This window comes from Rosa rugosa, chromosome 1 (assembly GCF_958449725.1).
Source record: "Rosa rugosa chromosome 1, drRosRugo1.1, whole genome shotgun sequence".
Classification (NCBI taxonomy): domain Eukaryota; kingdom Viridiplantae; phylum Streptophyta; class Magnoliopsida; order Rosales; family Rosaceae; genus Rosa; species Rosa rugosa.
The window spans coordinates 8,842,126-8,913,217 of record NC_084820.1 but is presented as its reverse complement, the minus strand read 5'-3'; the positions used below and the strand labels follow the sequence as shown (position 1 = coordinate 8,913,217).

The window sequence follows — 71,092 nt, the reverse complement described above, 5'->3', positions numbered from 1 at the left end:
TAAGCACTTAATTTTGTTTCGTAGAACCTACAAGCTTTGGCATGTACATCACACGAGTTCAATAAAACAGTAAGGTTTTATTGTAGAATAATGATGCCCAACGACCCATTCTATAGTGATTTTTCAGTATAATTGTGAAGCAACAATTCGATCAAATGGAGAACATATAATAATTCGAATCACCAATTTCACAATAAGTAACATGTTTTATTGTGGTAAAGAACAACACAGTAAAACATTCATTATTACAGTAGATCAATACAAGGCATTTCAAAGTAATTAATACGCAAAGGAGTTTATGTGGAGTACAGGAAAACAAAGTACAAACAAGATATATAAGTGCAAGGGTGCAATGAAAGATGTTACAACTGAACACCTAAGATCTTTCAAGCTCCAATCTTGGAGAGGCAAGCACGAAAAGTCCCCCATCAATATGGAGGTTGATCATGGTCCTGTAATTGACCCCTGTTTTCTTTTCGCTCAGCTTGAATATGTAGTTTCCTAAAAGCACAGCAGAAAAGATCTTCATCTCCTTATAAGCAAATTCTTTTCCTAAGCAAATTCTGGGACCAGCCTGTGTAAACAAAATTATTCCCATGTTTAACGTAGAATTTTACAGCAAACCAAAAAATGTGCTTTTGTTTGTGTTTCAATTAAAAGTTCCAGATTGAGATCGGAGTAATATCAATATATACTCTATTTACCTGGAAGACTGTGAATTTGAAAGGGCTTTCTGGCTGGAAAATGTCATTTTCGTCGAGCCATCTCTCTGGTCGAAACTCTTCTGCATCATCACCCCATAGAAACTTCATCCTGCCCATGGCATAAGGTTGGTATGCTACCATATCCCCTTTCTTGACACTGAATCCATCTGGCCAGGTATCATCGGAAAAACAGACTTTTGCATTCTACGAATGACAGCATGACACAAACTCGTTACAAAGTAATATAAGCAATTCCAACTAAGAAAATGCAGAATGAGTCCTTTCTTTTATTAGCTTAGCATGTAGAATAATGCTTGTACATCATAATCATGTGTTAGATTCAATTAATATTTCTATATATTACCACTGGAACTGCAGGGTACAGTCTGAGTGTCTCAGTCAAAGCTGCATGGAGATATTGCATTTTGTCGAGGACTTCTTCAGTAAGGCTGGCTGCAAGCTCATCCACACTTGAATTATCTTTCAGATTGGTTGCTTCTCTAACCTCCTGTGCAATCTTTTCTTGTATACGAGGATACTTGCAGAGCATATAAAAAAGCCAAGAAAGAGTAGTAGCCACAGTGTCTTTCCCGGCAATAATAAAATTGACCCCCATGTCTTTAATATACTTTGGATTGGTCTCTTTCATTTCCAAAAGCCTTGAAATAAAGTCTCTTTTCTTTAGCTGCATTCATCGACAATATATTAATAATAAAATGCTAAATCAACTTAGCCTAAACAAACAGATGGGATAGAAGGTAACTCACAGGTAGCCTATCTTCTGACTTATGGACAGCATCCATCTTGCTTTTGATTAATTTATACATAAATTGATCGATCACTTTGATATGATTCTTTAGCACTGCTTCGGAACCAATGTTTAAGAACCGCTTGATCTTCCAGAAGAAATCAACATATCGATACAGGATAAATTCGTTTGCTTCATTAAAGACATAGGAAAACCGGATACCTTCTTCATTTGTTCCACTCATGGTGTCTAGTTCGATACCAAGAAGAATCCTGACGATTGAGTCTAAGGATGATTTCATAAACAAATCCTTCCAAAAAACAGCAAAATTAGTATATTGGTAAAACAAATGAAATAATAATGCTTTGGGATAATTGAAGCATTGCAGACTTACTTGGATTTCTATTGCTTGGTCGCAGCTTACAGCTTCAGAAATTATTTGAGCAAGTTTTACTGCATTCGTTTTGAAGACTGCATGGCTGAAGTCTCTCATTACTTTGGTTGAGAATTCATAGCTCGATAACTTCCTCTGATGCCGCCAACTTTCACCATCCACAGTGAAAATACTATCCCCTGCAATATCTGACAATATGCTGTGGTGGTACAAACCCTGCAGGAGGCCAGATATGGTGGTGATTTGTAACTTGAATGCTACATATTTCACTTGTTTTTTTTTTCTTCCTTTTTTTTTTTCACTTATTATTATTATTATTTGTTTTTTTTTTTTTGTGGTAAAAGTACTTATATATATATACAGATATATCCTATCCAGAGCGAGCTCCTCCAAATGTTGACAGGAGAATTCTTCTTTTTTAGGACAATACTCATACTAACTAAAGCGAGCTCTTCTAGATGTTGACAGGACAATACTTTAACTCACTAGCTGTTCTCTTTTTCCAATTTGGGACATACAATTTAGTCAAAGTATTCTCTTTTCAAGCACTGATGATCCTCCCAAAGATAATTGCAAGGCTATAGATATTCCTTCTACTTCTAATGGCTTGGATAGCCCTTCGAAGGCTGTAGATTCTCCCAATCCATGTTCCAAATAATTTGGGACATGCCTCTAGGGTCATTTTTGAGGAGCAATACACTAAAGCACGCCCTAGCACTCTTGTGGACAATCACATTGAAGGTCAGGCCATTGGTGTTCTTGAAACACCTAATGTGCGGATCGGGCAACAATGTGTCTCTCCAGTTCCTTTGTCTAATTCTTTTCAAGTTCTTTCAGCAGAGCGTGAAGGAGATCATGGGGAGAAGATTGTGGTAGACTCTTCTAGTGAAGAAGGAGATGAATCTAATGGAAATTTCGTTTTGAATGATGTTCATTGTTCAACATGACATACAAATTGAGAGCTCAAATGCTATTGTTGTTGATGATGTAGTTCAAGACATGTTGAACCTGGCAACAAGTCCGATCCAACTCCAACAAGTTCTTCATGACAGAATGTTCAAACTAAGTTTTGTTGAGGTGACTTGGAAAATAAAGAACCCATTGGACAGACTGCTTATGTTCGGTCTGACATCAATTCTTTCAACTCTTGGTATGATGAGGGTGACGCAATCTTCGAAGATGAGAATCTCCTTCGGACTCTACCAGAGACTCATAACAAAAAATCGAAGGCCAAACATTGTCAAACTAGTTCGCGGGATCCCTATCCTACCCGCAACCGTACGACAACTGTGTGTCTAAACCTTTGATTCAATTGGTTATGCATTTTGAATTTTATTTTTTCTTTTCCTTAATGGGTATTGGCTTCATGTCCCCCCTTTGTGGTTCTCTTTTTCCTTTTAATAAATAATATTTTTAAGCCAAAAAAAAAAAAAAACTTGTACCTTCAGAAAGCATATAACATACCTTGCCATAGTTTGGAAAGTTTGTTTTGAGCATGTATTCGACATTTGCAGGATCTGAGGTGTAAATCTCACTTCTGAAAAAGCCAAGCAACCTGTAAGTTGTGTATTTGCATGCAAGCTCAGTCATGTAATGGTGCAGACGAGGGAAGTTGATCAGTTGGTTTAAGACAGTTCCGGCAACAGGATGATATCTCTTTCTCTTCTCATATAATCTTCTGGCATGGGGTCTAACCATATAGATAGCTATAAGAATTGCTGCTAAACTTATAGATATAGGATGTAAGGAAATGAAAAAAAAATCCATGACGCTCATGCACTAATGAGAACTTGGCTCATGCTATGTGTGTGTGTGTATATACATATTTGTGTGTGTATGCGCGCGCTCATATATTCATGTGTATGTGTATGTGCCAAGTTTAGGGTGCAAGCAATAACAACCAGGCGGTTGGATTATTATGAAAAAAGTAGCTGAGAAGAGCCGAGTATTTAAAAAAATAATAAATGCAAATAACAACTTTTCCTTGAGGAACACAAGAAAAAGGGATTCGTACTACTAATAACCAGAAATGAAGTCTGTAATTAACTAATTACAAGGGCCAGATAGATAACAGTACAAGTACGAGGGCCAGACAGATTCAGAGAAAATAATAGATACCACTATCATCATATATAGTTTTTACTTTGATAAGATACTTATTTATATATTATATAATAAAATTAAAATATAAAAAAATATCGGCATAAGCACCCGCCTAAGCAATTAGGCGCTAGGCCCCTCCCCACCGCCCACCTACCATCTAACAACTTTAGAACATTGAAGTTTTAATCACGCGGCTTTAATATGTAGCTACCCAACGAGACAGAAGAAAATGTTTCATCTGTCTATGAGAATTTTTGTTTTTGTTTTTTTGGTCTGACATCTGCCTATATAAGAAAATTCCTTTGCTAGATTAACTCTTTGACCACCTACCTAATCACAAGGTCCTTGAAAACTACCATAATTTACCAATTCTCTCCAGAAAATAAAATGCTTCGCTTCTTTTGTGTTTCAATGAATTGTGCCCAAGTGTGTGTGTGTCATTATGAAATCAATAACTTCTCTTACATGGGAGGTTGCGAATTTAAAACGGTTTTCATGTTGGAAATGTCATATGCGTCAAGCCATCTCTTTGGCCAAGTTTCTTCTGCGTCATCATCCCATTGTATCTCATGCTGCCCATAGCATTAAGTTGCCACCATATATGAGCACTGATTCTCGCCAACTGCAAAACAGATATGAATAATGTTAAGGGCCAGCATTCCTCATGAAATTTCTTACAGCGAGAGAGTTAATTCCATGAGGTTGCTCGAACAACCAGGATAATGGTGCTTAATTTCTCGGAGAGAAAAACTGCATGTTCTCATTATCACCTTAAATAAAATAAAAAAAGTAGCTTGAAAGCAACTGGGTACCTCCAATATCATCAGGAAATCTGCACCGTACCCAACCGACCTTCATACTCTCATTACTGTGATTCATCGAAGCCCATTCCTTTCTATCTATCTAGGCCTCATTATTCAACTGACCCAAGTCCAATAATTTCGTCCATTACAACATCAGGGTATCCTGTCGTCTCTCACTGAGAATTCAAGAGCAACTCCATCGACTTCAATCATGCTACTGCCTGCCAGCGGCGGACCCAGAACTTTATATGTCTGGGGGCGTAAAATAAATAAATAATTTTTTTAAACAATAAACTTGAAAACAATTTGTTATTTATCGTAACAATTCGAAAGAGTACTTAGCAAAAAAAAATTACAATACATCAAAATCTTAACAAAAATAAATAATTGGAGCCTGGTTTAATCAAGTGTTGGTCATGTAACTATTATTGTTTTGATTACTCTAAGGTCATATGCCTTTATGACTCTTTCTTTCATTAAACTTTTTTTTTAATCAAATGTTTCTGTTTCTTTTTCATTTAATTACACCCTGTCCCATAAAAAGTCTATTAGGCTGCTACACGTTTGACACCAATTTCATCTATATAATTATCAATTGTATATATGTTATTAAAATATTAGGCTAAGACGCTAAGCGGGGGCTTATGTGTTAACATTTTGTCTCCTACCTTAATTAGATCATCAAGAAGTACATTGTGCACAAAATTTCAGTGGGCGCATATGCCCCCACTTGCCCCCTCCCCCCCTGGGTGCGCCACTGACTGCACCTAGTAAGCATCATTCGACTCACAATATATATATATATATATATATATATATATATATATATATATATCTTTCACAATTATAGGTTTAATATAATAGAAAACCTAACAAAGAGGTATGATAAAAAAAAAAAAAAAAAAATTGATTCTAATACAGAGGGGTGTCACAGGAAAAACAAAAAGTAAACATCCTATATATCAATATATACTTTTTTTTTTTTGAAGTTGCCCACGGGGCGATAATATCATTCAACTCAAGTCAGAATAGGTCATTACATACCCTGCCGCTGCCATCTATAGACAGACAAGAAGGTAGTGGTAGTACCCACAGTGGTACATAGACAATAGACCTACTCATTATACATTGAAATACGTAGATAGCGGGAATCCTCCTTTGGTACTACTCCAGAGGCGCTAGAGGTACATAGAGTGCATGGAAATGCATAGCTTCCTACTACAAGGAAATTTATTCTAATTAGCCTAACTAAAAACAAAATAGAGGACTAGGGCAGAAAAACCCCAGCACAAATCACTTTGCCCAAGAGGACAACCCAAGAAAAGAGGCCCAAAAACTCAGGCCCAGCAGAGAATAGCACGCCCAAGCCCAAGACTTCATCTTCCTCGCTGAATGGTGACGAGCACAGTTCCGGTGCAATGACAGTGGTCTCCTCCGTCGCGACCCAACGACGTCCCGACTCACACTGCAGCGATTTTTGTCGCCACGCCCTAAGCCGCGACGCCCCACGCCGTCCTGCCCTACGCCGAGACACGCCGAAACGAAAACCCTCTGCACTATATCGTGCCCCGATCCCGGATCCTTCCCCGCCGCCCAATTCCCTAGACTCGTCGAACCCGGAAGTCCCTTGATGAGGCGCGCCATCCTTGTGCACACAACCACCAACCAGAAGACGGCTTCGGGACTCGTCGCCAAACCCATCTAGCCCGAGCCAAACCCTTTCCTTGAAGCTGCCAGGCAGATAGCTAGTATTCTAATGATTGATTAGGTATCTTATTTATACAAAACTTTTAGGTTGTATTCGAAAATAACCTATATACCTTAATTATAGAGTTCTACCTTATATATAGAAGGATTAAATACTTGTTACTCCTCAAACTTTTCCCTGAAAAACAGTTTAGTCCCTCGCCTTTCAAATTAAACTGGATACTCCTTATTCTTTCTAATTCTCACACAGCAGGTCCAAAACAGGTCTAAAATGACTATTCTACCCCCAAGATCATTTTTTTTATTTTTTTCTCTCTCTTTTTCTATTTTTTCTCTCTCTTTTTTTCTTCTTCTTTTTTTTTTTTTTTTTTTTTTTTTTTTTTCTGGTTCTCTCTCTCTCTCTCCAAGCTCGTATCCGACCTCTACTTGCTCCGCCGCCTCTGGCTCAAGTGCACCTCTGCCTCTCCTTCATCACCCACTGCCTCCTCCCCTTTCTCTCCCATTTAATTCCTGGTCCCCGATTTAATGGCCTCTGACTGCGCCCCCGACGACTCCTACTGTCCCTCCCCAACCCAAAACCCGACTCCGACTCCGACTCTTCCCCAGGCCCAGCTCCTCAACCTCTCCTTCAACCAGGACCACAGCTGCTTCGCCGCCGGCACCGACCTCGGCTTCCGCATCTACAACTGCGAACCCTTCCGCGAGATCTTCCGCCGCGACTTCGGCCCACGCGGCGCCGTCGGATTGGTCCAGATGCTCTTTCGCTGCAACATCCTCACCATCGTCTGCGACGGCCCCGACCCCCTCTACTCCCCCAACAAGGTCATAATCTGGGACGACCAGCAGTCCCGCTGCATCGGCGAGCTCTCCTTCCGCTCTGAGGTCAAAGCCGTCAAGCTCCACCGCGACCGCATCGTCGTCGTTCTGGTCCAGAAGATCTTCGTCTACAATTTCGCCGATTTGAAGCTTCTCCAGGTGCAGCGCCGCCTTCATTTTGGACATTTATGGCGAAGAGAAAAAGCTAGAAAGAGATGGGAAATTATAGAGAATAGTGAGGAGGACAAGATCCATCTGTGAAGAGGGAGAGAGAGAAAAGCAGAAAAATAAATAAAAAAAGAGAGAAAAATTAGAAAAAGAGAGAGAAAATAAAAATAAAAAAAGGATCTTGAGGGTAGAATAGTCATTTTAGACCTGTTTTGGACCTGTTGTGTGAGAATTAGAAAGAATAAAGACTATCCAGTTTAATTTGAAAGGCAAGGGACTAAACTGTTTTTCAGGGAAAAGTTTGAGGAGTAACAAGTATTTAATCCTATATAGAACAAATAGAATAAATTCACTTTCACCTAATTTTTTTTTTTCAAAAAAATATACCTAGACTCTGTGATTCTCGCAATAATAATGAAATTGTTTGAAGACACCTAATTTGTTGTCTGGCCTAAACTCTGATTACTTGTCTGAGTTGTAATAGGGTCAGTCTTACCGATATCTACGGAGATATTTCAATCACTGTACGATTCAGTTTCCTTGTAAGACTGATATTCTTTGCTTGTAATCCTCTATATAAAGAGGCCCCTATTATCAATGAAAATACAACTCAATTCTCTCCCAATTTTGGTTTTCCTAAAACACATTATTATCATAAAGCCCTAACTCTGAAACAAATAGGCAAACCCTGAAACCCTAAATTCATAAACTTGAAACCCTAGCTTCCTTCGCCGTACACCTTGAAGCCCTCAACCCCAGGATTCTAGAACCATTTGCGGAACCACCAGAACCGGCCGGAAAAGTCCCGAACCGGCCACTGAAAGTTCCTAACCGGTTTGGTTAGCCTTGCTTCAGCCATCCGCCTGCGTCCGTGCGCGCCCATCTGCTCCTCCGCGCTGCATGTTAGCCTCGCCAGCGTTAAAGGTTAGTCTCGCTTGAAGTCGTCGTTAGCCTCGCCAGCGCAAGCAAATAGCCTTGCTTGCCTTCGGTTAGCCTCGCCAGCGTGACCTGCTAGCCTTGCCAGCGCCGTGTTATCCTCGCCTCGCCTCGACAAATTAGCCTCTGTTTGAACCTAAATTTGGCAAGGCTCACGTGGCAGATAATTAAGCTAGGGTCCACATGAGGCAGGACTAGGCCATGGTAGGTCGTGACCGAACAAATGTTTAGTCGGGTTTTGGCTCACTTTATCCAAGGCCCGGCTCACCTCACTTTAGCCAAGGTCCAGATTGCCTTAGCCGAGGTTTGACTCATTTTAGCTGAGGCTCAGCTCACCTCATCATAGTCGAGGTTCGGCTCACCTCATCATAGTCAAGGTTCGACTCACCTTAGCCATGGTCCTAACTCTGGCCACAGTCTGGCTAGTTTTAGAGAAGACTAATTCTAGCCATAGCTAGACTAGCTTAACCGAGATTTAGCCCACTCTAGCCAAGGTCCGAGTAGCCTTAGTTAAGACTAACTTCAGTCAAGACCAACCATGCCTCAGCTAGCCCTAGGCCCCTAGCCAAGGTTTGGCTTGGTTCAGTTGAGGTCGCTGATGAGCAAATAAAAGTCGCTAAATATCACATCATACGTTCAGAGCACTAAGTGTGACTATTACCAAAGAAATTTTGGAGAATGAGCATCAAAGAGTCATGATGGTCGATTGCCAGTTATGCACAGTAAAGGAATTTTATTCTTAGAATTCAATTTGTAATCAATCCGGTCTCAACAATTAAAGCTGAGATTGAATCTATTTCATTATCTTTACTCTGTACTATAAAAAGGACCGTAGACATCTATGTTAGAGGTCCATGACCAAAAACACAACAACTCAATACAAATTCAATATTCCCAAATTCTCTATCACGTACATCTCTACACTCTATCAATCTACAGTATCTCTCGTGAATAATTTTATTTACTGGTATTGTTCTTGTCTTTCCTGCACTTTACATTCTTACAGATTTATTTTGTCGTTCTTCGCATCTCTTGCTCATTATTTTGCCTACACTTAATTTCTTTTCATCTTCTTTCCAGCATTTACTTTTTCACAAACCATATTAAGAAAATCATACTAAACAAGTTTTTAGGGTTCATGCGTTTGTTTGTCCGTACTCGTATTGAATCAAGGCATCAAGGTAACACCTTATATTTTGATTTTGTTTTTACTGTGACTTGTGAGTATCTGCATCCTATAGATCTATCAATTGTCACTCGCACTTTCACATTCACTCACCAAGTTGCACAGCACGAACACTCCGGCTAACCAAGCCGACTTGTGTAAAGTCCTTGCGTCCAAGGCAGAGAGAACCCTGCGGTTGAGATAGATTCTTCCTCATCCCACAATCAACTGATTGAAAGTCAAATCAGTACAAACTCAGTAACTTAGATCAAAACCTTGCTTGGCCTCTCGGTCGCGAATTGGCATGCCCGCGCACAAGTCACCAAGCTAGAAGAACACGTGTAAGTCAAGAAGACCTCGGCCGAGTGACACGTGGCTGAGACAATTTTTGAAAGAACAATCTTGCCAGCCCTCGACAGCGTTAGCCACGCCTGCCTGCTACCTTGCTCCCTCGTGCAGCCAAGCGCACAAGCCCCTACCTGCAGCCTTGCACCCCTGCGCAGCCCAGCGCTCACACCAGCGGGCACGCCCCTGTCTGCTGCCTTGCACGTTAGCCTCACTTGTAGCAAGCTCCAGCCACCGGCCATTTTCCGGCGACTCTTCGAGGTAAATTTTTATTAAAGTTACTGCTTTCAGTACTTTTAATTCTTTTGTTTTCTCAAGGACTTTTAACCTCCCTTCTTCTACCCCCCTTTCTTTTTTCATGGGGAGACCTAAGCCGAACTGTGGGGGTTCGTGCTATTTCGAAGCTTGGAGCTTGTTTGAAATATAATCCAAACCAAATAATATACGAAACCAATCAATGCTCGATAAATGAAACCATAATTAAATAAATCATAAATTCGAAAATAATGGCATGCACCATTTAAAATCAAAGTTCACTCACAGTACGATTTAGGCTACCACGCATATGGGTTTCTTCATCGAGCAGTAGCTCGGTGCATAGCCCTGTACACAATTATAACTCGTAAAGGACAATTCAAAAATTAAATTAAATTCGATTCTAAAATGAAATCAAAAAATAAATTAAATTCGATTCTAAAATGAAATCAAACCCCCCCCCCCCCCCCCCCCCCCCCGCCCCCGGTAAACCAACATCTCCATTTCTTCTCCGATTCATCCCAAATTTCAAAAGTTTCGCCAACTCATTTATTCAAACATCTCAAAGAAAATTGAAGACAATCCAACGGTTGGATCTCCTCGAATCACAATCCCAAAATCTGGAACTTCGGAAATTCCAATCGATCTCAAACTTCCTCCGATTTTCACCAAATTCATACTTGCAAGTTGTACACACTACAATCAACCCAACTAGCCAAAACAGAAAGCCAGGATCGGCCCCATGCGCTGCCGTCTCTGACCCCCAAATTGGGTCTCACCACCTACATCAAAAACTTCCTCTTAACATATATCCCAAGCAACTTCTTCAACTACACAAAGTCAGATTTCAAAGGAGAAGGCAGGAATTTACCTCGAAAGCCGAAGAACCCTAGAAATCCCAAATTTCCTTCTGATCGTCGATTATTCCTTCTCCAAGCAAATTGAAGCTGGTAGCTGGGTAGGTTCGAACGACGAAGGAGAGAGCTTCAAGATGTGGGTGGTGGTGCGGCCGGAAGTGGCCGGAATTCGCCGGACTGACCGGAAGAAGAATACCTGTCGGCTGCAAACATTTCAGGCTTCGATTCTTCTTCTACAGGCCAATCAACTCCGATCTCCTCCGCAGACTTCAAGAGGACGGCAGAGCGGTCTGAATAAGTGTTACAGAAAAATTCTTATTGGGTGACGAAGAAAATTGCAAAAACAGCCTGAAGATGTTTCAAATAAGTGTCCAAATACAAGTTGTAAACTATCGACAATGGAAGACTCAAAGTTAAATCAAAGTCGATTACTTGAGCGAATAACACTTCAAATACTGCAGAAAATGGAATCTACTTCCGAAACAGGAAAATAAAATATCGAAGAGGTGCATCATCCGATGCAGCCAGAATCACCAGTAACCAGTCCTGTCAAACAATGTTGAACAATCCATTTGGGGTCCTAGCAAGTACTCCAATGCTCTATCTATTCTTCCTTAGATTTCGTTTTGACTTACCAACTAATGACTTTAGTAAACAGTGGAGTCTCTAACAGACTTGATGTAATAAAAAAAACGCTGATATCAAAAGAGATTTTGACGTCAAAAGTTGAACGGTGTGGTTTACGAAACGAAGTGGCATCGTTTACTCATGTATAAGAGTTCCAACATCAAGCAACTCGTGTCGACTACTAGCACAAGTGGCATGAAATTCTCGCAATACAAACAGTTAGTTGGAGTAGCAAAATAAACAATGGTGCTATGAATGTTGTACGGTGAAAACACACCCCTACACCATAATATTCCAAGAATCAACATCGAACTTGCAAGCACTTGAGTATAGCCAACTCTCCTGGCATGACTCAAAGTCGATATCTCGAAGGGACAATGTCTTCGCTGAATTGAGGATAAGGTAGCTGAAGATCTGCTCTCCAAACAACACTTGATTAATAAGAATTTAGCTACAACAACAATCCCATTTTAGAAAAGTGATTGTAAACTTGAGAGGATGGTGTTTAAATACGTATATATAATTGAGAGGATGGTGTTTAATACTAAACTTCTAATTGATTACATTCAATTTAGAACAAGTATTTCACACTATCGAAAAAAATTGGAGTTCTCTCTCTCTCTCTCTGTAGATAAAACCCTAAAGAAGCTGCCAACTTCTACAACCTCGTATTCGTCCGATGGAGATCCGATGTCACTTCACCGACGTCGTGATGCTGCCGGATGGGTGATGAACAGAATATAGAACTTGATCCTTTGGATTGTTGTGCCCATGGATTTGACAGGTTTGGTTTGGCGTGGTTTTCCCAGATTGCTCTACGGCGGGGCAGCCATGAACACCGATTCAAGGCATGAGTGGGCGGCGTAGGGGTGACTGGATCGTAATCCAGATCTTCTCCAAGCGGGGTGATGGCGACGTCGAGTTTGGCTGGGACTTTGAATCTGTTTTGGGGTCCGGCTTTTTCTCGATGTGGCTTCACGAGTCTTCTTGGTGTCCTTGAGTCATGGCGACGTTTATCGACTTGAGGTGAGTTGCAGGTGGCGGGTTTGCCTGCAGCTAATTGTGGCAGCAGCAGTGGCCGGGGTGTGGCTGCTTTGCACAAGGAGGAGAAGGGTCTGGGTTGAACCAAGTGTGTCGGGTCTAGGGTTTCAGTCGTTCTTTAGGCTTTGGGCTTATATTTAGCTTTAACTCCTTTTGTTTTGGGGGCCCTAGGTTAATAGCTAGTCTATTTTCAATAATTCTCTTTTTGTTAGAGAGCTATGCACTTTGTTGTGCTTTTAGCGAATCTTCTGGAGTAGTACCGAAGGAAGATTCATGATATTTCGATGTATTTAATGTCAAATGAGTGCTGTAGTTTCTACGTACCACTGTGGGTACGAGATCTTCTTGCCTACCCCTAATTGGTAGCAGGAGGGTATGTAATGGTCATTCAATCTGGTTTGTGATCAATATATTGGCTTCTACCTTGACTAAAAAAAAACAAAAGTATTTCAGACTATCTTTTAAAAAGTTCATTACTGAAAGGAAAAAAGACATCGAATTCGTTTCTCAGGCATTAAAAAGGCCTAGCTTTTGTCAACTTCTTGCTTTTACCATATATTTTTATTCCTTTTTTTTTTTTATATGTTTTTTATAATAAAAGTTGTGGCACCTTCTATCTTAAAAAAAAAAAACTACAAAAAAACCTAGCCTTCAACCTTGATATAGAACGCACCACACGTGCATAGCTTTGGCCGAGGGTTAGTTGAGCTCCTCCCATCCGGCGGCACTTCTCTTCGGCATGGGATTTGCCTCGTCGTCGTTGTGAGGCTGTCGGATGGGTGATGGTGATCTAAAGTTCTCTGGTTTCTAGGATCTACAGTGACTCAAAGTTTGACAGGGAACCTGCCTTTGATCTAGTTTGAAGCCTCCTTGTGGCTTGGGTAGGCGTGGGTTTCGATCCAAGGGGCGGTGGCAACGCAACATCACCGATGGGTGCACTTTGGTTTCTTTGGGCACGGGGATCCTTGAATAGGATCTGGTGTTTCGACCTTGCTGGTGTTCTCTAGGTGGTCCGGCGTGGGTTGGTGGTGTTCCTTGAAGCAGGGCGGCGGCGATATAGTTCCAGCATGACGTGGCGGTAGAGACTGTTGGCAGCTTAATTGCGTGCGTCCTTTCAGCACAGGGAGGTGGTGGTGGAACTAGGCTGGGTTACTTGTTGGGCCTAAGGTTTTGTTTTTTCTTTGGGCCAGTTGGGCTTTTCATTAGTTAGTCTTTTTCTTTCTATTATTTCCTTTGTTGAAGCAACCTTAGGCTAGTAATTCTTTTACTTTCAATAATACCCTAAGTTTTTTAGGGGGCTACACACTTTTGTGCCTCTTAGAGAATCCTCTGGAGTAGTACCGAAGGATGATTCTTCCTATTTCGATTTATTTAATGTCAAATGAGTGACCTAGTTTATGTGTATCATTGTGGTTACTAACACATCTTCTTGTTTGTCTAGATGACAGCGGAAGGGTATGTAATGACATTTCCGGCTTTTGATCAATATATTGGCTCTGCCTTCTTTCAAAAAAAAAAAATACTAAAAGTTGTGGCCTGACATTGATATGCCATTTTTTGGAGTTACGGGAATGCACCCGGATCTTATTATCAATCCACATGCATTTCCTTCAGGAATGACAATAACCATGCTTTTGGAGTCAGTTGCTGCAAAGGTACTCTGGACTTACAGAAATCCTTTTTAAAATATGCTGGTAACTTATGGAACAGATGCACACATATAGGCCCATGCCCAATGGTTGGGCTGATTCAGGCAACAACTCAGGTCGGGTCAGCTCAGGTGAGTGCCCATGGGATTTCAGGCCTGCAGGCCAGGTGATGATCCCTACGTGTAGCCTAAAACAATTAAAATGAAAAGATAATCTAGAAAAAAAATAAAGAGACATAGGCGTAGTTGTTACCTGTAAAATTAATGTAACAAATAAAGAGACGATCTCATGTATTGGCAGTTATTATAACATTGACTAAATGTTTTATAGCGTGTGACTATATGTTTGTTTTGTCACTTTTTGTGGTCTTGTACTATATGTTTGTTTAGAGTGGTTTGCAATTACTTATACTCTGATATCTTTATTTTGTGATCCTTAGCGTTCCATATTTCTACTGTTAAATTGGCCATAGCTAGATCCATCACCTGCAACTTTACCAACATTTTTGCATTGATTAAACATCAAAATTAAAAAATAAAAATAAATAAATAAATAAATAAAGAGAGAGGAAAATTCATCGACTTTAGAGTAGGAGTGGGCATAATGCAGGGAGAATTCGGTTACCGCCCGACCCGACCCGAATAATACAGGTCGGAAACCGCACCGACAGCAAAACGGCGTCGTTTTGTGCTCAAACCGCACCGACCAGAATAACACCGGTGCGGGATCGGTTCCGGGTCACGAACCGACCGGATTAAACCGCCCGACCCGATTCATTATATATATATATATATATTAATATTTATCTTTCTTAATTTATACCCTAATGCTTGAGAGGGTTCTAACTCAGCCGCATAACTCTCCGGTCTCTCCCTTCTCATTTCACGCTCTCCCTCACTCTCTCAGTCTCAGACCCTCACTCTCTCCGATCTTTCACCCCCTTCACTCTTTCCTTCACTCTCGGCTCCACTCCTCCCCAACCCATCTCCCTCTACATAGACGCCGGCAACGACCTCGTCTGGTTCCCCGCTCTCCGTTCAAGTGCATTCTCTGCGAAGGCAAGCCCAACTCCACCTTCCCTCCGCCCAAAATCCCTGGAAACGCTGCCGTTTCCTGCGACTCCTCCGCCGCGCACTCCGCCCCAAAAACAATGTCTGGTAGTTTGGTGGTTTGGGGCTTCTCTCTTTCAAAATTGAGTGAGGGTTTTCAAAAACCATTTGGGGCTTTCTGATTTCATAGTTTAGCTTTAGGGCTTTTTGATCTCAATTTATTAGCTTTCTGATCTCATAGTTGGGAATTTTGTTTAATTGTTTGATTCTTTGAAATTGTAATTGGCTATTTGCAGATTATGGAAGGGATATCTTCAACTTCGGAACCACCGCAACCGCACCGACCCGCACCGATAAAACGGTGAAACCGGAAATCCGGTCTAAAGAATTGTAACTCGGTTGCGGTTTGTAATTTGGGCTTTCCGAATTATCCGGTGCGGTTGCGGTTTTAGGCCCAAACCGGCCCGATCCGCACCGCGCCCACCCCTGCTTTAGAGTACTGCACTGCTAATCACGAACCTCGCAACCTTTTGCACAGGGAAACCAGCTTTGTTGCCGAATCTATCACTGCTTTAAGATTTGACCTATTCTCTCCTATCATCTGGGTTAACAAGAGTCCAACTTTAGCCTCCATGGCTCTCAGTTTAGATTTGATTAGTTATGGCTGCCCTAGGCCACGTTTGGTTCGTGGAAAGGAAACTTGTTCCTTTCCTGCGTTTGGGATGCAAAAGGAAAGGAAATCGTTTCCTGAAGGAAGGGAAAATAAGGGGGAAAGTGGTTCCTTTCAAATCTCAAAGGAATCACTTTCCCCTCTTCTTTCCTTGCATTTATTACTCACAACATATTATTTTATTACATTATTGACAAACTTTTAACTACTTTCCTGATAACTTTCCTTACGTTACCAAACATCAGAATGGAAAGTTGTTGGGAAATTTCATTTCCCTTCCCATGGGAAAGACAAATGAATTACTTTCATTTCCGTGAACCAAACGAGGCCAAGGTTCTTCGTTGTAATTTCTTGTTCTCCTAAAAAAACAAAAAAAAATACTCAACAACCCTTTGCACCAATTTCCATGACAAATTTCAAAACACCATAGCGGTTCCTGAAAGCCCCAGTGGGTAAGTGATAGTAATTAATTAATTAACATAGGTATTAAACGCGCTTTCAACATGTAAAATTGCATAATGAATCTAAAATATTCATTGTATCGAAAACTAATAAAGAAAGAACTTTTTTTTTTTTTTTTGAGAAAAAGAGATAACTTCATTCAGATATCAAGGGCCAGAAGGCTCATACATCCAAAACTGTCTTACACCAAACTCATAAATGGTATAAACTACCAGATAAAGGATAGGCTACCTTCACTGTTAACACATGCGCTCAATTATTGAGCCTAAACACAAGAAATAAAACCACCCTACTAACCTCTCATGTAGTAGTAGCCTAGTCGCCTAGAGACCGCAATTGGTGTACAACTAGAGAAACTAAGATGCAAGTAGTAGAAATTCAACTTCTAGTGAAAGGCAAAGGAAGCTGGAAAGATTAAACCTTTCCTTTGCCCTTATCCCTAGGGCTAGGACCAATTTCAGTGCTAGTAGGATAAGTAATCTTCAGGGGAGTACCATCAAGCTTCTTGTTAGCACGTTGAGTCTTATTCTTGCTTCCAAGAGGCCTACCAGACTTCTTTTTCAGCGTGACCAAAGTGAGGTAGCCATCGTCCTCAATGAGGCCAAGTGCCTCAGCATGCAGTGTTGGAATCTTGCCACCCAAGATGGTTTTAAATTTCTTAGGACTAGGATGGCAAGCACCACCACGCTCCCGCTTTTTGGACGGTAAAGCAGTCTGTTGCTTCTGCGTACCTGGAGTAAGAACAATGTCGCCAGAAATAGCCAGTTCAGGAACCTCGCCTAGACTTTCGTTACTCTCCAAACCGTGCGCCAAAGCAATGTCTGCCACCCCAGTATTTACTACTGTTGGAGCCGGCTCAATGGGAGAAGAAGACTCCGAGGTCGGACGCTCCACTCGACGAAAAACAGGGCGCTTCTTCCTTGGGACGGTCGGGGAAGAAGAGAGGAAGTCTCCCTTATGCTTAGCAGAGAAAGCAAAGGAAGTCCCTGAGGTCGAAGCTCCTGGAAAGTGTAAAACCCTAGGTGTAGGGTTTACTGCAGTGGGTTCCTCACAAGCAAGTCCAGCATGTGTGATCAAACCACATTGAGTGCATCTCCCCCGCAGATGCTCGAACTGAAACTGCAACATGGGTTTAACCCCAGTATCTAGGAAGACTCTTCTTTCCAGCAGGATCGGTTTAGATATATCATGGATGAATAAAACCCTAATCACCCCCTTCTTAAATTCCTTCTTGTCATACTCCAAAAAACTGCCCAAAAGATTGCCAATCAAGGTGAGATTCTCAGGTTCTTCATACAGAGGAGGTATGCCAGAAACCCTAGTCCAGATCCGCAGATGTTTAAACTGAATTTCATGCAGAGGCTTGACTCCATCATACACTTCAAAACATACAGGGGCTCAGTCAAAACACCATACTCCCCCTCGAAGAACCTTGTTCCGATCACGTGCAGTAGCGAAAGAGAACAAGAACAGGTCCCCAGGTCGCTCTTGAACCCTAAATTCCTTATCCACCATCCAGGTTCGATTGAAGTGAGACATGAATGCCTTTAGGTCTATAGGTTTCCGAGTCAAAGGCTTTCCAAGGAGAAAAGATTGGGAGGACTTCCGCACGGGACCTCCGCCGATCTTCCCCAGGTCAGGGGCGCGTCCCCCTTCGGCAAGGGCAAGCGACGCAGCAAAACTCGCCGTTACCACGTCAATGGATGCCATAGGTAGAGAGAGAGAGAGTAGGTGAAAGGAGGTGGAGAGTGGTGAGGGAGGCTAGGAGGCCGTAGGCAACTAGGGTTGAGAGAAAAGCTCTCTTAGGGTTTTTAGAAGGCTACTTCCATGTAAAGGTTGAAACTTTAAGAACTCACATACTGGATATATTTGGGTGTCTTGAAATTGTACTGTATAAAGAAAGAACATTTGTTTCCTCTATTCCCTAGGAAACTAGTAAGTGATAATTGAAGTGGGCAACCCTTTCAGATGCCTCTGCCTTTTAGTTTTTGCGTAGGTACATATCAATTCATCTTACTATTCGAATATTAATTGAAAAGAATATCAATTCATCTGGCAGCCATCGGAGCTCTGGTACTTTGTTACACATTTGTATTTATTGCACTATGGAGGGAGATATTAGTGCCTAAATAAGTTTACCTCAATTGTGGTGTTGCAGCTCATACTTGGAAACAAGTTCAAAACAAGAGGTGTCTTAAGGCCTATTGAACCTGAATCATATGTCCCAGGTAACTAAGTAATCAAGCTTGTTTGTTTTTTGGGTTAGTCGTTTATCAACATTTATATGATGTCTAAATGGAGTTATTTGTTGTAAATGGTATCAAGGTAATGGAGTAGGTTGAGTGATCCAAATCATTAAATTTCCCTACCTTCTTCCTATATGTAGACTAAATTTTGGCATCAAATTTCATCAACTGCCCCAATTTGATCCGAAACAGCTACGCGGCTAGAATCACAGAACTACAGTGTTGCACAGATAGTTGAACATTTGATACAATTATGTGACAGGGCTCCAATGACAAGGTTTTGCGAAGCTTTCTTAATTGGTAAAAAAGGAGCTTAATGGTACATTTTTGTATCCAAAAAAGCCTATTGTGAACAATGAAATTGACACGCTGGATTAGATCTCAATTAAAGCATGGTCATGGGCTCATGGCCTCTAATTGCAAACCTTTTTCGTCTGCGAAATTCTCCACAAAAGATAAAATTAAAGGATCACACACATCTTTTGGCTCTTATTATGGGATAACGTAAGAGTTAGAGTTGGCTCAAGATACATTATTTATTTTCATATCCATTTTTATCAAATTGGACGTATTTTAGTGTGATTAGAGTTTCTATATATGAGATGCCATAATTCATAAGAAAGGATTACACCAACCTAGTAGACTCTAATTAACTCTAGAGTATACTTTACATACAATATAAAGTGGCGGAAGCATTGCTTCACTTAAATGCACAGAGCCAGCCAGATAGTTTCTTGATTGAGATCGATTTGCTAAAACCCTCTCTTCACCACCTCATCACCACCATGAAGTCGATTTTGATTTCATTTGTCACAATTTTTATCAGTTTTCAACTTCTCCTAGCAGCGCCAAATCCACCTCAAGCCCCACCTCCAGCGCCCACTCCACCTCCTGATTCCTTCATTTTGGTCATTGTGTGGCCCAATACCTTCTGTCTTTTTGAGTCATGTCAGCTGCATCCACAATCTTTTACACTACATGGATTGTGGCCACAGGCGAATGGGAAATCCTTGGTGGACTGTGCTGGTTCAGAAATGGATGATAGCACCTTTCATGGCAAGCTAGAAAGATGATTTGAACAAGTATTGGCCAGACTTGACGCATTCCAAGTTTGAAGAGAGTAAAAGCTTTTGGATACATGAGTGGGAAAAACATGGTCGTTGCTCTGCAAAGAGTCCTGCTAATTACTTGAGCCTGGTTTTTGATCTGATGAAAAAACATGATGTGGAACAGATATTTAAAAACAATGGTAAGAAATGATTACGTGTTCATGATCACTAGCTAGTAATTAAGAAATAGATATTACATTGTTGATGCATAACTTAATTCGATTTGTTTTCTCTACAGGAATTTTACCAAGCAAGAACGGGTATCCGATGACACAGTTGGGACAGGCAATATTTGATGACACTAAATTGTGGACAAGGATTAAATGCCAATCGAACGACGGACACCAGTTTCTATTTCAAATATATTTCTGCTTAACAGCTCAAGGCCAATTCAGGAATTGTTCTAAAAACGGTGCGGACTATACAGGGTGTACCAAAAAGCTGCCAGTCACCTTCCCCTTACCTTCGCTCGGTCTCATAGTAAAAAGCAAGAAGTAGCTAGCTAGCGACCTTTTCTTTGTTTTATATATAAATTAAGAATAAAAGGCTTGTGATGCCTCCGCCCAGTCTCATGGTACTCAGGTAGTACTATTGCTACTGTAGATACCTGCAGTTTATGTAATAAATATCTTTGGCCGTTTTATATGTATATAAAGTCTTGAACAGCTTTCTTACAAATACATATATGTGCTGATATGCTTATATTCCTTATTCTCATCTCCCTTAGCGCACAGAGCTTTGGCTTAACCTTCATGATCATCACCGTTAGTGTCACCATTACGGCTCGAAACAGTTTCAGTCAATGAATTTGAACAATTGGTGGAGGGTCAGAATTGGGTTAGAATCACACTATGGTGAAAACAAAAAACAAATAAATAAAAGAATCTTGTTCACAGTTAGTTAATTCAAATTCTCCGCGATACCCTTTAACATTTCACTCGGTTAAAAAGCAAGCAAGCTATGTACAGTAGCTAGCATTTGTTGATAACATCAATTGTTATGACTCATGGCTAGAATTAAATTGCAAGACAAACAAAAAAGTTCAATTTATAAGTGATCAATCAAAAGAAAAAACAGATTGTTAGTAAAAGCAGGCTCTAAGAATATATATATATATATATATATATATATATATATGAACAAAATACTATGAAGCCAACACAAAGGGGGGAGCTATTTGAATTCACTACTACAAAAATTCAATCAGACGACGCCTCTCACACGACGCATCATAATTTTCCGTCGTCTGATTGATTTTTATTTTTTCAGACGTCGGTTTTACAAAATTTGTCGTCTGATATGGACTTGTGAATTAGTTCAGACGGCGTTTAAGGAAAAAACCGTTGTGTGACGCTTAAAAAATCGAGCGGCAAGTTTCCCACCATGTAAGTGGTGCCAAACCCCATCTCAAACCCCAAAATTTCCCCCCAACATGTATTAATCATACGACAAAAAATAATAAAACTGTGGTCTGATCAATATGTTTGGCTGAAGGAGGGAGATTTCCCATCACCATTTTTCTCTACCTCCCCAAAGAGAGAAATCAAATTGATTGGAGACAAATTCCAAATTTAAAATGGTTGCATTCAGACCACATTTTTATAAAATTCTGTCGTGTGAGTCTTTGTCCAAATTGATATAGCCGGGCTTGAAGCCTCGACACTCGAGCAAAACAATAACAAAAATACCCGCAGCTCCTCAATCTCTCGACAGCGCCTCACTCTCTCTCTCGACACAGACACAGACCCATAACCAAAACCCACAGCTATCAGTGCCTCCTCACTTCAACCAGCATATCTCTTTGTTCTCGAAATCCATCAGATCTAAAACCTAGACCTCTCTCCTCTCTCCTCTTTCCCTCTATCTTCTACCCCTAGACCCCAAATCCATCATTTTGAAACCTTGGACCTCTCTTCTCTCTCCTCTCCCCGACAACCAAACCAGTTTCCACCTCATAGGATGGATGGTGAATTCATCCCATCACTCTCGCTTCAAAACAGACCGGAGAGAGCCCACTCTTTTCCAATTCTTCGAGTCCTCTTTCTCTTACATAATCCAAAGCAACCTCTCTATATATGTTTGCAGAAAAACCCGAAGCTCGAGCTCCTTTGACCCCATGAACGGGTCAAGAAGATCGAGTCGGTGCCTAGCATAGATGACGAAGAACCCCATCGCAACTGATTCTCTCCCGAAAGGTAAATGTCCCCAATTGAATCTTTGTTAGAGTTGGATCTCGAGATACTTCGCATCTGTGGTAACCTCTCCATTATTTCTGATTTTCATGTTGCCATTATCCGCAGTTGTCTCCCCTCTCCTCTCTCATGCTCATCGATTGTGTTGATCTTTGATTGTAATTTGGTACTACACGAATTTATGTGGATTTCGTACCGTATTGATTCGTTTTTCTTTTTGGGCTCAAGAACTAATTTTGATTCGCTTTTCTTTCTGGGTATTCAAGATTTCATAAGAGAAGGAACTTCCCCAAATGGGTCTCTCAGATGCGCCCCAGAAATGGTTTAAGCTCAAATCCTCAAATAGGCATCCACTCAGTGCTCTGTCTTTTCATGGCGGTCTATTTGTTCATTCTTCTCTTGTTATATATATGTTTTTGTTGTTCCATTTGCTCAGTTTTTGTGAAATTTGCTTGACTAATTAGTTTCATTAATTATTTGAATGGTTACTTCGAAGCATAGGTCTGCTTTCTCATGCATCATCAACTGTGTTTGTTATCTGCTGTTGTATTCATCAATCAGATTTAGCTATAGATGAGACCAATTCTAGAATAACATAATGAATTGTTGCTGGTTTGGGTCAATCTTGGAACTGTCTGATGTTTCTGCCTAATATATTTTTGTGGGTAATTCGGTATTGTTGTGCTTCTGCAACAGTTCATGGTTGTATACTAGAATTACTGAACAAGAAACTTGAAAACCAGAAATGGGTATCACGTAGAGGCACTGTGTTGAGCTCCTTCACAACTAAAGCTGCTTCTTTGGAAGGTAAGGCTTTCTCTACCTTCTTGGAGCAAACTCAGCAGCTTTAGCTACTTCTGGATTAAACCCAGTTTCCAAATTCTGTACAGAGTGCTTACTAGTTTAGTCTTAATATATATCATTTTTCATTATGTATTATCAGCTCAGACAAATTGTAGCTGCTTTGCTAGAAAGTTAATTGTGTTTGTTACAATGTGTTTTCTAATCTCAGGTATGTGATCCTAGCATTGACTGGTGAGAAAGGGTATAATTGAATTGCAATGTTTCTGTTTTGGCATGTGTACCCCTCAGTGAACTATTGATCCATATGCAGCTGGAACTACAGAAAGATAGCAAAAAGCTCCTACAAACACTTCTAAAGCTAGACTCCAATGAGGCCATGAGAGCAGCAAAGCTTGCAAAGCTAGACTCCTTAAGTAAACTTCTCGATGTATATTGCTAGGAGAGTAGTATTAGATGTACTCCTTTTGTAGATGAAAGATTACCTTTGCACAATCAATTTGGTTGCATAATGTGGATTATAACAATTTCTTCTATATATTGATCAGCTATTGTTAATTTGATCATTTTGATCATTTCAGTTTCAGCATATACAATGCATTGAATCATTCTATTAGGACAACAATAACCACAAAAAAATTGTCGTATGTGCACAATAGTCACAATGACCCAAAAATAAAAACTGTCATCTGAATGTAAAATAGATAATGGATACTTTGAAAAACTGTCGTCTGAATGAAAGTCACACAACGGGCATAAAATAAAGCGACATCTGAATTGCAATCACACAACAGTTTCTAAAGTCGCCCGACGTCTGAAGAACAGTCATGCAACAGCTAATGCTGTCGATAGGCTGCCGACATGCTGCCGCCATGCTGCCGATCCCTTCACACGACGGTTCCCTACAATCGACCTTCATCAGACGGCGCCTCGATATACGACGGTCAGCATCCATATCAGACGACAGTTTTTGCCCGTCGTCTGTTTCAATTTCTGTAGTAGTGATTTTAGACTTCAAAAACTTTTAGTCTAAAAAAGAAGTAAAAAATCAGGGGTTTTGGTTCATTGTCCCCTCCCCCTTGTATTCGACAATTTCATTAATGAAAGCTTGAGGGCAGCCGCACCACCCTTTATTAAAATAAAATATAAAAAAAGTAAAAATCAATCAGAAGTTAAACGGGAACAAGATGGACATTTATCTACATAGTCTAGGACTCTCTTCATGTCTGGAGTCATGACGAAGGGAAAGTCTTCAACTACTATTTCAAAATCATTTCGTGCAATCCCCGTCACTGAAACTAGGCTCTCTGAGTAGATACAAGATTGGTTCAAATGAAGCCCTTCACCAAAACAAAGCTGCTCGATCTCTTGGGTACCTGGGTCGTAAGAGATGGTGTATCCAAAATCATGTTGTATAAGAAAGTCGCCATTTCGCCAAAAACCTAGTAGTCTGTAAGCAGATGCAACTGGTCCAGTTGTGAAAAGCTTAGTCCAAGATCTGTCGTTACCATAGTCATTCATAACCCATATGTCAAAACATTTAATGTAACCTGTAAACATGGGATAATCTGGCGTCTTTGGATAAAGAATAAGAGAAAGAGATTCATTAAACACTGCAAGGAGATATTCAGTTTCGTCCCAGTCTGGAAGCTTTATCTTTGCAAACACTTCACTAACCATGTCAAAAGAAAGAATACACATTGCTCTGCGACCAGGGTAGTCCTCAAAACCCAACCAGTGAACATTTCCGTTGACATAGGTGTCAGTAATATTACAATCTCGAAAATAATCTCGAAAATATAGAATAACATGCTCAAGCAAAGGAGCACTTAGCTTTTTCCATGAATTAGAACTTAAATGATATATTGCAGCCTGACGTTCACTTTCCTGCATGGGTATCAGTACTGCATAATTCCTTGAAAAAAAACACCTTGTAATCATTGGTTTTAGGATCAAAACCAATTTCGACCCAGTCTAGTGCAAAAAAACCTGTATGCCAAATAATCGATTGTTCTGGTTTTGGAACTAGCTTGAATTCTCTCAACGAAATATTCACCAGTGCAATTACATCGCCGTGATCTTCAGATGATTCATGCAGGCAATATATGCCATTGCGTGGACCAGAAATTTCTACATCTCCATACCAATAATTCGGAAACTTGTTTTCTTGGTCTGAATTATCTGAAAACTTAAGCCAATCAAGAGAAACAATACCATCAGTGGTTTCGTCTAACTTGACCAAGCTGAAATAAGTGTCTTTTCGTTGATCAATGGGCAACTCAAAACTGTAACGTTGATCCAGGGAGTGAGAAAGCAGGAAGGAAACGAGTATTCTTGTTCTGTCTGCTGTGAAAGTGGAGGTGTTTGGTGACAAAACTTGGGTGCCTAATTAGAGCATACCAAGATTTGCAGACACATTGGAATCTCTTCAAAGATTTTACGCGCAATCTACAAAGAATGTCCGACAACACATCCTGGGAGCATGTTCTCGCCATATGCACTCAGTCCGATCCTTGGCTCACAAAACTAAACTGAGGCAAATAAAATAAAAATCACAAGAAGTATTTTTCATCCTTCTTGAATGTATTCATTAGTAATATGTGTGTGCATGACAATTTAATATTGGGATTCCTAACTATTCTTCAATCCGACACAATGAAAATTGAATTTCTAATGCATGCTGCAAAAAAATTTTGAGATGATATGCAAAGCCAATTAAGCAGCCTATAATATTTCAATAGGATAAAAAGCAATACCTCGAATTTGATTGCGTTATTACTTCCTCGTTTCTCGGTGCTTAGAGTTTGCAACAATCTTGATAGGTAATGATCGAATAATTTAGGTCATCAATGGAGAACTGGAGATTGAGAAGCAAAGACTTGTAAATAATTAACAATTAATTCTTCAATTCTATAATAACATATAGAGAATCATCAGCATATGTATTTTGGGATCAAATCGAATCGAATTGATACAGCAACATCATAAAAAATTGCATGGAAATTAAGCCCTCAGACTCCATCACAGACTAGCAGTACGTACCTGAACCTATTCTTCCATCTCTTTCCTCAACTTCTTGATCCACCACCGCTTTGGCCTTGAACCCTTAAGAGACGCCTCTTATTAGTTTCCAAATAATGTCCGAATGTTCATTTTATATCTAAGAGCAACTCCAACAGCTTCCTCATATTTTGATTTTTCTCCACTTTAGGGAAAAAAGAGTATCTTTTGCTCTAACAGATTCCCTATACTTTCCCTAAAATAGGGAGAGGAAAGAGAAAACCAAATTCCCTATATTTACAGCAATCTCTAAAATTTTAAGGAAGAATATGGAGATTTTAGAGATTGCTATAAAATAGGAAATCTGTTGGAGTTGGAGAAGAAAAAGATGCTAAAGCTTTAACTTTTGCTTCTCTATTATACAGAAATTATAGGGAAGCTGTTGGAGTTGCTCTAAGTACTATTATATGGGCAGGGCTTAACAAAATTCAAATGGCCCAAAATACTCTAGATTACTGGGCAAAAAAAATTTGTATGGACCATTAATAATAGGGGAAATTACTGGTCACTCCCTGTACTTTTAGGGCGTCGACAGTTCAGTCCCTGCTGTCCTAATTTCAACAAGTTACTCCTCAGACATTCTAATCTCACAAAATGTGGTCCAAAATGACTATTTTGCCCCTCACTTCCTCTTTTTATTTTATTTTTTCTCTCCTCTTCCCCCCCCCCCCCTTTCTTCTAAAATTCATAAGTAATTCATACAAACTCTGATTTCTGAGTTCCACATATGCACGAGATCGTATGGACGAGCTCTACAACCTTCATGAAGGAAGATTTCCCAAATTTTGTATGTATAAAAAGTCAATTTTCACAACCCCCTAAATAACGTTCGTTTCGAAAATCTCTTTTCTTCTAAAATTCATAATTAATTCATACAAACTCCAATTTTTGTGTTCTGCATATTCACGAGATCTTATCAACGAGCTCTACAACTTTCATGAAGGAAGTTTTCCCAAATTTTGTATGTATAAAAAGTCAATTTTCACGACCCCCCCTAAATAACGTTCGTTTCGAAAATCCTCTTTCTTCTAAAATTCATAATTAATTCATACGAACTCTGATTTTTGCGTTCCGCATATGCACGAGATTGTATCGACAGTTGTGAAGGAAGTTTTCCCAAATTGACTTTTTATACATACAAAATTTGGGAAAACTTCATTCATGAAAGTTGTAGATCTTGTCGATACGATCTCGTGCATATGCGGAACTCAGAAATCAGAGTTCGTATGAATTAATTATGAGTTTTAGAAGAAAGGGGATTTTCGAAATGAACGTTATTTGGGGGGTCGTGAAAATTGACTTTTTATACATACAAAATTTGATAAAACTTCCTTCATGAAAGTTATAGAGCTCATCGATACGATCTTGTGCATATGTGGAACGTAAAAATGGAAGTTCGTATGAATTAATTATGAATTTTAGAAGAAAGGGGATTTTCGAAACGAACGTTATTTAGGGGGGGTCGTGAAAATTGACTTTTTATACGTACAAAATTTGGGAAAAATTCATTCATGAAAGTTGTAGAGCTCATCGATATGATCTCGTGCATATGCGAAACTCAGAAATCAGAGTTCGTATAAATTAATTATGAATTTTAGAAGAAAGGGGGGGAAGAGGAGAGAAAAAAAAATAAAAAGAGGAAGTGAGGGGTAAAATAGTCATTTTAGACCACTTGGTGTGAGATTAGAATGTCTGGGGAGTAACTTGTTGAAATTAGGATAGCAGGGACTGAACTGTTGACGCCCTAAAAGTACAGGGAGTGACCAGTAATTTCCCCTTAATAATATATCTTTTTAGTGGTGCTATTCACACACCTCCCTCCATTTTTCTATTACTTTAATTTAATTTATTTTTACAAATTACCCTAATTACCCTCCCTTGCAATTCTGATTATTTTTATTTTTTATTTTTTTATTTTTCTATTTTTCTATTTGGCAAGTCAATCATGAATCAATTATCATCTAAATTGCAAAGTTTGTTCTCGTACGAGTAGGAGAGGTAAGATGCATGTTTTACTCCTTTGTTGCCTGGGGTTCCAATATTGCACCTAGTTTGTTAAAGTTTCTCGTCTCTTATAGATTGGCAATAAACCATTTTCAGACGCATTCTGCAAATTTGAAAAATTTATAGGTACAAAATAAAAAGGACTAATTTCAGTTTACCCCCCTGAGGTTAGGGGTCGTCATCATGTTAGTCCCTCTAGTTTCAATTTAATCATGTTAGTCCCTGTACTCTCAAATTTCATCATCCGTGTCCAATTTCTACTATTCCGTCCAATTTGGACCGTTAAGTCTGACTTTTGAAGGCTAAAATGGTCATTTCAAGACAAAAAAAAAAACTAAAAACAAAAAAGATTTTTTTTTTCTTTTTTTCGTTTTTTTTTTTCTGTTTTTTTTTTTCATTTTTTTTTTCTTTTTCTTCGCTTATTATTATTATTATTTTTTATAATTTTATCTTCAACCTATACACCACAAGTTATAATTGGTTTATAAAAACAAAAAAAAATACTCTAGGTGGTTAAAAAGCCGCTCGCTGGTCTACGATATTTGTGATATATCTCCGATAAAGTGAAAAATTTTAGGATATATCTGTAAAATATATTTATAAAATATAATAGGTTTATAAAGTGAAGAATAATAGGATATATCCCCAACAAAGTGAAGAAATATCTGTAAAATATGATTAAAAAAATAAATACAGATATTTCTTCACTTTATTGGGGATATATCCTAAAATTCTTCGCTTTATCGGAGATATACCACAAGTTATAATAGGTTTATAAAAACAAAAACAAAAAATACTCTAGGTGTTTCTTTTTTATTTTTTTATTTTTTATTTTTATAAATTTTTTCTTCAACCTATACACCACAAGTTATAATAGGTTTATAAAAAAAAAAAAAAAATACTCTAGGTGGTTAAAAAGTCGCTCGCTGGTCTACGATATTTGTGATATATCTCCGATAAAGTGAAAAATTTTAGGATATATTTGTAAAATATATCTATAAAATATAATAGGTTTATAAAGTGAAGAATAATAGGATATGTCCCCAATAAAGTGAAGAAATATTTGTAAAATATGATTAAAAAAATAAATACAGATATTTCTTCACTTTATTGGGGATATATCCTAAAATTCTTCGCTCGCTGGTCTACAATATTTGTGGAACATCTCCGATAAAGCGAAGAATTTTAGGATATATCCCCAATAAAGTGAAGAAATATCTGTATTTATTTTTTTAATCATATTTTATAGATATTTCTTCACTTTATTGAGGATATCTTAAAATTCTTCACTTTATAAACCTATTATATTTTACAGATATATCCTAAAATTCTTCGCTTTATCGGAGATATATCACAAATATCGTAGACCAGCGAGCGGCTTTTTAACCACCTAGAGTATTTTTTTTTGTTTTTATAAACCTATTATAACTTGTGGTGTATAGGTGAAGACAAAATTATAAAAAAAAAAATAATAATAATAATAAGCGAAGAAAAAGAAAAAAAAAACAAGAAAATAAAAAAAATGTAAAAAAATAAAACAGAAAAAAAATGCAAAAAAAAAAAATAAAAAATAAAAAAAGAAAAAAAAAATCTTTTTTTTTTTAGTTTTTTTTTGTCTTGAAATGACCATTTTAGCCCTCAAAAGTCAGACTTAACGGTCCAAATTGGACGGAATAGTAGAAATTGGACACGGATGATGAAATTTGAGAGTACAGGGACTAACATGATTAAATTGAAACTAGAGGGACAAACATGATGATGACCCCTAACCTCAAGGGGGTAAACTGAAATTAGTCCAAATAAAAATAAAAATTGGAGTATAGTTCAAAATTAATTGAACAAGACTTACCTGAGGGGCTAGACATATGCAGACACACGCATAATCAATGGTATGAAACTCTTAATATAATGTATTTTAGATAACTGTACTGAAAGAACACTCACCCATAAATAAAAGTTCAACGTTAGGCTGAAAAAACACTAGACTTTGGAACATTATTTCCAGTATGTAACAAGTAGATCCTATGCAATAATATCTCAAATGTTGCAAAATAGCATCCAAAGAAAATACAATAGCACTTCAGTCAAACGATTGTTGTTACGTAATGACATTACGAATTTGCAACAAAACATAAACAGAAAGAGCACAATATCAGTCAATGCAGAATTTTATAATGGATATCAGTAGTCACAAAAACTTTCTTGATTACTTCCTCATCACTCAAAACTTAACTTTTTCGTACAAAATCTAAAGATCATAGTCAAAATTATGATGTAAGCAAAAAATTTGAATCATCAACCTTACGTAAGATTTTAAGAACATTAACTAATGACCTAGAAAATCAGTTTACCTCATTAAAATTGTCAACGTTCAGGAAGCAACAAAGGTGCTCCTCATTTCAGTTAATATTTCAGTTGGCCTGCAAAAATAAATAAGACAGAACACTCAATTTCCTTGATTACTTCCTCATCACTCAAAACTTAACTTGTTCATGCTAAATCTAAAGAGAAATTAGGAAATTTGATACCAATTTGTCACATCCCAAACCTGGGGTATGACTTAAGGGGTTCTCAAGCAAGAGAAATTTAGAATAAGACCAAATTTAACACAATTTAAAGTGGAACCTTAAGGCAGGAACAGTTCAGCTTTGGAAATTTACCAAAAAATTCATTTATCAGCAAAGAACTTGAAATTTTTCAGAATCAAAGTAAACACATTAAGGTAGAGCATGCTAAAATTTCATGCAGTTTGGAGTTTGGGAAGTAATGCAAAACTTGAACACAAACTGACTTGCAAAATAAGGGTTTTGAAGTCCTCGTCTGCGAGAAAATAAATATTTAGAATTTGACGATGATTGACTTGCAAAATAGAAAAAAAGAAAAATATTCAGAATTGCAAGGGATAGTAGTTAGGGTAATTTGTAAAAATAAATCTAAATTAAAGTAATAAAAAATAGAGGGGGTGTGTGAATAGAGAAAATGGGTGTGTGAATAGCACCACTACACCACCCTATCTTTTTATCTATACTATTATTAAGAGAAGATGTTTTGTCAGCCAAAACAAAAAAAAAAGTACCAAAATAATTCTGAAATATTTAAAAACTTTATTACTCATAAAATTGATAAGGATAATATAGTCAAATTACAAAATAAACAAAAAATAGAAAAAAAAATTGTAAAAGTAGGAAACAAATAAGCACGTGAAAAAATCACCCACTTCCATGAAATCTGCCTATTCCTGTAAAAAACTTATGACCTCCTGTGGCCGGAATCCGGCGACCGGTGACCGGCTCCGGCGAAGTCTCATATGGTTTCTCTCTCTCTCCCTCTAAGTAAAAAAGGGTAAGGGTAAAATGGTATTAAAAAAAAAATTTAAACAAAAAAAAATCTTAATGGGGTATTAGGGAAGATCTCCTTATAGTGTTTGGGTAAAAGAGAATTAAAAAAACTTAATGGGGTAAGTGGAAAAAAAATCTCTAAAAATGGAATAAATGGACAAAAACCCTTTTTTTTTTTATATTCGGGTAATTTACATCTTTTTTTTTTTTTTTGATCTGGTTAGTTGTTAGTAACTCACACACCCATGCAGTGGTATCCCAAAAAAAAAAACACATCAATTTCTTAACCAAATTCATGAGACGTTTATTTACTTGAAATTTATCGAATAGAGGTAAATTCCAAAAAAGAAAGGAAAAAGGTAAATAGTCTCCCGCGTTTAAAGAGGAGAACCGAGTTAGGGGAATAAAGAGAGGGAGAGCCTCCGCCGCTTTTGCGAAACCCTGCCCCCTCTCTCTCTCTTTCGGCGAAGAAGACCATGGGCGTCGAGCTCCGGCAAGACCTTGATATGGACGACGGCGGCGTTTACTCCGACTACGACCTAGCTCTACACGTCAAGGATGTTCTCCTCTCAGTCTCCTCTGTAAGTCTTTTCGGAATTTCTCAAAACCTTAGTTCGTTCCTCACCGTCTGATTCGATTATTCTTTGGAATTTTGACTGAGTTGTTTGAATCTGGAATCTTCTTCTTCTTCTTCTTCTTCGGCTCAGGGCGATGTTGTGTCTGTTGAGAACTACAGAGAGCTCGTCGGGCGTCTGTACCCTAGAGAACGGCACTCTCCCGATGACGTCGCCAAGCTCGTGGTTAGTATATTTTGATAATTAAGCTGTAATTGATTGATTTGAAGTGAAGCTTGTTCGATTCGATTCGATTTAATTTGAGTTTTCGATGTGGCAGGCGAGCTTGAAGGGACTGTCCGGAGCAGCCTCTTATATTGACAGTGCTGTACATGTTGGCCTTCTCTCTCCGGTGAGGGTTTAGTGTTTAGCTTCTATTATTTTTCAGTGTGTTTCGATTTTGGTGGTGTTATTGAACCTTAGGTTTGCATTCAGCTTTTCGCGATGAGCTTGTGGAACTATGGGCCTGATGTGATGGATGCATTGATTGAGTTGATCATTTCCTTGGTATGTATGTTTAGTACTACGGTTCTGCGATTGTTATTTTCAAAGCTTTTAGAGATAAATTTGCAAGCTAAAGATAGGTACAATGATGCAGGCTGCTTCAAGTGGGAAGTACCTTGATCTATGCCTGGCTATGCTTACACGCCATTTCGAGACGCCTTCAAATTTCTTGGAGAAGTTGAAGTTGCCGTCTGGCCTTACAAAGAAGGACCAAGTTTTAACTCGTGTGCATTCAGCTCTGAAAGATATAGCTGATGTGGTTCCGCTTTCCCCTGCAAGAATAGTGACTATAGTTTCTGATCGTCTAGAGCTATATCGGCAAATGAGGGGAACTGTAAGTTCACTGCACGCCTTATCTAGTACTAAAATTCTGTTAACTCAGAAAGTGTAGTGTCTAATCATTACTAGATTTCTGATAGTACTGAAGTAAGATATGGATTGACCAAAAAAAAAAAAAAAGGATTGCAAATTGGACATGATTAGTTAGGCCGGTGTTCCTCATATATTGCTTTGTATAACATTTTTGGGGTCTAAGTGAAATACTTTTCTCTCCTACCTTGGTTCATTACTGGAGCTGCAATTTTTTCCTTCCTTCCGAAGTCTGCATTTTGACCGGATCTTTTCTGTGTACATTGCTATTTCTAAAGATATGCTGTATTGTTCTTGTAGAGTACACATGGTCTTGTGATATTCGTAGAGAACATGTTAAAGTTGGAGGGTGGTGCACTGGGTGAAGTTGTTCGAGTTTCCATGCTTACGAAGGTGGTGGAATTGCTGCTACATTTGGATGTATGTATACTGTGTGTTCAATTTGATTTAGCATTTTTTTTTTGGAAAGACAATTAATAGTTGAGACTTGAGAGTAATAAAAAGCATTTGGTCATAATTCAAATGAACTGACTTCCTACAGGTCGAAATGGGATCATGGGACAAAGTGTTACAAGATCATGGAATATTTCAGATGGAACTAGAAGATGTGGACGACTTTACAGAAGATTTTCTGAATGATGGTACTGAGGTATGATTGAATTGGGTTAAACTGGATAAGTGATCACATCATGCATATGCAAGCATTGAATACTATATGCGTAACGAATGTATTTTGGAGAACTGAGGAAGATGGAGATTTAACTCTAAATAGTTTGAGATTCAAAGCTAGTACAGTTAGGTGGAAGTGTATGAATTTGAACTCTCTTGATAATGATTTTAGTCAAAACAATGTTTACAAGAAGTTGCTAAGAATGTTGATATGTAACAGGAAAAGAAATGATTAGAATTTATCAAGAAAGATTATCTGATTATTTTGGGCGACGTTCATTAAATAGCTGTCCTATTCAAAAATCCTAGTATGTTGTATGGTTTTCATTTGACAATGAGGAATTTTCTTACCATTTGTTCCTCACATTATTGTTGTTGTTCTTGATTGCTTATGATGGATTTAGTCATTCATGGTAAAGTGATTGAAAGTAAATTTTATACAGCATGCAAGAGAAGCAACTATAAACGACGTAACTTTGAAAAGTTTTGCTGAAAAGTTGGATACCTTGATGGTGTTAACTTTTGAGCACCTTGAATCCTGTGAAGCTGGTGGCCGGTTGAGTGAGGTATATACATCACTTGTTGTTTTTCCAGTTCAATTGTTGAATAGAATTCTCTCTAGTTTTCACATTTATATGGTTTTCTAGGTCTTCAAAACTCTTCTCGAGACATTTAGGAACAAAGTTTTGACCACATGCAAGTCAAAATTTGTCCAGGTAGACATTGTCATTAATCGATATTTTCTGTTGGTCTTTTTTTCTTTTATGCTTCAAGATATAGATAGCTTTTTTGTTTTATTTTTTTATTTGATATTTAATCATTGTATTGAATTTTCTTCATTGCAGTTTGTGATGTTTTATGCCTGTGCTCTTGATCCTGTAAACTGTGGCGAGGAATTTGCCACAAACCTTGTCGAAATTTTTCTTTACGATGCCAACCTCACATGTCTCAGGTGATATGCCTGCATTTGGTGTTCTACAGTCAATGATTGTCTATTCACTACTTTATTGTTGAGTTAATTACTTTCATGTTATATTGCTTCAAGGACTGTCATCTTCCAACTGTCATCTTCCAACAACTTGAAGTGCGCTAAATATTTTGTCTGAAATATTGGATATACTATTTCATTTGTGGTTTTGTCTAATTGATACAATATATTATTTTTTTGTATGGGACCTATGGGGGAAGGTATGAGGTTTTAATACTTTGCTAAGGAACTTCTGAAACTTGTGTATTGTACCTTTTGTGAGTGCTTTACAACATGGTTTAGACTTTAGACTCGAGGCATATTTGACATGTTTATTGACAGACCCACATGTAGTCACCGCATGTGTTCTAGAAAATGGAAGAACTTTGGAGGGAAATTTTTTGGTTCAAAATCTATTGTTCTCTTAAGTCTGTAAGGGGGATGTAACTTTTTGGCATTGGGTTCTGTCACGTACCTCCTAATTTTTTGCTCCCTTTCGGTGTGTTTACCAGTACAATATCTTGTGGTCTTCAACAGTACTCTACTTATGGTGAATAAATAAGAGATTTCCGGATATTAGAGATCTAAAGTTTTAGATTTTCTGTTGGGTTTCATGCAGGATGAGAGCTGTTGCGTACCTTGCTAGCTACTTGTCTCGAGCGATGTTTATGTCAGCCTCCATAGTTGCTCAAACGCTAAAAAGGTTGTTTCTAAACCTACACAATCCAAATTCAATATGTGTTATTACAATGACCAAATATTGATACTCAAGAAAGGAAAGAGACGAGGAATTTGTCTAATACATAAACTATTCTGGTTTCAGGTTGGTGGGTTGGTGTTTTAATTATGTCAAAACGAAGAAAGGTGGAGTAAACCCAGAAAAAGATAAATTATTTTATGCTGCGTGTCAGGTATATATCTCTTTCACCTGACAATGGTTTGGTTTAGGAAATAGTAATAAAATGGTTTAGTATATGAACATGCTTAGTCTAATTTGACCTGGGTGTGATGTGTAATGGACATATAGTATTCCCATTTTGACTATTGTAATTTGTACTAATGTGTTTCTGGTATATGGTGAAGATCTTACATCTAATAGCTGAGGTAGTTAACTATACCTATAAATTTTCTGGCCCAAGCTCACTGTTTTTAACCTGAACAAGAGGATCCTTTTTTATAAGTAGCCTCATGTGATCCGTGTGCTCATATTCTAATGTTAATTATATTTTGTATTAAAAATGATATCTTGTGCTCATATTCATAACATCAAATTTGCTTTACTTGCATGGAATTAGAGCAGAGCATTCTTTCTCTTGATAGTCTTTTGGTACCTATGTTGATGGCTATTGTGTCTAACAGGCCATCATGTATTTGCTGTGCTTCCGAATGAGATCTTTGATGGATGATCCTCAATCAAAGTCGTTGCTTGCTGGTCTACCTTTAGAGTCCATTTTGAGCACTGAAATTAGCCCATTGAAGGTAAGGACTGTTGGAGTACAACCTTAAGATTTGTAGAAGCATCTCGTCATGAAACCTCATCCCCTGGACAATAAACTGGCATAGTTGTTATATCTTGTTAGGTTCTTGGCCCTTCATCCTCTTTCAGGCCACTTGAGGATAATTTACCCTCTATCTGTCAGATCATAGTGCCTAATTTATTTCGTCTTTTCAATAGGCGTGTGCACCTTCCATAGTGAAGGAGTTCCTATGGCAAGCGAATGCAGCTGGCTTAATCACGACTGAGGAATTTGATTTTGATGATGGTCTGGAATCCGAATATTCATGGGTATGGGGTGGAAAGGAAGAGCTTCACAAGTTGTTCCCTTTTGACCCATGTTTGCTGAGAAATAGTGACAGGTTTGTCCTAGCTTTGAATTCATCTTTTCAGTGCTTTTTGATAAATAACACTGCCGGTAAATGCTGTTTTGAAAACCAAAGATTTGGGACTCCAAGCGGCCACGCCTTTTCACATCGACACTGCCTCTGGACAGTTGTGTGGAAAGCAAAATGAAAAATTAGCTGTAAGAATCAACATTTTAAAATTGTTTTGCATGCTTTGCTAACAATAGCTTTTCTCTATATTAAGATTCATACGGCCCAATTTCATATACTGGTCAATGGTTCGACGAACCTACGACGAGGAAAAAGAAGGTTCCAGCGATGAAGGTGATGAAGCTTTTGCGGTTGACAATGAGGAGAACGTAATGGATTATGAGATTTTGCAATGCTTGGAGGAGCAACAATTCAATGAAGTTGACAATGCATTAAACAAAATGTCCATCACGCCAAAGGATTCATTACACAATAGATTTGGTGGTGCAATAAATAAACCCATGCGAATGCCCTCACGAATTAGACCGTCCACAAGTCCAGATTCTATATAAATTGAAAGACTTTTTTTTTTTTTTGCCCTCTCTCATGGAACCGAATTGGTTGTACAAACAAGACATTATACTTCCCCAAAAGGATGTGGCCGGTTGATAATGAGAGATGTTGTAATGTTTAGGGCTATACTGCTTGTTCTTTTTTTTAGTTGAAGCGTAATGTATCAAGACCTATGGAGCTTATGATTTCATAAGATTCGATTCTAGGTAATCTGCCATACTAATGCTCCTAATCTAAAAATATGCAGTTCATTGAAATTAAACTTAATTGATAAATATTGGAAAGGTGCGTTCCTATTTTCTTTACTGGAGCCTTTTGCCAACGAATGATTTGTTGGCTATAGTGAGTTCGTTTTTATAAATTTTTGTGGCATTAGCCAACATATTGTTATCGGTAAAAATGACTTCTTATTTTCTTCTAGGAGGATTTGCCAATGGAATGGAATCATGGATGAATATGTCGTTGCGATTTTCCATCAGTAAGAACCTAGAAAAATAAAGCTAATACTGATAAAAACTCGATGCCAAAAATCTCCAATTTTTTCTTTGATCGAAATGGACACACTTTTTCTGACAATATTTATCGGTTATTTTGTCGGCAAAAACCTGCAAATTTAGAAAATAATACACAGAAATATATTGCCCACGAAGTTAGCCGGGTATAACAATTTTTGCGACGAAATTTTGTTGGCTGAAGCCTATTTCAAAAAAATTAATATTGACAACGAGTTTTCGTGGGCACAACTGCCACGAAATCCCGCCCTAACAAGACATGAGTGATATGTAGATGATGTCTGTTTTCTCCACTACATGCAGTATACATAAAGTTGTTTACACCAAAGCTTGAGATGTTGAAAGTTAAAACATCCATACCATTTCCACCCCCATTACACACACATACCTAATTCTGCCTTCGGACAGAATTTTCGGGGTTCAGACTTCATCCCTCCCATTGAAGACGATAGTTCCAGCAAAACTGGAATGCAGAAGATCTTCACGATTGGTCATTTCTATTATAAGGGACATCAATCCAACACCATGCATCTGGCAAATCTGTCAACCAGTCGTAAGGCCCACTTAGCATGGCTGTGCTTATTTCTTCAGAAAAGTATATTGAACAGAAAGCAATCATTCAGCCACCACTGATTCCTTCCTGTCGTCTCCCACAGCAACCATCTTAAAATGAGGCTGAGAGGGGAAAACAAAAATAGTAGATGCAGCAACTGAAGGCTGAAACCCAGTGGAATATCTAACTGCGGTTAAAGTGAATCTGGGTAGCTGTTGTTCCCCTGAGGAAAGCGGGACAAGCTTGTAACTGATGATGTGCTCAGATTTTGGAAGAATATATACCGTGTCACTGTGAGACCCAGATATTACAAAACTTTGAGCATCAGCCAGGAAAATTTTGGCCTCTTGAAGCAGTTCTGTCTGGTTCTGAATTTTAACAAAATATGTGAAAGGATCGCCAAGGATTGCGTAAGGAGGACACTCCAAACTCACAACAAGAGGTGATGATTCCAGATTCACATCAGGAAGTTTGTGGTTAGTCATAACTGGAGCCGCAGAACCAGCTTGTTCTCTAGTCCCAGAATTCCTTCTCCATCTAAGACACACATTACCTAATATAAGCTTTGAAGAATTCATCTCAGAAGTGACAGTGTACACCTTCTTAAACTTCTCTCCTGGAACAAGAAGGGCAGGGTTTAAAAGGTCCTCACCTCCATGCAAAGAACATGACCTTTCAGTGTCATCATTATCTCTTTCAATAGATAATGATAGTAACTGAAGTGGCACCTCTGAGCAATTCGTAGCACTAACAATGAGTACACTTGTTTCGTTTAAAGGCATTGACACCGACTGATCAGAATCAGGAACTGGTTTTGTCCTAGAAAGCAACAACGGGTACCTGCGGAATGGAAGCATAAGGCGATGGCTAATTGAGATTGCATTCTTTCCTTCAATCTGCAAGCTCTTGTGCACATTAACTTGTTGTGTGTTTGATCCATTATTATGTGGAGAATAACCCAGTGATACATACAGCATAACTGGTTTGGGTCTATACCACTTGATTTCCAATTTGCATGACCATGAGTCTCCACTTTTGAGATTAGGAACTGAAACCAATCCAAAAGACTTTTGAATTTTCTTAATTTCATCGGTATCCAATTGGGATTCATCTTCTCCTTCTGATCCAGATATACCAAGAAGTTCAACATGATGACTATCCGCAGATAGTTCTGCATCCCTTGGACTAAACAAACCACCTCCCCTTACATCCACCAGATTGATCTTCAACTCACCCGAATTAACCTCATGTCCCTTGGATGTGACAGTAACAGGTACTATGAAGCTCTCTCCAATTAATGCAGGGCCAGAAGCACCTAAAGTAAGATCCACTTCCGGGTCTGGTTCTTCAACTTGAATTGCTCTCTGACCGAAGAATGCCAGAGCTGGGTCCTTGGTTGGATAGGTAACCACACGGTCTTCAAATTTCCAAAGAGGCAAATCATCCATTGAAGCAGGACTTTCAGCTCTACAACAGATAGTAAAGTGCGGTCCCATTTTGGCAATAATAGATATGCATTCAAGCTTTCCACTTTGATCTGAACAATAAAAAGTTGTTTTACAATCAGAGAAAAATAAGGGAATGACAGAATTAACAAAACCATCAATGATACTAAGATAACTACTGATACGAAAAAAAAAAAAAAAGGAATGCGGGGAAGTAATCTAATTCTGAAGTATAAAGCAGTCACTTGAAGTCTGGCTATGGGTTAACCAACTGAATTACCAATGAACCACATGGGGACTGATGAATTGAACCACAGGCACTTATGTGTCTAATAATTACTTTCGTGGAGCACAGAAATATATCATACAAACCCAAACAAATGTTAATAATGTCCTCTCCTAATGCCATAATAAATAAAAAGAAAAACAAATTCACAAAACTCACAAACCATCTAATTTGATTGTGATTTGTGACAGATAAATATAACCGGTCATCAGTTGTAGCATTTATCGGTTGCGTGTTACGACCGGAAAAGTTCATTCTAACATTCATTAGAGTATAACAAGCTCAGGACGCATATCAAGATATGCAAATGGTCCAAATAGACCAGTGAATCAATGACATGGCAGGTACATGCTGCATGAGTATCAGTTGTAGCATTTATCGGTTGCGCGTTACGACCGGAAAAGTTCATTCTAACATTCATTAGAGTATAACAAGCTCAGGAGGCATATCAAGATATGCAAATGGTCCAAATAGACCAGTGAATCAATGACATGGCAGGTACATGCTGCATGAGTATCAGAATTACTCTAATGTATAATTTAAACATTACAGAATGCTCATGGAGGCATACCCGATTTGATGTCATACGTTAACCGGAGCCATTTGTTTGTAGAAAGTCGCAGAGATGGAGCAGTCTCTCTTCGGTGACCTGATTGACCATCAGTCGAGGAAGCTACATGAGGCTTTTGGGCATCCATGATCACAAAGTTACAATGAGACTGATTGAACTGGACTTCTAATTGATCAATCTCAAAATTAAGTGGTAACTGTGATAAGAGTGACAGTGTAACCAATGTGGATGAGCCAGGCTTGATTATTTGTTCATGAAAAGCAACTGAAGCAAGGAGTACCAATCTAAGGGGACTGACGAGATCAATTTCAAGGTGAAGTGGATTGGTGCCGCTTACTTTGACATCATCACCGTTTTCAGTAGATGCCAACCCCAGTTTTTCACTAACAAGCCCAAAAACTTCTTTATGTATTGTTTCTCTTTGTTGGAGGGTAGCAGGCCCAGCTGGACCAGATTCTTCAAATCTAAAAGACTGGATCCCAGTATCAGCTGATATAGGGAGTGCAGCCATCTCAAAGGAGTACTCTATAAATTCTTTAACTTTGCTGTGTTTCCTTGAACCTTCACGCAAGTAACCTAATACCTCCCACAGCAAAGTGACCCATCCCTCTTGCCTGTATAGACTTGCAATGTCATCAAAAAGAAGTTTGGCGTTGTTAAAATCATCTGCAGCATAATATTCTCTGGCCATCTGGAACTCACAAAATGAAGCCATTCTCCTGACTTTTAGATTATTGTAAGATTCACAAGATTTTTTGAGTAAAGCAATAATTTCAAAGGAATCTTGGAACCTTTTTCCTTCAGAAATTGCATAACGCATATACTCTTCATCAGTAAGGCTGCAAGTTGAAAAATTAGCAAACTTCAGTAAGGGTATCCATGCAGATCAAGAAGAAGAAATAACATGGGATAGAGACTTACGGCTGCATGACAAATGCATCTCCTTGTTCAATCAATCGAGCAAACTGACCCATATAGGATGAGGGTGCCACAGATTCAGCACTATAATCAATCTCACCTTCTGACATAGAAACTGCAAAGTCCAAAGAAGATCTCTTCTCCTTCAAGTAATGAGCAGCTAACTGTTTCAAGATTAAAGTATTATAAATCAATAATTGGTTAATATGATCTGATTGTTAGTTAGAACTTACATCAGTCAGTCTACACAAAATAGTAAATAAAGGATATAGGATGGGTCTGGTTATAAAGTCTAATTTTGTAGCAACTGGAGAAATCCTGACCAACCAGCAGCTTCTTATTGTAAAGTAAATGGGTTAACAAAACTATCGTGCTGGTTATGGAACTTAAAGGGGTCAAATCATGCAGTTCTTTTAAGTCCGGTACAAATAGGATACTAGAAAAGATAAGCAGTACTTCTCACCTGATAGTAATGAGCTGGCTGAAACTCCCACTCAGTCAAAGGTCTATCTGCAGTGCCTGCAGTTAGATGTGAAATGCTCTGAATGGCTGCTGAACTTGTCTCCAGCAACTCGGCAAACACCAAGAACTGTCTGCTCATCCACTCCCAGTGAAGAAATATAGCTTCTGGTGATCCTTTGAGCTTTCTGTATGAAGCATTGTGTTGGCGGAACCACATAACTGCTTCCATAATCTTTCCACCATGCAATAACAAAGTTGAGATTTTGAAATGCAATTGCTCTGCCACAGTTTTTATCTCCACTAACCGTTGAATAGCTGACAACCTAGTTGATACCCCAGGAATCACCTTCAAACAAATTTACAAGCATAAAAAAGAATGAATGAAGCCACCATTTCCACACCACCACAGCCATGGCAGATCTTTGATGAAAATTCAGACTCTTAGATTAGTTCGAGAAGCTACTAACCATCTCAACCACACCCAATTTAAAAAATGAAAAAACTACCAGAGGGGGAATACCTCACGTAGCATATGATAAGCATCCTCATAAAACCTCAAAGCTTCCACCCAGTCTCTTCTGAACTCCGCATACACAGCAACCTAGAAATTCACGAAATTGATACATAGCATGAGAAACATTCTAAACATCCGAAAACCATGAAAACAATATAGAGATTATATTGGCTATGAATTCCGGGAAAACAGTGGAACTCACTTTGAAGGAATATCGAATGTTCAAGTCAGTAGGACCAGAACTCTTCCTCTCAATGCGCAATTTAATCCTTCTTCCTTCATCTCTGTAATACATGCCGGCTAGCTCGGCAAATACAGTTCCCAATCTGCACAAAACCCTCAACACTCTGTAATCACGAAAAACTGCGAACCTAACAAACAAACAGAATACAAAACTGAGCATGAGCACTGCATTTTCACCTATGCAGAGATTGCTTAAGCTGAGAATCTTCGCCGGTGTAAAACGTGAGAAGATACTTGGCATCTACTTCAGCTCGTTTCCTCACCGCAACCATTTGATCTTCAGAGATTTCTTCTACATTACGGAATCGAATCGAATCAATTACAATCAAATTGGTGTGCATATTAAATCAGGGAGATTTGAGCTTTTACGAACCAGTGGAGTGGGAGTTGACGACGACGATGACCAATTTGATGCTCCGGCCGCGGATGAGCCCCTTGAGATTGTCGATTTCGGAGCAGAGCTCGAGCCACTGGGCCGGGTCGCCAGAGACCCGATCCGAGGAGATGAGGGCGGCGACAACGGCGGGGACTTTGGTGCGGTGCTTGAGAAGCCAATCGCGCTTCAAAATTCCGGCGGGAGGAGGAGAGGCGGCGGCGGCGGCGGAGGAGGAGGAGTCGGCGGGATTGGGCTTGGGAGGAGGTAAGAGGAGAGAGACCTTGGAGAGGTCCGGCAAGGCCAAGGTGTTGATCGGAGGGTCGAGGGAGTGGAGGTGTGTGGAGACGAAGGAGTGGAGCTCCGAGCAGCCGACGACTGAGACCAGACTCACCGGTGGACTCCGCATTTCCTCTGGATATTCTTCCATCTTCCGACGAGTCGTCGTCGTCGTCTTCTTCTTCTTCTCTACTCAAAACTCTCTCACAGATTCAAATCACTTCTTCTTCTGATTCTTCTGCTTCGGGTTTTCCTCATCAAATAAAAATGAGAAAACCATGTTTGGGCTCCTATGGTGGGCTTGCTTTCCGCACCCATTTTTTTTTTATGAGTACTACTCTCCACTTAAATTTTTACCCTTGTGAAAAATTGCTTCTTGTTAATGTTGGACTTCGATAAACCAAGTTACATAGCGGTGGGTATGGCAACATGTCACACGAGGTAAATGGTGAGCATAGTAAGTGAAGACTAACAATGTCCGCGAGACAAGCGAGGTTAACGGTGTCTAAGTTCATATAAGCGAGGCTAACAGCACCCTCTTCAAGTGAAACTAAGCATACCAAAATGTGTTGTAAGGTTTTCCAACTCCATGGGAACTAATTAAACCTATAATTTTCTTCAAAAAATAAAATAAAAATTGTTTAAGAGCATGATTTTCACCAAAAACGGTGGACAATAGAAATGGTGTTTTGCTCAAAATCAAATGCTCTTATTTTTTTCATCAAAATGTTAACACACAAAATCATGATTTTTTAAGCAATTTTAGAACTAAAAGAACTCAAAAATCTAGACCAACTTTTTTTTTTTTTTTTTTACAATTTTTCAAAGTCAGAAAACCGAGAAAATCATATAAAAAAATCGGGTTGAGATTTTTGAGGTATGGCAGTTCTAAAATTTCTTAAAAATCATGATTTAAGGGTGAGTGGATTTTGGTAAGAAAATAAGAACGTGTGATTTTAGGCAAAATTCCATTTGTGTAGTCTACAATTTTGGTCGAAAATCATGATCTTTTTTTTTTTCAAAATAATTCCAAGATTGATTCTTACGTGGTTGGAAGAGCAAACGACACATTTCAGTGTGCTTACCCTCACTCAAGAAAACACCGTGAGCTTCACCTGCATGGGCACCGTCAGCCTCACTAAACAAGGTCATCTTTAAACTCACTTAACATGCCTCTCATTGACCTCATGGTTGTTGAACAAGTTATGTTTATGTTATTAGATTATTGGCCAACCTGTTGTTAGGATACTGGATATGAATTCTACTTGCATTATATATGGAGAAATGTGTTTCATAAAGTTTCTTTTCTATTTTCTGAAATGAATATAAACTTTGTTGTTATGAATCTTACAATAATATAAGTAACAAAAATGGAATAAGATCAGAATCAGGAGAGCCCTAGAGAAGTGAATAAACGCCAATTGAATAGACAAATTCAATATCCAACAATGACTTTCTGCTATGCAGTATGCACAGGAGGAACACACTGGTAGTAAATACAAGGTGAGACATCAACACCAATGCCAATGCGCACTAGAAATTGAGTGTGGAACCCATATCTTGGGTCCAGACAACAAATCATATTTTGACTTTGATTCTTAGATACAGGAGATATATATGTAGGGGAGTTTGGTTATTTACAAATTTACAGTAGTTTTCTTATTATACGGTTTGCCAGAAACCATATCCAGCAAATCGTCGTAGACGCATCGCATGCCAATGGCTTTGAGCCGGGGCAGGGACAACAGCATATTTTACAGACACCAGCTGAAAGAGCAATCCATGCATGCTCTCTCAGGCTCATGACTCGGAGGGGTACACTTCAGAATGACTCGACATCTAATAGCTGACTGACTTTGCGGTATCTCTGATGACCATCATGAATGACCTGCAAGCAATGATTAACCCTTCAGAAGATTTATAATATAGAGCAGCAAAGAAATATTAAGTAAAGACAAGTTTATCATTGATACAATGATGAACATATATCAAGTTTCAGTGTGCTTCGATCCCATGGTTTATGGAATACCCACTGCTTTAGAGGTGAACTAAACATCTATAAAGATCAAAGTGTGAGGTTCATCCACATAGTGAGCTGCCTGGTTCAGTCTGAATTTCATATAACTATAACTATAGGATTTCAGGTAAAATATGCACAAGCATCATTATCTGTTCAACCATAACAAGAATTGTTGCATTTTGAAAACTCTGTACGGGTGTTGGCTTGAAACAGAACGTGTCAGGGTAGATATTCATTTGTTTGAATTGAGCATAAGGTACTAACTCTATGCTACAGGTGTCAATGTTAACAGAAAAAACCTACTTTGTAAGGGAAAATACCTCTAGAAAGCAAAGATAATAACTTGCAAGGCTAGATTTAGAACCTGCCACTTAAGTAGCAGTAGCTTCTCTTAGTCCTGCTGCAATCTAAGGATTACCTGCATACCCCATAAAGACTGATATAAAACCATAATATAATGCACATATATGCAAGTGAAAAACAGGGATGATCTCTACCTCAAGATGTGACTTTTCTGATTTACCACTTATCCTGCAGTTTGATCAGAACTGCTGGTGAATTGAGGAGAATTAGTAGGAAGTAAAAGTTGTGCCTGTCCTGGAGCTGGTGCAGCTATACCTGAGAAAACTGGGCAAATCAGAATCTTATACATGAATTATATCCAACTGCATAAACAATTTGGTGACTTCCATATGTGCTACCGTGCTCTATGATCAGTTGATAACACGTGTCAAAAATGCAGCCTAGCATGCAAAATGATTGCCATAAATATAGAATCTTCAAGAGAAAAAATACCAAATTTGATCAGAAATTTTACATGTGTGGATAATAAAAACTTGAGAAAAATGCGTTATCATTTCCAAGAATAGGAAGAAAACATTGCCTGCAGGATATGGTGTTTGAATTGTGGGAAGGGGAACTGGTGATGCCCCACTGACATTGGACCCAGTGAATTGCATTATATGATGGCCTGGAATTCCATAGCTTTGTACCGCCGTATACGCAGGATTGCCGGAAAGAGAATGACCCGCTTGTCCGTAAGGATATACACCAGGGTTGACTGTCCCCGGTACACCATACATCTGAAGGTATTGCTGATTCATGTACGGACTATAGACACCCTGCTGAAAGTTTGATGAACAGGAAACGATAGCAAGCTAGTTAGTTTTCCATCAATCAAGCACGACCCTTGTACTCTTTAATCCCATATAAAATCTGTTATTATGTACACAATATTCACCTGTGGGTAGACATATTCAGGTCCATATGCTGTGTACCTGAAATACAGAAATTGATGAATCTCTTGAGATCATAAAGACAAATTTTAACATTGTAAGGAACCCAAGCTTCCTGTCAAGCATTTTGAGGATGGTTGGTCACTAGTTAAGCGAAGGAAAAACTATAATTGATGAATTTTACAAGAAAAAAAAGAAGCTATATTACAGTTACTAATCAAAGCGTGTGAAGTTCTGACAGAAGGGCAAAAACATAAAGCTACAAAGTGGACAAAACAAAATAAGATTCTACCACTGCTGCATGCCTTTTAGACAGTTATATGCTAGTATGGTTCTGTAGAGGTCGAGCGTGTCCCAGCATTCGATGATAACAGACTTCGAATGAAATGTCTTGCAAAACAATGTATATTACATGTAAATTGCTACTGTAAGTATGACTTTAGCTAGCTGAAGTTTCAGGTTTTATTGAAACTAAAATGTTGAGGTAAAAACACCAAATCAGACAATTGCATACAAGCAGAGCCAAATTGCATTATGATCAACATTTAAAGAATAATACTTGAAACATATAATTACACTAAAAACAACATTTGGTCGGAGCTGAAAAGCATAGCCAAATTGCATAAGCTCCACACTCAACTGATCTCGACATGATCATTAGTAATTTGAAAATCCAAAACTCACCCATAAGAAGGGTAAACAAACCCGGGCTGATAAGCATGAGAAAGAGGGTGGTGATAACCAGGACTCCCCACGTAAGCAGCTCTTGGAGCTTGCACACGACCCAGGATTGGCGCTGGTGATCTCAGTTGCCCTGCAATTGATTAGGCAGAGAAAATTAGCCAAATAGAGAAAGAGATCAAATCAAACACTCGAAAAACAGTAATTGCTTACCGGGGAAATGGAATGATGGGCGAGGGCGGCCTAAAGAAGCCAGATTACAGTTAGCCCTGCGGCCATCAATAACAGGATTGGGGTCCGCACAGGCCCTTCTTGCAGAGTCGGGATCACGAAATGTGACCTAAACCCTCCAACACACAAAAGGCTAATTGATTAATTTCGCAAAAAATTTGCTTCGAATTTAAAAGGGAAGAATAGTTAACAGTACTGACAAAGCCATAGCCTTTGGATCGGGCGGTGTTCTTATCGGTGATGACGACAGCCTCGAGTATATCGCCGTACTGCTCGAAGTGGCGGCGGAGCGTCTCGCTCTGGGTCTCCCATGCCAGCCCTCCGACGAAGACCTTCGTCAACGTCGTGTCCCCGAACGGCGAATTGAACAGCTGTTGTTGTTGATGATTCTGTTGTTGTTGTTGTTGTGGGTAAGCCATATACACCCGCCTACATGCATAAATCTACACAACAAAATCCGAGAGCCCCCCTCTGAACCTCTCTCTCTCTCTCTCGGAACCAATAAGAGATCAAAGGGATTCAAACAACATGTGGAGGAGGACCCAGAAGAGGGTTCAGCTCCATATTTCTAGAAAACCCTACTAGACTAATTTAGTGGGTTTACTGGGTACGGTTTAAGCACTAGACCCCCTACACAAAAGTAAGGAAACAGAGATTTTTGGGGTTCAGATCAAATAGGGTTTTGGTTACGAAAGGTGAAAGATTGATGATGATGATGGTGATCAACTAATTCCAAGACCCAATTCAAACACAAAAAGGAAAAAAGGAGACAAACACAAACACAAACACAAACCCAAAATTTTTTTTCACCTAATTGGGGATTTTAGATTAATTTTTTTGGTTGAAGCTGCTGTTTGCCTGAACATGACTGACACCAAGGGATTTGCTAATCATCAATGTCCCTCAGGCCCTGAGCTGAGCTGTTTTTTTTTTTTTTTTTTTTTCAGAATCTTCCCGACATTTTATTCAATATTATTCTGATTAATAGTACCTTTATTTTCCCAAACAAACAAAAAAACCAAAAAAATAAAATAAATAGTGCTCATACATGACTACATGAGTGACACTGTGACATAACAGAACAAACCATGTCTCTTTGTCCTCTAGTAAGTAATCAACAAAAGGACGTAAAGGTAACTCACAGTAGTTCTAGGGTAGAAATTTGCAGAATTTCATGATGAGAAATTTCTTCCTCGCAGTTTAATCCAGTACTTTGACCAAAAGAAAGAATATGCAAACGGGTTATCATTATCATTTCATTTCTATCCGACATATCATAAGGGAGGATTCAGTGCACCCACGTGCACTTGCACCGACATAAATAGATAGTTAGATTATATTAAATATACTCTTAGGTTATTAATAAAAATATTAATTATAAATATCAAGAGTTGAAATCATTGTATAAGTGTTGTGTCATTTGCACCGTCGGTGTATAGAATAATTTCATTATACTTAAATCAATAAGCATTCTTTCAATTTGATTAACTTTACACCGATTGCATAGTAATTGAAAACATAGATTAATTTAAGTTTTACTATGCTACAAACTAATTATTAATTCATATATCTATCAGTCACTCTACAACTATTTCATTATTCTTGTTAGTCTAAAAAGAAAATATTTATATATATCTCAAAATTATAAATGAAAAAATATCAACAAACCAATAGGTAGTTAAACCATTTTTCTAAAAACATCAAAGGTAACTTTCCAAAATTTTACTAATGCTTTTGTTTTATGGGGAGTAGAAACCGGGAGTGAACTATTCCTTTTTAAGAATATGTCTCAAATTAGAGTGAATAAAGATGGATATATCTGCACCTTGCTGTCAAAACTTCAGGTGAAAATGGACAAAGTCCAGATACCTATGGGGCATAGCTTTCTGCTTAATGCAAAATCGAGAAACTAATTGTGTTTAAATCAAGATTAGGCGATAGTGGATAAAGATGGACAATGTGCAGCGACGTGGGGAATTTGTCAATTGGACATTATAGAATTTTAGACTCCTCTCTCTCCCTCTCTCTCTCTCCCAGTCCCATGAAAGAGACGCTCGCAGAAACAAAAAGGATGATGGAGGCGACTACGTACTGTATAATAATGCTGCTCGGATTTTTATTTATTATTTATTTTTAAACTGTGATTTTCTAGTTGAAAACCTAAAATAATCCAAAGCAGTCGCTCTCCTTTCGTTGCCTACGAATGGTATATATATTGCTGTCTCTGAAATGAAGTGGAACCTTAACTAAATTTATTTTGGGGTTCTCTGTAAAATCCAAAGAAGGCTGAGAACACACGCATCGTATGAAGTTTCTGGGAAACTATTCTGTATATAGAACTATTGCCAAGAAGTATTAACCCGTTAACGTACATCAGTACTATTTCTGTAGATGATCGGAATGGATCGATCTTTCCTACAAAAGATCTCGCATCTACAAGTTACCGATCAATATTTTACTGACGAATGAATGACTTACAAAGAAGAATAGGGTATCTACGAGTCAGCTCTTATAGTATCTTGATTTCAGAATTCAAGAAAATTCACGTGCGAGTTACAATCGCACTGCTTTATAGTGCTCCAGAGTTTCAATACTCTTCACCTCATGTACATATCATATGTAAACAGGTTGTAGTTTTATACTCATTTACCAAACTTAACGGTTAAAATTTAGAGAACATTAATACTTGATTATAGTCAATGGATCATAGTCGAGTCCCAATTATTTTGCTTAATCCATCGGGGAAAAAAAAAAATTCTAAGATAAAAGGAGGTAACTATGAGCCCATGAGCCATGCCCTAACACCTTGGTTGAAGCATTGAACAAATATAGAAGATACACTATCCTATTGGACATATGAACAGTATTTTCTCTTGGATTTATTCCCTATGTAGTTTATATATATCAGCCGCTTTGATATCATATCCAAACGAAACACTGGGCTATTAGTTGTATACAAATTTTCCAACTTAACTTAGACTTGAGCTCAAACCGGCCCGATTGGGTTTATGTTGGATCAAGCTCTCTTTAACGCTAAGACAATATATTGGGGACAATGGTATCCATTATTAATGAGTATACAGCGGATGATGGGCTTTGGGGCGTTAGTACTCGGGAAAGTATTTGATGTTGAGATTTTTTTTTGGAGAAGAAATAAAATCCATTAATAACTGAAAAGATTACAATCCATTGGAATGACCGGTTGTGGTCCTACACCATGACACACATTCCTACAACGATCCGTAGTTACGGGTCCGTCGCTAATAGCAACATCCATGAGCCAAGAGAGCCCAACCCCTAACCAAATTTTACGCCCGAAACCACGAGCTACCATGAAAGATACCCAATTCCGAGAGTAACGATACAACCTCGCCACCAACATTAAACTGAGCAAATTTACCCTCTTCAACACCGTGTCCAAGTACCGCCAGACCACGTATAAAGGCAATCCACCCTCATGTTGACAACCAGAAAGCACCGAAATTAAAACCCATAATTCCCAGGAGTAACGCCACAATAATGGCACACCAACCAGAACACAACTGCCAAACCCTAACTCGAAGGAGTAGGGACTTATTGAACCTAACCAAAAAACTATCAAGATAAAGAAAAACCTAAAAATAACCAACAGGGTGTTGCCTAATTCCAGTGGCGGAGTCAGAAATTGCTCTTTACTAAGGCACTCGAAAGTTAAAAAAAAAAAAATTTTAAAAAATTTAAACTTAGAATATATTAAAATTTTAATAAAAATAAAAAATTAGAAAGATCAATATATTTTTTTAAATTGCATATTTTATTAATCAAACATTCAACCACATGAAAGGATAGTGTTAATGTTTTTGTGTTGAGAAGCTAGAATGGTACTAATGTTATAAAAAGGAAGAAACAAAAAAAAAAGGTTGACATATTGTGGCTGGTACCAACACTCAAACCCGAGACCAAGCTTAAGTATTTGAATACCTCCACCACTGCATCACAACAACTTTTCATGTAAATATGAAACCAGAAACATATATAATGAAGATCTGACTGGGGCACGGGACCCACCATGCCCCAACGTGGCTCCGCCTCTGCCTAATTCTGCATCCTTGTCCCAAACCGCTGCCACGGGATAATCGATAACCATCATCACCGAACAGAAAACAGCGCCGTCTTCCCCTCCAAAAGATCTAGACCACCGATGGGACAATCCAATCCCAAGTATGCTGCGAGACTCCATCTCCAAGGAATCAATCCCTTCGCCGACAAACTGCCCACCAAAACCCATAAGCACAGTCGCATACCCCCACCCACAACCGTCGTCGTCTAGATCCGAGCAGAAGGTCGCCGATCCCGTCTTCTTGTCAGGCGTGAAGCCATAGAATTGCCGTCACCGCCATCTAGAACAAATAGCCATACTGCTCTACCGCACCGCCTCAACCACCATAGAGCCTCCCAAGACCCGGCAGCAATCCCCACACACCGGCGGAGCCAAAGACCCACACTGACGCTAGGACGCCACCGGACGAGAGCCGCCAAGTGAAAACGAACAAACTCAACTCTCTGTTCTCTAGGGTTGCGACTCCGAGAAAGATTGATCTTGAGATTTTTAAGTTTAGGGTCAAACTAAACGCGTTTTAATTGTGTGTACCCTATACCTTAAAAAATTAATGCCTCCTTAACACATTAAAATCAAGATCGCCGTACTACCATGTTAGTGTGATAAGCATTTATCAATGTTACCGTATATTATTTAGCGCGAGATATGAGTTCGTGACATGATTCTATGTTGACATAAAAATCAAGCACATTAATTAAGCAGTTTAATTAGTTCGTTTTTTTTAATGAGTTTAGAGTTTGCATGTTGATACGAAATGCAATAAAGGGTGGTTGAACTCTCCATGCCAAGTGATGCACACGGACATTGCAACCTCACTAGCTTGCTTGGGTTGGATGTCATCTACTTCATATATCATTATATCAAATAAAAACATCGATAATCATACTAAAACAAATAAAAACATCGATGATAATAAGAATAGGGTAAACAACTGGCAATTTGTTCTCTTCCAGTTATACTACCCAACCTACACAGATATTATATTCATTAGCTTTCTTACTTTGTCAATTACGTGATCATACCTAACACATATATCCACAATCCTGTAGTGACATTTTTGGCTACGACTACGAGTTGTTGATTGAGCTTCATAGTACTCAAAAACATCAAACCGTGTCTTCTCATCGTTTGATAACATTTTTTTTTTTGGTCATAACGTTTGATAACATATATAACAGTGAGAACTGAGAAATATATCATAATTTAAAAAATAATATGATGTACGATACCAATCAATAATGTTATGTACAAAGGAATGACTTAAAGCAAAAGGGGCCAAAGGAGAAACACTTATTGAGTTTCATGACATTGAATTGTGATATAGATCTAGATTTCTAATAGCCTACACATACTACATGCGATGTACATTATGTGCCTAGTTTATGAAGAAAATGTCGTGTTGAAATGACGTGAAGATATATGGTAGCAGAAGTAGGGATAGGAAATATATGCATACAAGAGAATGGGGGAGGTATGGAAGTAATTTATGGTTATCTTCTCAATTATTAGGCGTTGGATCTCCAATTTATTTGAGGGTCTTTCTAAATGTACCCAGCAAATATTTAAGTATATCCAGTATATTTATAAAATCTCTAACTACACCCAAGTGACCCAACAAGTATTCTTCTAATACTCTTTTCTTTAATTAAACCTAGCAAGAGTGCAAAACTCATATACCCAGCAAAATCCATACACTCAGTAAACTCCCTCGTTCTTTTGAGATGAAGAATAACAAACTATTCTTGTGAAATCTGCTTGCGATTGTTGTATGATTTTGTATGAGTTCAACTGAGATGTCTTAATTTGATTCCTATGGCACTCACATCTTTCTTATTAGGAAAAAAAAAAAAAACTGTAGCCACTGAGAAATAATGAAATACATACCTATAGTTCACCCGTCAGTTATCTTCTTCTTCTCAAAATTGCAGCTATACATCTCTCCTATAAAACAGTTAAACCGGCTTCTTCTTTAGAGTAAGTTTGATAATACTTGCTCGGGCATGATCGATTGGTTAGTTCTCATTGTTGAAAGTAATCTTTTGCCTTTGGTTAATCTTAATATTGATGAACATATGTTTTTATCAAATCCTATATTCATCCATCCGGTTGAGAAATTAGGTTCTGCTAACAATAAGGCTTATGATGATGGTGTCTTGTAGATGTCAAAAACTCAAACTCTAAATGTCTAATATACAAAAGAAGAAAAACAAAGAGCACTATAGTAATTGCAAGGATATTGGAAGGAGAGATGGATGTCAAGGGAAAGATTAAGAAATGAGAAAGTAGTGATGTAAACATCAAGGTATGGAGCCCATCATCCCTGATGCACCTTACAACTTCTGCTTGTTTTCTAGGCATGTTTTCATTCTTTTGTTGGGTACATTGTTCGGTGAAGTTGATGGTATTTTGGGGAATTAATTGGATTTTTTTAAAATAATTTATAAAAATTATTTGCTGGGTGTATTAAGAAATTTGCTGGGTACATTTAGAAATTAGAAACACCCTTTATTTGATTGATCTAAAACTGGATGTAAATAACAACTTTTTTTTTTTTTCGATCAAATTAAAGAAATAACAATTGTTGATGAGCTGTGATTTATTAGTAAATTATAATTCCAACATTGTAAAGGTCATGAGTTCGATTCTCACTGACATATATAAGGAACAAGTGAATCTTAGCCATATATATCATATTTATTTTATTTTTTTGTGAAACAAAAGAAAGTTTTCTTTTAGATAAGAAAAGATTTTATTTTTTTATTTTTTATTTTTTAAACCCTTAGCCCACTCCACTCTTATAAACTATTATTAGGTGAACACTCTTTTATATATAATTATATTTGTATGCATTTTTTTAATATAACAATTGTGTTTTGATCACTCGTTTCGCAAGCTATAAAAGACTAATTACAATAATTCGAGAGACTAAAGTTAGCCTAAGTAGTTACTTTTGAAATAATATAAGTGCATCATTAGCAGACTCTCTATCTTAACTTCTTAAAAGCATCTCCAACAACTTCTTTATAACTTGTATTTGCTCTATTTTAGGTAAAAATATATATTTTTTTTGCGCCAACAGCTTCCTTATTCCTATCCATATTTTAGAGAAGGATTAAATTCAGTTTACCCCCCCTGAGGTTTGGGGGTAATTTCATGTTAGTCCATGTCCTCTCAATTTAATCAGTTTACCCCTCAAGCTTTCCAATTTTCCTCAACCGTGTCCATTCCGTCCAATTTGGACGTTAAGTTTGACAAAAAAGCCCACTTTAAAGGCTAAAATTGTCATTTCAAGGAAAAAAAAACCATGACAAATTTTTTTTTTGTCATGGTTTTTTTTTATTTCTCTCTCATTGAAGAAGAAGAACAAGAAGAATTTTTTTTTTGTTCATGGTTTTTTTTTTCTAAATTCTTTCTCATTGAAGAAGAAGAAGAATAATAATTTTTTTTAAATTGTCATTTCAAGGAAAAAAAACACCATGACAAAAAAAAAATTCTTCTTCTTTTTTTTGTCATGGTTTTTTATATTTTTTTTTTATTTCTCTCTCATTGAAGAAGAAGAATTTTTTTTTAATTCTCTCTCATTGAAGAAGAAGAAGAAGAAGAAGATTTTTTTTGGTCATGGTGTTTTTTTTTCCTTGAAATGACAATTAAAAACAAAATTATTATTCTTCTTCTTCTTCAATGAGAGAGAAATAACAAATAAAAAACCATGACCAAAAAAAAGGAAGAAGAAATTTTTTTTTGTCATGGTGTTTTTTTTCCTTGAAATGACAATTTTAGCCCTTAGAGTGGCTTTTTTTTCAGACTTAACGTTCAAATTGGACGGAATGGACACGATTGAGGAGAATTGAAAAGCTCGATGGGTAAACTGATTAAATTGAGAGGACAGGGACTAACATGAAATTACCCCCAAACCTCAGGGGGGTAAACTGAATTTAATCATTTAGAGAAAGTGAAGGGAGAGAAAATAAAAATCTCTAAATTTACAATTGATTCTAAAATTATAGAGAATCATCTTTTAGGAAGTTTTCACACTCTTCTATTTTCTCTCTTCAAATAATATTTATTCCCTAACCAAAGAAAAAAATATAACGCGCCTCACGCGCTAAACCCTAGAACCCCCCCTACTTGAAATTTCTCTCGTTCTCGTCTGGCTGCACCGCCAAGCTGGTGTCGGTCTCTGGCAACGTCGACGCACGATATGCATCCGGACGGGAAGCTTGTTTAATGGGCCTATCCATTGCTCGGAGGATGGGGTTGGAGGGTGACTTTATTCCTCTATCTCGATGTAAGGACGCGGCTGCATCTGCTTCGTGGTTGAGGGTTGAGATCAGACCGGAGTTGGATCTTAGCCGAGGTGGAGCAACGTCTTGCGGTAGCCAGAGCTCGAGTCAGGATTGACAGTTAGAAGGGGTGGATGGTAGGCTAGATGGGACGGACGAACGACGGGTCTTGAAGCTTTCAGATCTTGTTGATCCATGGTTGTTGGGATAGATCTACGATGGTGGGCCGAGGCAAGCAGGCGGAGACGTGCTTGTGGTGGGGTTCGACTCCCGTGATGCATGGGGCAGCAGGTATGGTGGTGGAGTGGTGGTGGTGGTGCAATGGCTGAATTCAGTTGAGATTGGGGATACAAGTCCCTTGCGAGTTTGGTTTCTTAAGCTTGGATATTGCTAGTGGGCCCAATCTGGGTTGGTGATTGGGGTTGGATGTTGACATTGGGCCACTATTGGCCATATTTTACGTTTATTGTTTTCTTTTGCTATTTTTGTTTAGTCAGTTGTGGCTATAAGCTGGTAATAAGTTCCTCCCAAGTTGAGGTTAGGCGAAGCGGGCTATGTCCAGAGTTGCACACCTTGTGTGCCTTGTCTGCTCTAGATAGGAGACGAGTTCCTTACTTCGTCAAATGGTCGCATCCTCCTAGTGGAAGTGTGAAACTAAGTGTCGTCGGATTTATCCTTCGATGATAACATGGTAGGAAAACTGTGCTTTTGGTAATTATGCTACGTTGTAGTCAAGTTGCATATCGAGTTATCTTTATGTTATATCACCGCTATGTCAAAGCAAATAGAGTAGCCAATAGAGCACTCTTTGCTAGTTGATGCCTAGTTGAACACATTTATTTGGTAGAGACTTCTCATCGTATTTTAGGACGTTCTCTAAATGTTTATTGTAATCAAGAGTTTAGGCTCAATGTCTCTCCCCCTGTATTTGACAATTTCATTAATCAAGACTTGAAGGCAGCCGCACTAGCCCTTTATTAAAATATATATATATTTATTTCCTATTTCCAAATTTAAAAAATATTACCATATTTAATTGTAAATAATGAATTACGGAGAATGTGATAGAGAAGCTGTTGGAATAATGTAAGAAAAATTATAAAGATTTTAACTTTTTAGTGCTTATAATAGATTTTATAGGGAAGATGTTGGAGATGCTCTAATTATTTTGGAGAGCATATTTAGCTTTTTATCAATTATGACAGCTGCACCAGACTCCTAAGTGAGTGAAATAAGGCTCTCTATAATTTATTTCTTTTAATTTAAACACTCATTTTAAGTCATTATATGTAATTTATAAATACATTTAATCTATTTTTCTTATTCAGAAATCAATAGGGAGGGATGGAGTAATTTATATATTTCAAATCCTAGCGCCACTATAGTGCCGCTCCCAAAACACGAAACAAACCCTAACACCGCTGTTTGGCAATCTGCACCGTCGCATGGCTTCCATTGACGAGGTTACGGCCACCTTCGCTACATCTCTCGCTCTGGCAGGATCTGATGTGGTTGACATTTCTCATCTGGATAGAGGAAGGACTCACGTGGGAAGCAAGCTTTCTTGCTAGCCTAACCCCTAACGACAAAGAAGGTCAATGCTTCGGACCTGCAACACCATTTGCAGTGTGTCTAGGTGCTTGATGGTTGTTTCAAGGTACAAGATCAAAAACCGAAATGTTTTGTCTTCACTTTTGACTTACGTAGGGATCGGAATAAGGTCCTCAAGGGAGGACCGTGGTACTTCAATAGATCACTGGTTGTACTGCAAGCCTATGATGGCCTTGCCCCGCCGCAATCTGTGTAGATGGAATCACTTTTCTTTTGGGTTCGTATAAGCAACATTCTGCCGGCCTTGGAGGATAAGAAGATGATCAAGAACGTGGCTTCCATTGCTGTAACTTACTAGGACATTGATCAGAAATTGCTGGACTCTACTGGTAAGATTCGCGTCCATGTTAGCCATGAAATCTCAAAACCTTTCTTCTCCAAAAAAAATCCTAAAACTTGCTAAATGGGTTGTGGAAGAAATCTCATTCTATTATGAGAATTTGATTGGCAAGTGTCAGAAATGCAACCTAACCTATCATGCTCAAGGGGTTTGTCAAGCGTTGTCACCTAGCAAGAAGGATGATGGGGATGCACAGAAGTTGCAGATTCCGAACTCATTCATGGGTTTTGCAGAGAATAGGTTTGAGAATGGTCCCTTCAAATTCAAAGGGATTCAAACTCCGATCTCGCCTTCCATAGCATGTAATCTTTTTAAGTCGGTTGAAAGCAGCAAACCACGAAAACCGATGGTTATCAAGAACCCGAGGATTGAAGGCAGCTCTTCTAACAGTGCGGCCTCTCTTGCTCTGATCCCATTTGATGAGGCTCCAAAAGAACTCAAGCGAAGCAGATCGGCGTCTCTTTTTGCCTCCAAAAAAAACCAAGGTTCTTTTTCAACATGAATATGGAGGCTTTAGCAAGCGATAATGTGAGCAAGAAGGTCAAAGTTCCTGAGTTTCCGACTAAGTTTACAGCTAAATCTCTTGGTCTAGTTGAAACTCCAGAAGGCATGCTTGTTCCCATGGAAGTGATGAGGCCCAAAGAGCCAAAGGTGGCGGAGGAACATGTACCAGTGGCTGCAAAAAAGAAGAGAGGTCGTCCTCTAGTGTCCAAAAATAAGAGTGCCTCCAAGCCCAAGAAAGTTCCAGACTTCTAGCTGCGGAAGTAATGATAATGCTAAGGGCAAGCCTCCTAGCCCTAGTGCTAAGGGCCAAGAAAAGATTCAGTTTATGTTATGACTTTGCCTATTTGCTATGTTTTGCTTCATAGTTAGAAATATACTTACTTTAATAAGTGAGCATGAGTTTATTCAATGAATGATCCTAGCCTATGTATCAACGTGGTGTTTTATTCATCACAACTTCTTGCCTATCCTTAGATGATAGCGAAAGGATATGTAATATTCATTCTAACCTTACCTTCTTCATTAATGATATGTCCTTGAGACACCTTAGTTAAAAAAAAAAAAAAAAAATTCTTCATTCAATAAATACTATAAATTTCTTTTCAAAAAAATAAATACTATAAATTTAAATCTAGCTAAAATGGAGAGAACTAATGTAGTCCTAGCCCCAGTGCTAAGGGCAAAGAAAAGATTCAGTTTATGTTATGACTTTGCCTATTTGCTATGTTTTGCTTCATAGTTAGAAATAGGCTTACTTGCCTATTTGCTATGTTTTGCTTCATAGTTAGAAATATACTTACTTTAATAAGTGAGCATGAGTTTGTTCAATGAATGATCCTAGCCTATGTATCAACGTGGTGTTTTATTCATCACAACTTCTTGCCTATCCTTAGATGATAGCGGAAGGATATGTAATGTTCATTCTAACATTACCTTCTTCATTAATGATATGTCCTTGAGACACCTTAGTTAAAAAAAAAAAAATCTTCATTCAATAAATACTATAAATTTAAATCTAGCTAAAATGGAGAGAACTAATGTAGACAAATTTTAAAAGTGGATAGCCAAAATGACTTTTTGCTATTTTGGCTAAAATTTGACTAAAACATTGCAAGCATTGCTAAAGATTTTCTAAAGAAGAACAGAAAGAGTTCATGAATTTTTAATCTTAGAAAAATCCAATTGATGTGTTTTTTATGCTGCTTTGGACTATTTGGTCAGAAAGGAATAAATTAGTTTGGGATGGGGGGACTTTCAACCCCATGCATGCAGTTAGTTGGGCCATGCATTTGCTCTTTGAATATCAACGTCTTCATCCTCTGAAGGTGCCAACAAAGAATAATAGAGGGGCTGCTCCAAAATGGATGTTGCCACCTAGAGGGAGACTAAAAAAATAAACATTGATGGTGCTTATAGGAGTACTGATGGGAGAGGAGGCATTGGGATTGTGATCCGTGATGATATTGGTAGCTTCAAAGGAGCATGGTCCAGAATGATCCCTTATTTGAGTTCAGCTTTTCATAGTGAAGCTAAGGCCTGCAGAGCAGGGTTGCTTCTAGCAATCCATCAGGGTTGGAAGGAGGTGAAAATAGAGAGTGATTGTTCCATCCTTGTTGCTGCCATGAATAGCCAAGCGGAGGATAACTCAGAGGTAAGTCGAATTCTTGATGATTGTAGAGATTATATGCAAGCTTTTGATTATGTTAGGATTCGACATGTTTATCGTGAAGCAAATAGTGTAGCGAATATGTTAGCTCACTTTGCTAGTCTTGATCACGTTGTGGATCTTTCTTTAGTTAAGGCTCTTGACTTCTTACAGGATGTTCTCTATGAGGATTTTTGTAACGCAACTATACACGCTCGGGGTACAGGTATTACGTCCCCCCCCTCCCGCCCCCGATGCGGCAAAATATTATTAATAATAACAACTTGGGCGTGGAGATGAGCCTCCCAACTTGACTGGGTTCCAAACCCTACTATTTCAAAAACAAAAAAAAGAGAGAAAATTAGATATAAACCCAATAAGTATTGAGACAAATTTATACATATTTTCTTATTAATCTACACTAGCAAGTATTCCTTGTAAAGTGTTGTTGTATAATTAATATTTTTTGTGTTCTGCTGTATGCCTGATTTACCCTTTCAGTAGTAAAAAGTAATATATGATGATAAATGATCCTTAATTTTAGCAACTATAGCTACTCATTCAATTTAATTGATTCTAACTTCCTCTTTTATAACCTAGTAAATAAGGCCAAGAGAGAGGGGAAAACCAGAGTTGAAAAAAAAAAAAAAAACGCGGAGTGGGAGTTATCTTTGTCCAACGCTGCGCCCTCCCGTCGTCGTTGCTGGACGAGACAGAAGGGACCTTGTGTCCAATAGAGGGCGATCCATTTTGAGTAGCGACTGCGGGCTATGACGTTGCTCACCAGGGAGCCTGGATGGTTTGACGATGATGGGAAGTGGCAGGAAGATGGCAGGAAGGCGGAGCTAGTGTTACCTTTGAGTATAGAGAGCTTGCTAGGTGTTTCGAGGTGCTGACGCGGGCTCGAAGGTCGTCGGATGGTGATGATCGCGTAAGGGCAGTATCGAGATCTATTATGTTGAGATCGGACCGGTTGATCCTGATCTGGTTTGGATGCTTTGGTTCTGACCTAAAGAAGGGAGGTGTGGCTAGCCGGCGGGAGGTAGAAGACGGTGGCACGGTTGCTGGTGGTAAGGCGCCAGCAAGATGGGAGCGTTGTGATCTCTGTAACCAGTTACTTAGGCTTGGGCCTGATAGGCTTGGGCCTGATAGGCTTGGGCCTGATAGGCTTTGGGTCTGGGCTTTGACCCTTGACCTAATTTATTTTTCTGCTTTGTTTTATTATTATTTACTTTTAGTAAGACGTGGTTTTATGCCGGAAATAAGTCCCTACCACTTTTGGGTAAGGCGATGTGGGCTTTGTCCTAATATACACACTCAATGCCTTGTCTTCCCTAGCGAGGCGACGAGCTACATACTTCATCAAATGGATGCAACCTCCTAGTGGCAGGATGAAACAGAGTTTTGCCGGATTTATTTCCGTGAGGCAACATATATAGTGGGAAAGTTGTGCTATTTGTAATGATGCTTGTTCGTGATATAATTATTTTTCTGGTATGTTGTTGCTATATCAAAGCAAATTGAGTAGTCATCCGTGCACTCTTTGTTACTTGGTGCTTGTTAGAATACATAGATTTTGTGAAGAATCCTGGTATTATTTCAAGATGTTATCTTTATGCTTATAGTAATCCAGGACTCAGGCTCTACGTTCTCCCTTTGTATTATACAGTTTTATTAATTAAAACTTAAGAGAAGCACCAGCCCCATTTAAAAAAAAAAAAATTCTTCTTTTATTTACTTAAAATAAAATCGTATACAACAATTCTTGTTTTTTCAATTTATTACAATTAGTTTTATCCTTTTTTATTGTTAATTCTTTTTCTTTTTGAAAACTTTGCTGGGGTATATACGTAACCATTCTATTTTACTAAAATGAATAGAAGCTCCCTTGCCATTATTGACTTTATTAAAAAAAAAAGTTTACTATTTTATATTTTTAAAATTAGATTTGTCAATTCATTGATGGGAAATGATCCTCTCCTAATCTACTATTTTACCTGAGCTACCTAAGTTTTCAAGCAGATGAAGACAAGTGGCCAATGACATATTTAATGGTCTATATCTCTTCGGGTTATAGATTTTACAATGATACCCATTCAGTTTTTGTCCTTCTCTATTCTTTTTTATTGTCTTCCTCACCCTTCTACTTGTCAGCTCCAAGTCTCTTACTCACTCTTCTTCATCAAATCTGAAGAGAAACAAGATTGTGAAGAAACTCTTTTTCTTTCATTTTCTGTAACAACTTGGTACAACTTATATGCGTTGTCTTACAAACCAGATCCACTATTCTAGGTCTAAGTATAGCAAAAGATCTCTAGCAACTAATTACAGATATTACAGAATCATACACAATAAACTCCTAATCATATACGATTATTTCCTTCAATACCCCCCTCAAGTTGGTGTGTATATGTTAATTATACCCAACTTTCCTAATAATGCAGAAAACTGATTCGAGCACAGTGGCTTGGTGAACAAGTCTGCTGGCTGCTCTTTGGTTCCGACATCCACTGTTTTAATCAGTCCTCTCTGCACCTTTTCACGCACAACATGGCAATCGATCTCTATGTGCTTTGTACATTCATGAAACACAGGGTTTGATGCTATGTGTATGGTAGCTTGATTGTCACAAAGTAATCTAACTGGCTGTGCATGTCCAACGTTCAAGTCCCTCAATATGTTTCGCAACCATGTTATTTCACAACATGTGGTGGCCATGGAGTGATACTCAGCCTCCGCGCTTGATCGTGCCACTGTGCTTTGCTTCTTCGTCTTCCATGAGATGGGCGCACTGCCAAGGAAGATGCAGTAACCAGTTATTGATCTTCTCGTGTCCTTACATCGAGCCCAGTCCGCATCATAGTATGCCCTCAGTTCCAAGGGCCCCGTGGAAGGCAAGAATATTCCTTGACCGGGCGTTTGCTTAATATACCTCAACACTTTATGCGCTGTTTCAAGGCGCGGCTGCCTAGGATTGTCCATGAATTGGTTTAGTATGTGAACAATATACACAAGGTCTGGCCTTGTGATAGTGAGGTAAATAAGTCTTCCCACGAGTCTTCGATATTGGGATGCATCCCTCAGCAAGTTTCCACCTCCTTGTGTGAGTGTTATGTTTTGTTCAACTGGAAACCGTGAGGGTTTGGCTCCAAGGAAACCTATATCTTCGAGAACTTCCAATGCATACTTCCTTTGACACAAAGTAATCCCGTGCTTGGACCTCGCCACTTCTATCCCAAGGAAGTACTTTAATTGTCCCATGTCCTTTAGCTTGAAATGGTTCGAAAGAAAAAGTTTTGTTTCTGTAATATCTTTCAAGCTATCTCCCGCCAAAATGACATCATCCACGTAAACAACAGGACTGTAAATCGACCTTGATGGTTTCGGACGAATAGAGTAATCTGACCAAGATTGCTGGAAGCCTGCTGACTTGAGAAACCATTGCCTTGAAGCTTGCTTCAACCCATATAGTGACTTGTGTAATTTATAAACCCTAGTCTCCCCCTTTCGTCCGAAGCCAGGAGGAAGTTTCATGTATACATCCTCATGAAGATCACCATTTAAAAATGCATTGTTGATGTCCAATTGATGGAGGTGCCAGCCCTTCATGGCCACAAGACTGAGTAAAACTCTGACTGTTGTTAACTTGGCCACGGGTGCAAAGGTTTTTCTGTAGTTAATTCCTTCAACTTGGTTGTATCCTTTAGCGACTAATCGTGCCTTGTACCTTTCAACGGACCTATCTGGATTGTATTTGATTTTGTAGACCCATTTGCAGTCAATGGGTCGCTTGTGAGCCGGGAGGGATACCAAACTCCAAGTTTTATTGTCTTGAAGGGCTTGAACTTCTTTATGCATGGCATCTCGCCATTTGATGTCTTGAACTGCTTCAGAAAAAGAAGTAGGCTCTCTCTGGATAGTGATCTTAGTGGTTAAAGCTTTATGGTGAGGAGATAGTCTATCATAGGATAATACACTAGAGAGAGAGTGAGCAGTACCTGAAAGGACGACCTCGCTCGAAGGAAGTGGTGAGCCGGTCAGTGAGGGGAGAGCTGCTTCAATATGAAAGTCCTGCAATGTGGTTGGAGTATTGGTGGGGCGAGAAGATCGACGTGGTGGTGGTGGTGGTGGTGATGGTGAGGGTTGTGAGGGTGGTGCTGGCAGCATAGAAGAGTTAGTATCTAAGGATGTGGGATCTGATGGTGTGTTAATATCCAAGGATGTGGTGGAAGGATGTAGAGTATCAAAAGATTGAGTATTAGCGGAATATGTGGGATCATGATGAGTTATGGTAGGATGAGAGTGATTTGAGGTGTTTGGTTCACTAAGAATATTTGTGGAGATAGGATCAAAATCAGAATGGGATGATTGAGTTAGTGGGGGAAACAAACCCGTGTTTGATGGAGAAAGAATATTAGGGTTGACTTGGAAAGGGAACATATCTTCAAAGAAGATTACATCTCGTGACACTAGGGCTTTCTTATCTTTCAAGCAATATACCTTGTATCCTTTTTGACCATGAGGGTTTCCGAGAAAAATGCACTCAGTAGAACGAGCATCAAACTTGCTAGGTCTCACTGGATGAGTGGATACGAAACAACGACAACCAAATACCCGTAGGTGAGAGTAACTCAGTTCTTTGTGGAAGAGTTTTTCAAGGGGTGTTTTTCCTTGAAGAAGTGGTGTTGGTGTTCTGTTTATTAGGTAGGCCACAGTGAGGATAGCATCCCCCCAAAAACGTTTGGGCAGATTTTCTTGGAAAAGGAGAGCTCTAGCAACATTTAGTAAATGTTTACGCTCAACAACACCATTTTGTTGTGGTGTGTTCACGCAACTTGTTTGGTGAAGGATACCTTTGGATGAATAGAATTCAGTGATTTGAAATTCTGGACCATTGTCACTTCGTACAACCTTAACTCTCTTACCAAATTGGTTCTCAACCAGTGAATGAAGTTAGTGAGTAGCTAGGGTTCGTGTTTCAGATTTGTGTTTCATTAGGTATACCCATGTGCTCCTTGAATAATCATCAACTATGGTCAAGAAATATTGTGCACCAGAGAGTGAGTGAACATGGTATCCACCCCATATGTCAACATGGATTAAATCAAAACAAGATTTACTAGAAGTAGTGCTCAATGGGAAATAGTGTCTAGTGTGTTTAGCTAAAGGGCATACAGAACAATTGCTTGTATCACAAGCTTTATTTGCGAGAAATGGAAACAATGAATATACTTTGGTAGAAGGGTGTCCAAGTCTTTGGTGCCATAGGTTGTGTGTTTTGGAATGTACCACGTTGCATGTTCCTTTCTGTGGTGGATTGAGGCAGTAGAGCCCCTCCCTCTCAGTTCCCGTCCCAATCATCTTCCCCGAACGTAGGTCCTGTATGACACAAATTTGTCTAAGAAAGATGGTAATATAGAATGAATCAAAAGCTAATTTGCTCACTGAGATCAAGTTCAGGTAGAATAATAGAACGCAGAGAACATTGTGAAGAATGAAATGAGGAGAGAAAACCACTGTCCCAATATGAGTAACCTGTGCCGAGGTTCCATAAGGAATTTTGACCAAACGATTATGAATAGGCTTTAGTGAAGTAAGTAGAGTGGGACTACATACTATGTGATCAGTGGCACCACTATCCAATATCCATATTGTCTCTTTACCATTTTGTGAAAGAGAAAAAGCTTTACCTGAAAGTTCCTCATAATTTGGTACATTACCAACTTGATTGATCAAAGCAGGCTTGTTTTTGTTCAAGAGCCCCAAAAGCTGCTGGCACTCCTCTTGTGAAAAAGGAAAAGTGTTCATAGTCTCCTTGTCATCATTTGAGGAAGCCACATGATTACCTCTTGGTCGTGCTTGTCCTCCTTCCATTGCAGCCTTTCACGACAATATTCATAGGTGTGTCCCTTCCAGTTGCAATAGGTACATTTAAGGTGTGCTATGCAATTCTTTGTGGTGTGGTTGGTCTTGTTGCACTTTTCACATTTGGCCTCTTCTGTTGGGTTAATATCACGACTTGTCTTTTTCACTTAAAAAGCAGATGCCTTGGGTGGTGCTATGGACTTCCCACTAGAAACCTCTGCTTGTTTCTCATGACGCAACGCCATTGCATATGCCTTGTTTACACTAGGGAGAGGATCCATCCCTATTACGTTGCTTCGTATCGTCGCATAGTTGTCGCTGAGCCCCATCAAGAACTTCATAGTCTTTTGTGTCTCCATATAAGTCTTCACTTCTATGGCTATGTCGCAACTGCAAGGAGGAAATGCACAAAGTGCATCCTTCTCATCCCAGAGGCCCTTGAGCTTTGTGAAAAAAGATGTGACCGAGTTCGTACCTTGTTCACAATCATGAATTGCATTCTCGATGTGGAACAGTTGAACCGTGTTAGTATGAGAAAATCTTTCTTGCAATTGAAGCCACATACCTCTTGCATCTTTGCAATGAATCACACTGCCCGGAATTTCCTTTGATATGGCTCCCAGTAGCCAAGTTTTAACAAGCGTGTTGCAACGATCCCATTGCCTTTGTTTATCAGGGTTGTCAGCTGGTTTGTTGAGAGTTCCATCAACAAAACCTTTCTTGTTCTTGATGGTTAGGGCCATGCTCATGGATTGGACCCATGTTGTGTAGTTATCTTCCATCAATGGCTGTGACACAAGGACTGCGCCAGGCTGGTCCGAATGATGGAGGAAGAATGGATGATTAGAGTTCTCCCATGGTTCTGGGATTTTCTGTGACGCCAAGGCCGCATTCTTATCGACCAGCTTCATATCTTCGTCTCTTGCCATGGGGGGTTTGTTTGTAGCTTCTTGCCTCAAATTATGCCTCAGAGTCGTTGCTCTGATACCATGAAGAGAAACAAGATTGTGAAGAAACTCATTTTCTTACATTTTCTGTAACAACTTGGTACAACTTATATGCGTTGTCTTACAAACCAGATCCACTATTCTAGGTCTAAGTATAGCAAAAGATCTCTAGAAACTAATTACAGATATTACATAATCATACACAATAAACTCCTAATCATATACGATTCTTTCCTTCAATATACACATATCTGCCGCTAACAATTCAATCCCGACCTCCTCACTACAGATCCATGCTAGACGAAACGGGTGTTGCTAGAATCCAAGAAAGACGACGACTTTGTCATCCAAAGCAAAAGAAAACCAACACTAAAACTGATCTGGGTTTTCTTACTTGGCTGCAAAACTAATATGGGTCTCGCTCAAAGTTGGGGGAAGGTTCAGAAATCCAAGCGATGATGATGAAGTCAATCTGGGTTTTAATTAATTAATAATGAAGATGAAATAATAAGCAAGTAGTAGTTACAGTAGGGTGTTTCGGAGTTCCCTTTCAAAGTCTGTGGTCAATGACTCCATTCTTGCCTTTTCCTTGCAATCTCCTAAGGCTCATGGAAATGGACAAATTTTCCTATCTTATTTTATAAATATGTGAACCTTTTTTTTTTTTTTTGGGACGTGAATATGTGAACCTTTGGCTTTTGCTAAATTTCATTTGTCTTTCGATTTGGGTATTCTTGTCACTCGTCGTCTTCATCACAATCCCAAACCCAGTCATCCCAGACGAAACCAAACCACCTCCGCCGCTCTCAGAAACTCCGACGGCAGCGCTCTTCTTCTTGTTCTTCGTCTTCCTCGAGAAGTTGCCACTGAACTTGCTTGCGGATTGGAGTTCGCGGTGGCTCAGACTGGCGCTCTTGGTCTTCAAATGGGAAGAGTGCGCAGGAGAGAGAGAGAGAGAGAGAGAGAGAGAGAGAGAGAGAGAGAGAGAGAGAGAGAGAGAGAGAGAGAGAGAGAGAGAGAGAGAGAGAGAGAGAGAGAGAGAAGGAAAAAGAGGATTGGCAATGGAAAACTGAACTTCAGAAGAAAAATGAAAATCAAATTAATTGTAAACCATTAGATCTAACCATAGACACGTGTTTCAATCTGCTTGAAAGCTTAGGTAGCTTAGGTAATATAGTAGCTTAGGACTTAGGAGAGGATCATTTCCCTTCATTGATAGTTCAGCAATAGTACACATAATGACCCACCTTAGTGAGGTTATCAGAAAGAGTCATTTTCTAAGTACACCTTTAGTTTCATGTCATTTAGCTACAAATTTTTACCAGTAAACTCATTAGTAGCTAAACCAATTTTTAACATTCCGAATGACAATCTATATCGAAGATTATAGGTAGGCCTTCTCAAAGCGCTTGCGGAAGGCATAGCATCTTTCATCAGTCAGCGTATACCATGTTCTCAGTTATATTGAAGTTCATATCATTTACCAACCAAATTCTTAGATGATGCAAATTGCAAATAGAACATTTTCTATGGGATCGAAACATTTCGATTCGCTAATCATATTAAGACATTTGTAGGACAACATTAACAAAAACCACTAAAGATTAAAAATGGAGTATGACACTGTAACCTAAAACTATACCTGTGATGTAAATAGCTCGTGACTAGGCATCAAAAGAAACTCACAACATAAACAAACCTGATAGCCATGACATTATATAACATACCCCTAGAATAGGTAACCCACAAATCACATAGCATTGAGGTACCTAAAATTATATACCTCTTGACAAGGTATAAAAAAAAAATAAATAAATAAATAAAAAGTCATAGCATAATACAACCTACCTCATAGCCATGAACATCAGTAGGTATCATAACTTTGGAATAGCTAACCAATGGATCGGAACTCATAACATAAAAATAAATAATAATAATAATAAACCGGTAGGCACGCATTAAATTTTTAAAACTTGAAAATCACGCCTGCTACCTTATAGCCATGAGCCTATGACATTGAACATACCTTATATATAGCCATGATAGTAAATAACATTAAACATTCCTTATAGCCATGACATTATATAACATACCTCTAGAATAGGTAACTAATAAATCGAGTGGCGGTCCCAAGCGCCATTGATGCGGAAGTGTTGGCAGTCATTGAAGCTTTGCAGATTGCCTGGTCAAAGAGGTGGACTCATATTTGGCTTGAAACTGATTCATCACTTGTAGTTCATTACTTCATAAATCCATTGCTAGTCCCATGGAGGCTGCGGGTAGCTTGGAATAATTGTCTGTTTTTTGTTCGCACAATTCATTTCAAACTTAGTCATATCTACAAGGAGAGGAATATAGTAGCGTATGCTTTAGCAAACTATGATACTATTAATGTTGGCTCTAGCTGGTGGGATGCTTTACCTGCCATCATAGTTGGCCCGTATGGGTGTGATCTGTCCTCAGCAAAGGTTCATAGGTTTCATTAGGACTTTGTTTACTTTTGTTTTATTTTCAATAAGTTTGTTGGCTTTAGTTGGTCCTTGTATTAGTGCTTTAATGTTTTAGTTTGTGTATTGTGGAAATGGTTTAGGCCTATTCCCCATCAACCAAACACCATGTTAATCAAGTATAAAATTATGAGTTGAACATTTAACCAAAACTATATCAGTAGTTTCTTCACAATGGCATAACTACAAAGTTGTCATTAGAGGGGTCAAACAAATTAACAATTACAAAGTTTTTTTCACCCGTGATGTTTTATATTCGAAAATAAATGGATTAATCATATCTCTTAGAAAAAAAAGAGAGGAAATTAACTAAAAAATGGGATCCGTTTTAAAAACATTTAATGTCATTGATTTTGAAATTCTAAATATTATGGTTTCTAACCTCATTTAATTACAATTTACATAAGGAAAAATTAAATTAGATAGTTTCTAACTTTATTCTTGTATTAAATTAGGAGGCCATGTAAAAAGTCAACCCTAGAAACAAAAAACTTTTCTGTCAAAGTGTATGCCCGGTCCGACGGCTCGCCCTTGCGGCAGTGTCGTCGGACGGGCTAGAGTGGACATTGTGTCCGGAAGTTCTCGGTTTAGTAGCCAGCCTAGTTGGAGTGAGAGAGTGGGGTGTTTGCATTCCAGTTTGCGGGGAGCACTTGTCAGGGACGGGAATCGCTTGTTCGGTGGTGTTTCTCAAGCGCTAGGGTCGCTCCGTCTAAGATCGGAGTGCGGTCGGTCGGTGACTTGGCCGCCTGGTGGAATCGAAGGGGTGGTATCCAGATCGTGTTCCAAGAGTCTCAGATCGGATCGGCGTTCTCCGAGCTGGTTGGGATTTGTCGGTGACGATCTGTGGAGGAGGGTGGCTGGAAGAGACGGCTTTCCTCGCCGGCGTGATGGGGATGGTGGTGAGAGGAAGGGATTTCCAGCGAACCGAACAGATGGTGGCGGCGGTGATGCGGCCGGTGGTGGGAGGACAGGAACACAACACAAACGGTCGTGCTGCACCAGCAGCTTTCCTTACTGGATTAGGCTTGGGCTTTGTCCATTGACCCATTTTACTTTTATGTTTTGTTTTATGTTTATTTCATTTTTATAAGATGTGGCTATATGCCAGAAATAAGTCGCTACCACTTTTGGGTAGGGCGACGTGGGCTCTGTCCCGGTATGCACACTCAGTGTGCCTTGTCTGGCCTAGCGAGGCTGCGAGCTATTTGCTTGATCAAATGGACGCAACCTCCTAGTGGCAGGATGAAATTGAGTGTCGCCGGATTTATTTCCGTGCGGCAACATAGTGGGAAAGCTGTGCTATTTGCAACTATGCTTCTTCGTAATAGAGTTATCTTTCCGGTATGTCACCGCTATGTCAAAGCAAATAGAGTAGCCATTCGTGCACTCTTTGCTAATTGGTGCTTGTTAGAATACATAGATTTTGTGAAGAATCCGGGTTTTATTCTAGGATGTTCTCTCTATGCTTATTGTAATTTGGGGTTCAGGCTCTACGTCCCCCCTTTGTATTCTGCAATTTCATTAATCAAGGCTTGAGGGCAACCGCACCAGCCTCACTTCAAAAAAAAAAAAAAAAAAAAAAATTAGGAGGCCATGTATAGAAATTTGTTGTGTTTATCTAACAATTTATACATAAATAGTTTAATATAATAAAAATATGACTATTTCTTTTTCTTCTAATGCATAGATGTCTGTTTTGGTCATTTAACCTACCTACAAAATCTAATTTGAAATATAAAATAATAGGGATGTGTATTAAGTGATTAGGGGTGTGTATTTAAAATTTCTCTATAGCTAATCATGACATTAAAATACATTGTATCCATGACATTAAATAACATACATTTAGAATAGGTAATTTGATGTCACTCTGGTGATGTTGAAGAATAAGTTGGGCAGGCCACTCCCAAGTGGCAAACAAGAATCCTCTCCCTAGCAAGAAGTTGAATGTTGCTACTTTGCGACCCACTTACCCTGCAGCTACTGGTACTGATCCTAGCTCTAAAGACAAGGGCAAAGGGAAGCTTTAAGTTTCCCTTCTTACCTATCACTAGAAGTATGGTCTTTTACTACTTGCATCCTAGTTCCTCTAGTTGTACACCAATTGAGGTCTCTAGGCGACTAGGTCACTACTCAAAAGAAGGCAGGTAGTGAGGATTTTTTTTTGTTTTTGTTTTTAGGCTCAATAATGGAGCACATTTGTCAACAATG

General features: G+C 38.7%; 5 protein-coding genes and 1 long non-coding RNA gene across 9 annotated transcripts; 2 read left to right on the top strand and 4 right to left on the bottom strand.

Moving 5' to 3' along the window:
• Positions 1-193: 193 nt before the first annotated feature.
• LOC133727152 (cytochrome P450 704C1-like) lies at positions 194-3,680 on the bottom strand. The gene is made up of 6 exons (XM_062154778.1): positions 3,311-3,680; positions 1,847-2,062; positions 1,472-1,762; positions 1,069-1,389; positions 705-908; positions 194-574 (listed from the first exon to the last, which is right to left on the bottom strand). Exons 1-6 carry the CDS (start codon positions 3,620-3,622, stop codon positions 377-379), a joined length of 1,542 nt encoding a protein of 513 aa, XP_062010762.1. The 5' UTR covers positions 3,623-3,680; the 3' UTR covers positions 194-376.
• Positions 3,681-21,669: 17,989 nt separating this feature from the next.
• LOC133727517 (uncharacterized) lies at positions 21,670-22,901 on the top strand. Its single transcript, XR_009855221.1, has 3 exons — positions 21,670-22,049; positions 22,155-22,212; positions 22,313-22,901. It is a non-coding gene; the product is annotated as an uncharacterized LOC133727517 (long non-coding RNA).
• A 1,099-nt stretch (positions 22,902-24,000) lies between these two features.
• LOC133727176 (uncharacterized) lies at positions 24,001-25,958 on the bottom strand. The gene is made up of 2 exons (XM_062154799.1): positions 25,890-25,958; positions 24,001-25,704 (listed from the first exon to the last, which is right to left on the bottom strand). Exon 2 carries the CDS (start codon positions 24,786-24,788, stop codon positions 24,009-24,011), a length of 780 nt encoding a protein of 259 aa, XP_062010783.1. The 5' UTR covers positions 24,789-25,704; positions 25,890-25,958; the 3' UTR covers positions 24,001-24,008.
• Positions 25,959-31,641: 5,683 nt separating this feature from the next.
• On the top strand, positions 31,642-37,062 carry LOC133715094 (uncharacterized). Its single transcript, XM_062141452.1, has 15 exons — positions 31,642-31,830; positions 31,957-32,049; positions 32,144-32,215; positions 32,299-32,370; positions 32,462-32,701; positions 33,037-33,156; positions 33,278-33,385; positions 33,849-33,971; positions 34,053-34,121; positions 34,251-34,357; positions 34,992-35,075; positions 35,196-35,283; positions 35,732-35,851; positions 36,048-36,229; positions 36,459-37,062. Exons 1-15 carry the CDS (start codon positions 31,726-31,728, stop codon positions 36,754-36,756), a joined length of 1,881 nt encoding a protein of 626 aa, XP_061997436.1. The 5' UTR covers positions 31,642-31,725; the 3' UTR covers positions 36,757-37,062.
• Positions 37,063-37,452: 390 nt separating this feature from the next.
• On the bottom strand, positions 37,453-43,195 carry LOC133715083 (uncharacterized). The gene is made up of 8 exons (XM_062141431.1): positions 42,635-43,195; positions 42,439-42,553; positions 42,221-42,344; positions 42,025-42,105; positions 41,506-41,850; positions 41,046-41,206; positions 40,125-40,963; positions 37,453-39,359 (listed from the first exon to the last, which is right to left on the bottom strand). The coding sequence occupies exons 1-8, from the start codon at positions 43,062-43,064 to the stop codon at positions 37,885-37,887; spliced, it is 3,570 nt and encodes a 1,189-aa protein (XP_061997415.1). The 5' UTR covers positions 43,065-43,195; the 3' UTR covers positions 37,453-37,884.
• Positions 43,196-44,316: 1,121 nt separating this feature from the next.
• LOC133715078 (uncharacterized) lies at positions 44,317-48,025 on the bottom strand. Of its 4 annotated transcripts, none has more exons than XR_009848937.1 (8): positions 47,281-48,025; positions 47,063-47,189; positions 46,853-46,982; positions 46,174-46,210; positions 45,817-46,057; positions 45,431-45,551; positions 45,254-45,351; positions 44,317-44,801 (listed from the first exon to the last, which is right to left on the bottom strand). XR_009848937.1 is itself a non-coding variant. In XM_062141410.1 (7 exons), the coding sequence occupies exons 1-6, from the start codon at positions 47,497-47,499 to the stop codon at positions 45,460-45,462; spliced, it is 846 nt and encodes a 281-aa protein (XP_061997394.1). In that variant the 5' UTR covers positions 47,500-48,025; the 3' UTR covers positions 44,317-44,801; positions 45,431-45,459. The 4 variants fall into 4 exon arrangements, 1 of the variants encoding a protein (XP_061997394.1); XR_009848938.1 differs by having other exon boundaries at positions 45,298-45,351; XR_009848939.1 differs by having other exon boundaries at positions 45,817-46,054.
• Between the last annotated feature and the right edge of the window lie 23,067 nt (positions 48,026-71,092).

Bases quoted from the DNA above. Each gene is read 5' to 3' on its own strand.
- LOC133715078 (XM_062141410.1), bottom strand. From the start codon at position 47,499: ATGGCTTACCCACAACAACAACAACAACAGAATCATCAACAACAACAG. The intron at 46,211-46,852 runs GTGAGTTTTGGA...TCTGTATTTCAG, and splicing joins TTTGTTTACCCTTCTTATGG to GTACACAGCATATGGACCTG. The intron at 45,552-45,816 runs GCAATGTTTTCT...CAGTTTTCTCAG, and splicing joins TCAAACACCATATCCTGCAG to GTATAGCTGCACCAGCTCCA.
- LOC133715083 (XM_062141431.1), bottom strand. From the start codon at position 43,064: ATGGAAGAATATCCAGAGGAAATGCGGAGTCCACCGGTGAGTCTGGTC. The intron at 42,554-42,634 runs GTTCGTAAAAGC...TCCGTAATGTAG, and splicing joins CGTCAACTCCCACTCCACTG to AAGAAATCTCTGAAGATCAA. The intron at 41,851-42,024 runs GTATTCCCCCTC...ATTTGTTTGAAG, and splicing joins CTTATCATATGCTACGTGAG to GTGATTCCTGGGGTATCAAC.
- LOC133727152 (XM_062154778.1), bottom strand. From the start codon at position 3,622: ATGAGCGTCATGGATTTTTTTTTCATTTCCTTACATCCTATATCTATA. The intron at 1,763-1,846 runs GTAAGTCTGCAA...GTTTTTTGGAAG, and splicing joins ACCAAGCAATAGAAATCCAA to GATTTGTTTATGAAATCATC. The intron at 909-1,068 runs GTAATATATAGA...TGTCATTCGTAG, and splicing joins TGTACCCTGCAGTTCCAGTG to AATGCAAAAGTCTGTTTTTC.
- LOC133715094 (XM_062141452.1), top strand. From the start codon at position 31,726: ATGGGCGTCGAGCTCCGGCAAGACCTTGATATGGACGACGGCGGCGTT. The intron at 32,216-32,298 runs GTGAGGGTTTAG...GTTTGCATTCAG, and splicing joins ATGTTGGCCTTCTCTCTCCG to CTTTTCGCGATGAGCTTGTG. The intron at 32,702-33,036 runs GTAAGTTCACTG...TTGTTCTTGTAG, and splicing joins ATCGGCAAATGAGGGGAACT to AGTACACATGGTCTTGTGAT.
- LOC133727176 (XM_062154799.1), bottom strand. From the start codon at position 24,788: ATGATTACAAGGTGTTTTTTTTCAAGGAATTATGCAGTACTGATACCC.